At 41.4% G+C, this 56,239-nt stretch overlaps 3 protein-coding genes across 4 annotated transcripts; all 3 read left to right on the top strand.

The window, feature by feature from the left end:
• Positions 1-658: 658 nt before the first annotated feature.
• Positions 659-15,589, top strand: LOC108935570 (NFX1-type zinc finger-containing protein 1-like). Its single transcript, XM_018754312.2, has 23 exons — positions 659-761; positions 837-895; positions 1,339-1,440; positions 2,535-2,681; positions 3,080-3,202; positions 3,593-3,670; positions 4,154-4,300; positions 4,654-4,818; positions 4,954-6,573; positions 6,661-6,789; positions 6,957-7,111; positions 7,221-7,364; positions 7,489-7,579; positions 7,717-7,929; positions 8,074-8,139; positions 8,366-8,473; positions 8,764-8,957; positions 9,155-9,294; positions 9,856-10,010; positions 11,188-11,333; positions 11,609-11,719; positions 12,684-12,773; positions 13,046-15,589. Exons 2-23 carry the CDS (start codon positions 892-894, stop codon positions 15,167-15,169), a joined length of 6,252 nt encoding a protein of 2,083 aa, XP_018609828.2. The 5' UTR covers positions 659-761; positions 837-891; the 3' UTR covers positions 15,170-15,589.
• A 4,991-nt stretch (positions 15,590-20,580) lies between these two features.
• LOC108935538 (WW domain binding protein 1-like) lies at positions 20,581-37,708 on the top strand. Of its 2 annotated transcripts, none has more exons than XM_018754235.2 (5): positions 20,581-20,844; positions 32,103-32,168; positions 33,291-33,450; positions 36,168-36,297; positions 37,342-37,708. In XM_018754235.2, the coding sequence occupies exons 2-5, from the start codon at positions 32,149-32,151 to the stop codon at positions 37,563-37,565; spliced, it is 534 nt and encodes a 177-aa protein (XP_018609751.1). In that variant the 5' UTR covers positions 20,581-20,844; positions 32,103-32,148; the 3' UTR covers positions 37,566-37,708. The 2 variants fall into 2 exon arrangements, with proteins under 2 accessions (XP_018609751.1, XP_018609750.1); XM_018754234.2 differs by having other exon boundaries at positions 20,581-20,997.
• A 9,960-nt stretch (positions 37,709-47,668) lies between these two features.
• atpsckmt (fATP synthase c subunit lysine N-methyltransferase) lies at positions 47,669-52,558 on the top strand. The gene is made up of 5 exons (XM_018754011.2): positions 47,669-47,804; positions 48,268-48,583; positions 49,474-49,611; positions 50,950-51,000; positions 51,655-52,558. The coding sequence occupies exons 2-5, from the start codon at positions 48,293-48,295 to the stop codon at positions 51,889-51,891; spliced, it is 717 nt and encodes a 238-aa protein (XP_018609527.2). The 5' UTR covers positions 47,669-47,804; positions 48,268-48,292; the 3' UTR covers positions 51,892-52,558.
• The last annotated feature ends 3,681 nt before the right edge of the window (positions 52,559-56,239 follow it).

Here is a 56,239-nt window from a genome sequence, read left to right as displayed (position 1 = left end):
CCCTCTTCGCACCACTACCACTGTCCCCACCCACAGCTCCCGCTTCAGGAACAAGTTCTTCCCACAGGCCACCAGAACCCTGAACACACTGACACCGGTGATCCCACCCCCCTATACTCAACATGACACTATTTATCCTTTGAACCATTACTGCCAAACTGCACTGCAATTTGCACTTTAACAGCCATCTCCTGCTGTCAGTTTGCACACTGGCACCTTGCAGTCTTATACCACTTACTTGAGTAATGTAAATACCCCTCCTACATATTATATACTACAGCAAATTGCCCTCTCTTTGCACTGCTGTACTGTATTGCATTGCCTTTGCACTTTGTTCTTGCAGTACACGTCACAGAATAGAGCTTGAACCTTGAACCTTGAAACTTGATAGTGGTAGCTCTCCTAACGGGGTGATTTCACAGGGCTAATGACACCTCCTGTTAGACGAGGGGTGGGCGTACTGTGACTACAGGCTAAAAATAATAATTATAATAATTATAATAATAATTCAACCGCAACTTCCTTCACACGTCACTTGTGAACACGTGTACTTCACACCGGGCACCACGAGGTAGAGACAGACAAGCACGAGAGCTCAAGTCGCCGAAGGAAGCGGAAGCGGAAGCGGAGGGGCGGAGCAGAAGTGGCGGGGCGGGGAGTTTCTGCAAAATCGAAACCGAAGTCTGTTTGCCTGGAAAGGAGCTTGAAAGAAACGAAACGGCGCAGTTTTTGGGGTCGCCTCACTCGCCCTGGCCCGTCTGGTGGGTTTCCTGCACATTTTTCTTGCGCTGGCACATAATAACTTTATAAATTTACCCTACCGTCTGCTTTTCTAGGTAGGACCTGGAGACGAGCTAAACAACCACCTGACACTTCGTCAACATCATCATCATGCGTATGTACTGCTCAGTGCGAGTGTCTCCATGACTCTCGTTTTTTTGTTGACCAACTGTAAGCAAATGGTGTTGGGTTTGTTTGATTGTGGATTTTAATGTATTGTTTTAGTTGTGTATTATTGATAACTTTATCAAATAAGTTGGGGGGGAAAAAATGACTCGTTTTTAGAATTGCATCCCATGCCTTGTACAGTATAATACTTCACACATAGTCTTGAAGTGTTTTTTTAAATTGAATAAGTTGTGCATTTAGCCAAATATTTTCAAAATAAGTAAGTTAGTGTAGTATGTATGTACAAATCAACTGACTGCAGAATATATGGGTAAATGATGGTAATGTTACCTATTCAATTTAGTAAGATTCCTTGGAGAAAGGTGTCAGCTAAATAAAGGTTAATAATAATACTGTTGTGCTAGTTTGTATGTGTTTGATGTTGTTTAGGGGCATCTCAGCAGAGGGGGGGTGGGTCCAGGAATAAGCCCCCCAGGGGACAGTCCTGGTCTCAAGCAGGCAGAGGACATGGACACTTCTGGCACCCACCAGGTGTCTGAGCCGCTTCCACCGACACTGCTTTCAGTCCTTCAGAGTGAAAGGAAAACCTGAAACGCACATAATACTGTTTTACCTTTTGTTCTGGTAGCTTAAATGTACAATAAGTAAAACTAGTTGGACCATCCAGTCCTCCTGAGCTGAGAAAGAATAATCAGAATCAGAATGAGCTTTATTGCCAAGTATGTTCACACATACAAGGAATTTATCTTGGTGACAGAAACTTCCACAGCACAGACAGAATGACAGTGACAAGACTGATGAGAAGATAGAGTACGTGAATAAGGGATAAAAAAATATATAAAAATATAAAGTACCCAATATACAAAAATAGTTACTAGATACAAATGCAAGGGAGTGTGAGTAAGAGATATGATGTGATAAATAGATATAAATATAAATAGTGTTGTGTATTGTACTGGTTTACTCTCTAGGGGGGATTTAGCTGTTCATGAGGTAGATGGTCTGAGGAAAGAAACTTTTCTTGTGCCTGGCTGTCCTGGTGCTCAGTGCTCTGTAGCGCCGGCCAGATGGCAAGGGTTCAAAGAGGAAGTGGCCTGGATGTGAGGGGTCTAGAATGATTTTGCTAGCCCTTTTACTGACTCTGGACTCAAGTAACTGCAGAAAAATGTCAGTGGAATCTTTGGCCCTCATTTCAGGAAATACTACTTAGTGCAAACTTACAATGGTAAATTTCAGAGTATGTTTTACTCATTCATTGCAAGAGCAACTGTTTTATTTTTTCCAAAAGAAAAATTAAAATTTTTAGGTCTTCTCTAGACACTGTAGTTATGGAGAAATGTATACAGTTTTGATATTTTAGTCATCTTGAAGGAAACTGCATGAAGAACTAGATCCTGAAGTTAGGACAGGATGTTCTGGTTTTGACAGTTATGGTGTGTGTGTGTGGTTTTTTTTTTTTTTTTTTTTTTTTTTTTTTTAAAATATCATTCTCAGGTGTTAACTCTTGTAAGGAAATAGTTAAGTGATTTGCATGTTCCCTTACCTAGTGTGTCTGCTTTCAGTCTCAGATTTATTAAAATGTTTTCTCTAAAATTAGATTACAGGACATAATTTTCTTGTTCCAGGAGCTCCTCCTCGATCAGACGATGGCAGATTCCCACAGCAGTCTCAAAGGGATCCATCTACAGCAGCTAGGGGGACCCACTACCACTCACGTGGCCAGAGGGGGTCTCACAGAGGGTGGGGACATGGAACACCTGATCACCCACAAGGTACCTATACACAGTAAATAATCTGTGGTACTCTTTTTCACTAGTATATCAAGCTTTGTTAAATTACAGTTGTATATAGCAATAATGATAATAGTAATAAAACAGCTGTTACTATTTCTGTTATTGTTGTTTTTGTTACTGTTTGACCCAGCGAACAACATCACAGATTAATTGCTAGCCTGCAATGGACTGTTGTCCTTTCCAGGGCATACCCTTAGCCTTGCTCCAGATTGGCTGCTCAGGGAAAGTGTTTATTGAATTTGAATGGATATTTTCATCATCTAGTTATCTGTGTGAGATGGTAGTGTGATCATCCGCAGTCAGGTGTTAAAAGGTCAAAATGGTGATTATAATTCATTGGGTTTAAGAGCTCACAAGACATACTGTTCTTCTGCCAGGACCACCTCCTCAGTTGGCCGATGGTGGACCTCGACAGCACTTTCAAAGGGATCTGTCTTCGGCCCATGTTAAGAGTGGGTCGTATAGAGGGAGGGGATATTGGAGACCTGATCGCCCACAGGGTAAGCAATAGTATTTATTTTTTTATCAGTATCTATTAGGCAGTAATGAGCTAAGATAGATGAATGAGGTTAATTGGGTATGTTAGTCTTACTGAGTAATGTCAGTGGAACAGGGCAAGAAACTCCTTTTACATACATATTGTATAAACGGAATAAAGATTTCATGACGTGAACTTGCACTAATGAAGTTTAACCAAACTGGATAATTAATAGTCAATAAATGTTGTCAAATTACTATAGGATATCAATCGCAGCAATGTGAAGATAGGCTTTTAAATGGTTACTATGGAAAAGTGGTCATAGTTTTTCCCCTACTTGAGTTAGGAGTGAAATTATGGTGTGTGTCAATTTCAGATGGGTGTGTTTGACAGAAGTGCTCTTCTTTTTCAGGGGCTGTCTTTGAATCAGGAGCTGGTGGGCCTAGACCTTGGTACCAGAGTGGGCCAGAAAGGCACAGCTACCTTCATGGTATGTGAGACTCTTCAAAAACTGAAATTATTTTCAGTTTTTTTTCCTTAAATTTTTTTTTATGTGGTTTGATGGTTAAACTGCAGTGTCACATGTTCACTTGAGAGGTAATGGTCAATGGATACATTGATTCTCTGTCCTCGCATGATTATATCAAAAACTTGATTGTCTGAGTTATCCATTATGGAGACTAGCTGAACATTGAGCTTTTACCAGTGGAGTATGAATATGCTAAGACTTCATATTTGTCAGTCTGTTCATAAAAGTAAATTATTGTTACAGTTAATCTCAAGTGTAAAATCTGCTAGTAGGAATTTGCAGTCTGCAAGTAGGACTTGCATTTGCTAGCTAAAATGTCTGAAAAAAGAGGCAGAGCTGAAGAAAAGAAGAATATGGTGTAAGAATTCAAATGAAGAAGTAAATCTTGAAGTCTTAAGTTAATAGTTTCAAATGGACTTGCTTTATATAATACTAATGCTCCAGGTGCTACTGTGCAATCTAAGGATGGTGGACCCCGACAGCACTTTCAGTGGGGTTCATCTGCAGCAGCTGGGGGTACTGACTTTCACTCTCAGGACAAAAGTAGGTTTCACAGAGGGAGGGGACCAGGGAGACATGATCACCCACAAGGTACAAATGCCTTTTCTTGTTCTTGGAAAATGTAGAATTAATTTCTTACTGCTACAAGTAGTGTGGATAATTCTGTTGTTATGAACACGTCTTTAATTTTCTTTGGGTAATTTTGCTGATAGTTTATTTCCGTGATGTCAGTGTATCTGCCATTGGGAAAACCTCTAATGCTTTACGTACCTTAAATGCTTTATTTTACCTTTTTTAAATGGGTATTTTTTCTCCATCTATTGAAGCATTTTTCGATATGTATATGCAAAGTCCCCCCCCATTTTTCATATTTGCAAAGCCCAAGAGGGGCAGTTTTGGAAGCAGCCTTCAAAGTAACCTGGACAGTTGTATTTCATTATTAGGGAGGGGTTCTACTTCTGCCAGAAGAGGACAGTGGAGGTTCAGACAAAACACTAGACAATCTCCTTTTCAAACCTCTTCATTCAATCTCACTGGAGGCCCCACTGGACCCTTGTCATACAGCAAATCCAACAGTTGTAGGTCAAATTTCAGAACACAACAAAAAGGTTAGTAATGTGTTTTTTTTTTTTTTTTTTTTTTTTTTGGTCTTTTCCGAGTCTTTCAATAGTTTTGTGTTTATGTTGTTTTCTGCAAATATTAATGAGGGTCATTCCTTATAAGATTCACTCTGTGCCTTTCAGGACACCAGAACATTCAAGCCCAGATGTGGCCTTCAGTGAGGACATGCAGTCAACCAAACCTGTCATACACTCATAGCCATTCAAAGGATTCTGAGAATCGTGTCAGAAATATTTCCAGGAAAAAACAGTTAGATATAACTGCACTTGAGAACATTCTGAAAAAGGAGGCATCTGAAATAGTGATGATTTTGGCAGCTCCCAACAGTGGGTTGAAGGAACTCCTGAATAAAGAGGATCATACCAATGCACTGACCGTCATCACGCTTGAAGTCCTAAATAAAGCATGCGGCACTCAAACTTGCAAGGAAAACTTGCGTCACCTTCTTACGACTGTAAAGGATTCGTCGTTTCTAAAGAGATCCCTACCTGAGTTGATAATGACTGTGGATGCAGAATATGACCAAGGAAACGTGGAACAGAAGTGTTCAAAGCTTGACAAAATCATGGTTTTTGATTTAAACTTACTCAGAGTTTTTCCATGCAGTACTTTCACTGATGTGTCCCTAACTGTGGTTCTTCTAGAGAATGAGTATGAAAACTGTCAGTCTGCTGGTCGTAAAATTCCAGAAGAATCACGGAACTGGTTAAAGACTCTTCAGACAACACTTACCCAACTGCAGAAGAAAAAACTTGAAGGCATCCTGATGTCTGACCAGGATAGCTTTACGAAGAGTGATCATACTGAGGACCAGAACTTCAGATCACTGTCTGTTTATCCAACCCATCAAGATGTGTGCTCTGATGAGTGGGTATACATGGAGACAAGTAACACCTCTGGGAAGTTTAAAGACAGCAGCTCCTATCTGGACACATATTTTCACCTCCTTAGGAAAGGCTTTATGAAGCCCCTCAGGGACAGAATCACCCATCTTCTTAAGGCTGATGAAAATGTTGCATGTGAAGGAAGAGTAGAGACTTCCTTACACAGTCATGTGTACTTTAACACCAGCATAATTTTACCAGTTTGCACACGTAGGGGAATGTTGTACAGAGTTCGGTTTGACACCACAAAACTAAGGACTGTGAATTGGGAAAGCTCAAAGAATCTACTTTCTGGAACATTGGTGTGCCTTTCCAAGGATAGATTTGAAACCATGATTTGGGCGACAGTGGCTAAACGAGATGTGCGTGAACTGGTTCAAGGCATTACACATCTTTCTTTTACTGAAGAAAGCAGACTGAAGTTGGCAAACATCTCTCCCTCTGACACATTTACAATGGTTGACTCAGCTGTGGATTCTGAAAACTACTGGTCTATTCTTGAAGGGCTGCAGGAAATGGCAACAGAAAATCTCCCAATGCAGAAATACATTATTAGCTGTGAAGCTGATATTTTGACAGCCAAGTATTTGGAGAATAACGAGAATTTGTACAGTCTTAAGGGACTGATGGATTGTCATGCTCTCAGCAGAGGTATTTCAGGTCCAGAACAGGGTAGTATTCAGAAGATGGGACAAGAAACTCATAAGGGCAGTGTGAGCAGCTGGCACCTGAAGAACATTTTAAATTTAAATGAGTGGCCAACTAAGGAGGAGCTCAGTTTGGACTACTCTCAACTAAAAGCTCTGCAAGATGCCTTAACGAAGGAGCTTGCTGTCATACAAGGCCAACCAGGAGCAGGTCATACTTTGAAGTTTTTTAATTGTATAAATTATTTCATTTGTAATATTCTGAATTTTAAATAAGTCTTCTACATTGCTCTTTCAGGGAAGACTTACGTTGGCCTCAGAATTATCCAAGCTCTCGTGGATAATGCCCACATTTGGGGTGCAGGAGCTGCAAGTCCTATTTTGGTTGTGTGCCCAAATAATCATGTGCTGGATGCACTTTTGGAAGGTATTACTAACTGTCCTAAATGTTGTGCAATATTTATTTAACATAAATCATTGTTTAGTATTATTTGTACATATAAAGGTTTGTTGCTTATTTGACTTCTAAGCCAAATTTAAAAATACAGAAACAACCAGGGACCGAATTTTGCCTGCATTTTGTCTTCTATAAAGGTGTTATTCAGATTTTGCCGGATGCTTCATGGCTGGTCAGAGTGGGAGGACAAAGCTCCAGCAATTTTCTAAATGACCTCTCCTTAGACAACCTGAAGAAAATGCCTCACATTAGACAGAGTCTCCCCCAACACCTGAGATCGATGCATTGGCAGGTGCATTGCAGATCAGCATCGTTCATTTCTGAAGCAGCATTTATCAACATATTCATTTGTGCAAGGTCACTGGCCACTGGGCTTGTGTGATGGGTTCACTTGTTCACAGCTGTGTGACCAGAGGATGACGGTCGAGGAGGAACTTGGACAAATGATTGCCTCATTAGAGCATTCTTCCAAGGGAATTCTTCAGGAGAATGTACTGGCAGAATACATTATCACACTTCACAGTGTGGGCCTGGGGAATGTGGGGGTAAGCCTCATCCTTCCACAGGAGAAGTGTTTCATGATTCATCACCCTTTGTGACCTTTTTTTTTTTTTTTTTTTTTTTGTGTGTGTAATATCTACTGTCTGTGATTGCTCTTTCCTGTTTCAGTCCGGTGGCCTGGCTTCACCTCAAACAGATAAACAGAACTCCAAGTCAGTGATATTGAATTGGCTAGGACTCTCCATTCTCACTGACTCTGGTAAGAAAACAAAAAGTATGATGAATTTATTCATCATCTATTCTACAGTGTTCTAAATTGGGTCTTTCAAAGGCAGAGTGTATCAGGAAAAATGTGTGTGTCTCCATTTTATTCTTCACTGTTTCCTCACATTGCAGATGATTTTGGAGATCAGATACCTGAAGAAACATGGAAAACTGAGGATGAATGCAGTGAGGAGCAGGGAGATGTTGAAGACACACAGGAGGATGACACAGAAGATGTTATGAGTGTAGACTACAGTGATATTTGGAGTGCAGAGGACAATGAAGAGATACTGAGTGTGGCATCCAGTGGAGAACAAGATGAAGAGGTTCATCTAGAACTGATAGGTACCTGTGGTACAGCGGCTAAGACCTTGTGCTGTATCAATATATACATGCTTCTCATGCTTGGAGAATAAATTCATATTCTTTAAAATACTTTATGTATGTTTTATTCTTCTCATTCTGAGTTCACTGTTCCTTGTTATGCAGGCTTTGATGATATTGACCCAGAAAACATGTACCTGTCTGGAAACGAAGATGACGACTATAGCAATGGTAAGTGCTGTTTCATTCTGGGTGGGAGGATCATACTGCCATTTTTTATATTCTAAATTAAAGTTTGGAGGTTCACACCAAGACTGCGACCTCCATCAGTGTAGTGACTAGTTGTCATTCCCTATGTACTTTGAATCAAATAGGTCAAAACAAGCATAGTAAAGTAATGAATCATATTTTTTCATGTCAATTTTATGTTACCTTAAAGCTATATTTGTTATGCTAGGGAGCGGCATTCGAGAATATGATGCGGAAGTCAGCAGCAATGAAGACCGACACTTCTTTGCAAACAGCATGACAGGAGCAACAAAACAGATCTTAGCAGAGGATCATGGTAGATTTCTAATAACACCATAGACCAATTGTTATCATATGCTGCACAGTTCTGTTGGACTAATGACAAGAGAACATATAGGTCCCAGTAGGAGCATTTAATTTCATACCATGGAGTTTCTTTTTAGAAACTACCAAATCTAACGTGCAGTTTCTTTTTAAATCCATGAAGTGCAGTGCACCTACTAGAACCTCTATGTTCTGTGGACTTTGTTCCTCCTTATCTGTGGATCTGGTTCAGTTTTTCAGGTCAGTTGTGTAGTAATGGTGGGGGGTGGTGGGCTTTTACAGATCCAGAGAGAGCAACAGCAATGGGAATTGGCACAGCGGAGCTTGATAGAATGACAGAGGGTGGTCATGGCCGGGAAAATGTCCATACAGTGGCCCGCCAGCAGTCAGCCATTCCTCAGAGAGCAGTTTTTGCATATCTCCTTGAGGAGAAGGAGAAGGAAGAGGGGGAATGTGGACGTAGCGACAATATGGAGGTGAGCATGTATGGGCTGTAGCTTAGGCCTTAATGTACAGGCAATCCCTAGGAATCTGCACTTCCTGACAAAAAACCCTACTTAAAAAAAAAAAGAAGAGCAAATGATATCATAACAACGATGAAAAGCATAATGAAACTGATATGCAAGCTGTGAGCTAAACGAAAAGCAACAGCGGGTTGTTTCCCTTTATCTAGGTAATAAGAGAAATGAAGAGGAGCCTGGAAGCTGTTGTAAAGCAGGAGCTCCACAAGGTGGATCACATGCCAGAAGTAGATGCCAGGCAGATCACTGACCTTTGGGCACTGCCTTTGAAGGAGCGCTGGCACCTTTACAGGTAACCAGGCCTCTGTCAACAGTGAGAGTGCACTTGTGCATATGGAAATATGCTGGGAAGGTGAACTTTGAGCTCGTTCTGCTTCATTTGCTTTGGGGAAGTTGAAACCAACAACATGCTTATCAACAATACTGACAAATCAGTGGCTCTCCACCTTGGCTCTAGAAGGCTGCTGTTTGTACTGGGTTTCAGCTGATGTGAGCATACTTGATTAAGGAAACTACATATTCGTCTTCTTCAACAGTGAGGGTTTTGGTGATTTAAAGAGCACTGGAAAACCTACCAAATTTGTTGCCTGGTAGAGAAAGCTGTGATAAATTGTAGGTAGCTACATCTTACCCTTCCTTTCCTTGTTATAGTAGTAAAAATACCTACTTTTAAAGGGCATTTTAGCGTTGCCATTTTGATTTGAAGAAAAACCCAATAAAGTTTTAAAAAAAAAAAAAAAAAAAAACACAAGTCTTATGCAAGAAAGGTATGGAGTAAGTATATTTTTGTTACAATGCTAAGTGTTTTATTGAAGCAGGTCAAAAAGTATGCGATGTTCTTCTTGATCTTTAGGCTTTGGCTCTCAATATACCAGAAAGATGTAAAAGCCGCAATTATGGATCTGGAGATCCAGTATGAAGCAATAGCTAAACGCATCGAGGAGGTGAGGCTCATGGAAGATGAAAGAATTCTGAAGCAGGCCAAGGTCATCGGAATGACTACTGCAGGTACAGTGCAGCTGGAAAAGATGGAGGAGTGCCCAAGATGAAAAGTCAAGGATTAATTTTTAACACCGCCGTTTCTGCATGCGTATCATTCTGTATATTTACTTATGACATCACAGTCCAAGGTAACAGCAATTTCCAGTGTAATTTCTCTTTGTCTTGTTTACCTTTTTTATGCATTGCAAAAAATGAGATTTACGGTCTTACTAAAAACACCTTGGGAATCCAAACCTATACCCATTTTTCCAAACTCCTGTGTTCCTTTTTAATTTCTCTATATTATTTCATAAATGGTAATTATGCTTCTTACTCTTTCTTTATGAACCAGATTCTTGCCCAATGTTTTTACCATGACAGACTCATGGATTGTGTGGTGGTTTTGTTCTCTGGTCTGTTCTTATTTGGCATTTTCCACCTCGGTCCATGCTGGATATATGCGGCGTACGTAAGAGATTAGACACGGCACAGTAGGATTCAGTGAAACCAACACTACTGTGGGAGTTCAGACACCTCCAAATAAGTTTCAAGCTCAAGTATGGTGTGAATATTAATGCACCGTAACTTTACGATCATGCCCAGATAAGCCTTTACACAGCTGCTACTCCTGTATTGTATGTAAATGTTTGTGTACCTTTTTTTAAAAAAAAAATAAAAAAATTGTAGGAAGGTGATAAGGATTCGTCTGTTCTGAGTTTTATGCAGATACTCATGCGATGAACATCGGTGCATAAAGTGGAAAGAAACAAAGTTTACTTGGGAATCAAATGTTTGCAGCTATGTCTCTCTCTCTCCCCTGATGTAATGCACAAATTGTATTTTCTCTGAGATGTGCATTGCATTGGAGAAAAGCATCTATTAAATGAATAAATGTATGTAAATAGCCAACAGGCACATCTGCACTCCCCAGGATCTTTTCACCTCTCTTTTCTCCCCTCTTTTGTGCTCATCTATACCTAATACCATATTACTCTGACCCTCTTAGTTTCTCCTTTTTCACTACTAAAGCACTTTTTTCCCAGTTCTGAGTATTTATTGAAGTAGCTTGAAGTAATATCTTTCGGTCACAAGCTCCTTAACCGCTACACATCCTGTGTACAGTTCCTTATATGAAATTTGAAGCTGGTGATTCTTGGTTTATGAGGTGAAATTAAACAGTGTACTGAGTGCACTTTGCTTGCAGGTGTTGCCCGATACCGGAAACTACTGCAGGAGATCAGGCCCGGGGTCATCTTGGTGGAGGAGGCCCAGGAGGTTCCAGAGGCTCATGTTGTCACAACACTGACCTCAGCATGTCAGCACCTTATACTGATAGGTGACCGGCAGCAGGTGGGAATATATCTCATGCTCACTGACCTGTTCAAATGACTCATTCACAATAAAGATGCATAGTGCTTATGAAGCTTTGTGTGTGTATTTGTGTGGAGCTATAAATATTAAAATAAAGTGCAGAATTTAAGCTTTTAATATTGCAAATTTTTTAATATTATTCTGTTAACATGATTGTTGAAGACATTTTTATTGTTACTCTACTACAGCTGTATAAAGTGGTTCTGTTTAGTATATATGATGAGTTATCTTGCAGAATTTTGACTTTGTTTCAGTTTTGTCCCTGTCCACCTGGGTATGAGCAAGACAAAACACTACTTTTGGAGCGTTCCTTATTTGAACGACTTATTCAAGAAGGTTTTCCATCTGTTCGCCTTGAAAACCAGGTATGATCAACACATCACTGTACTAAAAACACTGATACTTCACAATGCTCTTTGCTTCAGTTTAGGTTTATTTCTGATCTCTGTGGCTAAGAACGCTGTTAAGGAATTGTTGCTGAAATGTAATTGAAGCAGGCAATCAGAATATGTGTGACATTTGAAATACAAAAGTTTTTCAGCAGGAAGAAGTGCAAATGTATGTGGGTAGCAGCAGGCCTGCTGGCTTAATGTCACTGTGGGCCAGCAGTAAAACTTCAGATTGTTATATTAAAGAAATGTATCTAGCTTACTGTGAAATGCTTTACCAAAGGACACATAACATTTATATGAACTCATGTAGCTCAGTTTCCCCAAGTTTTTATGCACGGTCAAGCTAGTAACTGTAGAAAATCTATGGCTTTCTGATTTTAACACTGATGCTTGGTTATTGGTGGTGGTCACACACGTGTGGTCAGCTGTGATAGTCACAATTAAGGGAGAGAGAGGTTTTCTTTAAGTTTTTCTCCAAAGCAATGTACAATTTAGAGTAAAAAAAAAAAGGCGGATTTCACCAACAGAGACAGGGATGCTAACATACAATTTATGTACAGTTATTTAGTTGAATTTAGTTCACTGCTTTTGCCAGTGTGTGTGTGTATATATATATATATATATATATATATATATATATATATATATATATATATAATTACAAGTATCTGTATACAGAATTTATAGGGAGTACTTTTAGATGATACAGTGAAGGTTTGTGGAACAGATAGGAGTTTAGGAGAGAAGTGGGACTGAAACAGTTGAGAGGGGTGCAGCAGTTCTGAGTGTCAGTGGAAGCTCATTCAACCACATTGAAGCCAGAACCGAGGACCTTTTGGGCTTCTGATTTTGCACCTCTTGTGCATGGGACCAACAAGCACCAAGAGCACAGCGTTTGAGTTAAGTTTTATAGATGATGTTCTGCTTTCTTCTACAGCATCGCATGCATCCAGACATCGCCCAGATATTAACACCACACATCTATAACAAGCTTAACAACCAAAACTCAGTTGAAGAAAAGATAAAGGTAACTATTTGTATTTATTAATTTCAAAATATATTTTGTTTTTAAAATTTTCTTTGAAGAAAGTTGAAATTTCTTTGAGTCCTTTGTCAATTACATCCTCGGTAATAACCTTCCAGAAGTATTTAAATACCTTAAATACTGTTTAAATACCTTTAAATACACAGTTTACTCTGTGCATTTATCCCTAGAGAGGTCATTTCTGTGTGAGAATAATATAGACATATGAGAACAATATAAATATATACATTTCTGCATGTGATTCTCTGTCTCAGGGTGTCACTACAAATATCTTCTTTCTGGACCATAAACACCATGAAGAAATCATGCACAGAGGACAAGGCCACCAGAATCTTCATGAGGTCTCTTTCATGAAGTCACTTTGCCAATACTTGATTTACCAGGGGTACAGGGCTTCACAAATTACAGTTCTCACCCCATGCGAAGGCCAGATAGTCTGCCTAAGAAAATGCATGCCGAAAAGCACATTTCTCGGTGTTAAAGTATGTCTGGTGGATGAATTCCAGGGGAGAGAAAATGACATCATCATATTGTCATTAGTCCGTAGCGATATGGAGGGTCAGGCAGACCTTTGGAAAAACTCCAAGTACATTGGCATTGCACTGTCTAGAGCGAAGAAAGCCTTTTACTGCGTCGGAAACATGACCGCGCATTCCGCACTCCCCATGTGGAGTAAAATTCTGAGTGCCGCCAGCAGCTGCAGGCAAGTAGGGGAAGCGCTGATACTGCATTGTGAAAACCATCCTGCCATCATCACTGCTGTGTCGAAAGAGGACGACTTTCTGAAAGTCCCGCTTGGTGGGTGTTTGCAGCCTTGTAGCTCCAGCCTCAGCTGCGGTCACACCTGCTCCAGGCCATGCCATCCCAACTGGGATCACAAGTGTGGATACAGTTGCAATGCAGAAGACGACACATGGCTGACGAATCCCCCAATGAGCCATGAGCAGGACGCCCCATACCATGATTTGACACGCCCTTGTGGGAAACCGTTGCCCTGTGAGCACACATGTGCCTATGACCGAGGGCACTCCAATGCGTGCTGCTGCTCCCAGAAGGTAATTGTAGAGCTGCAGTGTGGTCACCAGCAGTCAGTACTGTGCCACGTGTGGCAGAAAAGAGAACAGCAGCCAATCAAGTGCATGTCTCGGTGCGAGGCACGGCTGATCTGCTCACACCAGTGCAGGGGGAAGTGTGGGGCTCCATGTGTCCCCTGCACAAAGCCCTGCAGAACCAAGTGCTACCACCAGAGGTGCCAAAGGTCGTGTCTGGTGGCCTGCCAGCCATGCTCGAGGAAGTGCGGCTGGCTCTGCAGCCACTACCACTGCACCAAGCTGTGCCTGGAGCCCTGCGATCGCCCGCCGTGCTCGATGCCCTGCCGGAAGCTGCTCAGATGTCAGCACCCATGTATTGGTATGTGCGGAGAGCCGTGTCCAGGAAAGTGCCGCGTGTGCGATGCCGATGAGGTGCGTGAGCTGTTCTTCGGCAGCGAAGCTGACCCGGGGGCCCGCTTCGTGCAGCTCGCAGACTGCCGTCACATATTTGAGGTGAGAGGGTTTGACTCATGGATAGCAGCCCCAGAGGAGAGTGGGCTCGTTGGGATGAAGGCTTGTCCCAAGTGTGACGTCCCTATTCGCCAGAACCTCAGATGCAACAGAGTGATCAAAGGGAAGCTGCATGAGCTGGAAGTGCTCAAACAAAAGGCCACAGTGGTGCTCTCAGCCCAAACTCAAGATATGGTGAAGGAGATGGAGAGTAAAGGCATAATGTCCTCTTTTGTCCCCCCTCTGCTCTCCACACTGAATGAGTTGGATGTGGACATCCCTAGGGGAGTCCACATCAACAAGCAAATTACCCTTCTCCTCCAGTTAAGTGAAATAAGGAACAAAATACAAATGACCATGCCCGGCTTCCTTCCAATAATCAACTATCAACTAGATGTGTTAACTAAAGAGATCATCCAGGCAAATGGTGACCGAGTGCTGGAATATGAATGCCAGGTGAGGAGGATTACGCTCCTGGCTGAAGCTCAGAAATTGTCTGGAAAATATATGTATCCACAGTGCTCACCAGCCATCTCTGCAGCGACTGCATGGGAGCATGAGAAATTGGATGCCATCATCACTGACTTGAGTGTGATGCCACTTCTGGAAAAAGATGTCAAAAAGCTGGAAACAAGTCTAAACGACATTGCGCGCAACATGAAGGTACCTCTGAGCATGAAGTTCCTGGAGGAGACCAGTAAAGTGGCCATGAATTTTAGCTTTCTGAAGCTGAATCACTGGTCAAAGTGCAGTAACAATCATATTTACTATAATCGGGGTGCTGATGGTGTCACAAAGAGTGAAGTGTGCAATGAGTGTTTTAAAATGAGAGTGTGAAATACTGGAAACTTGCAAATGAAAGCTGGCATTTCAGATTAAACTTTTGAAATGCTATGGTTCCGATAAACAGTTGATTCAATGTAAGAGTATTTTATTTACTGTAGTTAGACAGGGCACATTAATGAATATTCGGGCAGTTCATAGTGTATTGTTCAGAATGTGCTGCATTTGGACAAAGTTCACAATTTTGCCTCACTTCTCTAGCTGTAGTACCCTTGAGCAAGGTACTTTCCTTAAATGACTACAGTAAAACTACCCACCTGTAAAAATGGGGTAAATAATAAGTTGCTTTGGAGAAAGCTAAATGTAGTATGCAAATTGGGGAACATGGTAAATGAAAGAATCGGTTAAATTGCAGCTCATTGTTTATTGTATGGGGGTGCAGTGGGTTGCACCGGCTCCTGCTCTCCGGTGGGTCTGGGGTTCAAGTTCTGCTTGGGGTGCCTTGCGACGGACTGGCGTCCCGTCCTGGGTGTGTCCCCTCCCCCTCCAGCCTTACGCCCTGAGTTGCCAGGTTAGGCTCCGGCTCCCCGTGACCCCATATGGGACAAGCAGTTCAGAAAGTGTGTTTATTGTATTCTTTACCATTGGTGTAATTGTAAAAATACAACAGAAATATAACCCTGCCATGTAATGAACACCGAAGAGGACAAGGAAAACACATCCCTGTTTAAAAGTCACTGAATTTTTGTTGGATACTAAAGTGCCTCATCATAGAGAGAGAGCTTACCCTGGTCTGTGTGCTGAAAATCATCCTTTCAGTGGAAATGGCCGCTAAAGACACTTCAGAACTGCAAGCAAATTCAGCTGTGCGATGCTACATGAATAGATTTGTGAGAAAATGGACAAAAAAAAAACAAACCTGTTTTAGGTGTTGAAGAATGTTGATTTGAGGATAAAGAATATTGAGTGTAATAAAAAAGAGAAAATACAAAAAAAAAAAATGTGCAGAATGGCACAAAATGGAAGATAATCACACAAACAGACTGCAAGAAATAAAAAATGTGCATGAGATGGAGGAAGCTGATTTGAGTAACTGAGACAGTGCAGATTTCTCAGGTCTGGAACTCCAATCTCCCGAAGAGACAGATCCACAAACTGACTTAGGTGCCACTGCAGGTTTAGGGAGTGACGTTAAGGATGGATTTGGGAACTGGCTCAGCCCTGTCAGTTGTTTCACAAAAAGATTACATAGAGAAATTCCCAGCGGTGAAACAGAAACACACCTCAGTGTTACTGAAGACATATACAGGAGAGAAAATTGCACCAATGTGGAAACTCACAGTGAACGCTCTTCATGAAAATCAAGGATGGACTCTTGAGGATGAAGTGAACCTTTGTTTGGACATGAGTGCCTGTGAGTGTCCAGCTCAGCTGACAAATCAATTACGGAATCGCTCAGCAGAAGTATGTCAAGATGGAATTCGTACTCTTAAAAGCATAAAGGCACAAATTGCAGATGAAGACAAGGTATAACTGAAGTTCCACAGGTTTCGTTCCGTTCCCTGTGCCATTTGCCCCAAGGTGGAGGCAGAACTCTGACATCTAGAGGACCAAGGCATCCTCTCAAATTTTCAGTGGTCTGACTGGGCAACACCCATAGTGCCTGTGGTGAAGGAAAAAGGTTCCGCATGCAACTGTAGGAACTTCAAGGTCATAGTAAGTCCCATGCTGCATGCAGACCAGTATCTGCCACTGAGCACAGGTATATTTGCAAATGGAAATAAGTCATCAAAATTGTATGATAAATAACAAATGTCTTCACCATTATAATGTGATCATTTTAAGCATAGTTTCTTCTCCTGCTATGTGGCAGAGAGCCATGGATTAAGTACTTTAGGGTGTCCCTGGCACCCAGTGTTATCTGGATGAAGTTATCGTCACAGGTCGTGATGAGGATACTCGCCTGGGAAACCCAGAAGCAATCCTCACCTGGAGTTTGGACTGAGGGGCAACCGTAGCAAGAGTATTTAAAAAGTCCACAGAGTACTGCAGACATATCATTGATGGGATGGGCCTACAAAAGTGCCAAGGTACAATTGATGCAGTCTTGAAAGCATGTAGGCCTCAAAATGTTATCCAATTATGCCCATTTCTTGGCCTTGTCAGTTATTACCATAAATTCTTATCAAATCTCTGACCTGTGTTACGCTCACTGACGTGTTTGCTACAGCAAGGAGAAACATGCGAATGGTCAGAAGCCTGGGAAAAGCTTTTAAAATGGCAAAGCAGTTGATCACATGAGACAAAATGTTGACTCACTACAATCCAAATTGTCCACTCCTTCTGGCTCGCAATGTCACCATATGGCATTTGTGTCGTAATGTCTTACAAAATGGCTGATAGGTTTGAACAACCAGTAGTGTTTGCCTTAAGATTGTTAACCCCTGAGAAAAGGAACTATGCACAAATTGACAGAGAAGCTCTTAGTAACAGATGAACTCTTGTTTGCCTTGTGAGTTAAAAGAAAGAAGGACATCAACAGATCCTGCTGAAGTGTTCCATCTGTCACCCCTCAAACTCTTATCTATCACAAGGTTACAGATTCAAAAGGGGGCAACAGAGATTCAACTATGGCCACAGTCATTGAACAGATAGTATGGGAATGGCTTACCAAAGGTGATCCAGATCTTCCTGACTCCTCTACTTGATGTGAAGAGTTGTCAGTTTATCAGTGCTTTATTATGGGGACACAAGGGATATCGTACATAAGTCTGCCCAGTAGTTCTTGTAGCACTTCATGAAGGACACCTAAGTATTGTAAACATGGAATGCTTTGCCAGGAGCTATGTTTGGTGGCCTGGAATTGACCATCAAATTGAAGACTTGGCCAAGATATGCCCTGGATGCTAACAAACTTAGCAACTCTGGATTCATGGGAATGGCTAAGTACTGCCTAGCAACAAGTTCACATTGACTATGTAGGACCTGGCCGAAAGTTTTTGCAGTGAAAAAGACCACATCTGCTAAGACAGGGGATGTCCATTGCACTCTGTTTGCACGTATAGGTATTCCTGAACAGGTGCTGTGTGACAATGGCACATAGGTTACATTGGAGGAGTTTGCATCTTTTCTCAGATGGAATAGTATCAAACACATCACCTCTGCACAAATAAACTAGTCAAGTATTTCTTCTGGGTTTTTTTTTTTTTTTTCTTCTTTTCCTTTTTTCCCCAAACTCTTTGAGAGCCATGGAAAAAAAGAGTGTGTGTATCAGCAAGAAAAAATGCAAACTTCCTTCTTGCGTATTGAAATACTGCTCTTTCCCCCACTGGCCAGACTCTGGAAATGCTCTTCATGGGGAAGAAAAAAACCTAAGAACTCACTTGGACATCATGAAGCCTGACTTGTGTCAACTTATAGAAGGGAAGTGGGGTGGCAGCTGGTAATGTAGTGGTTAGAGCTGCTGCCTTTAGACACAAAGGTCAAAGGTTCAAAACTTACCTTCAGCTGTAGTACCCTTGAGCAAGGTACTTACCCTTGAGTGTTCCAGTAAAGTTACCCAGATGTATAAATGGGTAAATAACTAAATACTTTAAAATGGCAAGTGGCTTTGAAAAACATCATCTAAATGCTTAAATATAAGCAGTGCATCCAAAGCCACAAACTAGTTTGATTCAAGCTTTGAGGTGGGACAGAAAGTGCTTGTCAGAGATTACAGACATGTACATCAGAATGGTTAAGGTGATGAGATCATGTCACAGACTGGACCCCTGACAAACATGATTAATTCTGAATGCGATTTGACCTGGTGCAGACATGTGGACCAGCTAGTGGATACTGAAACTCACACTGCAACCACACAAGGCACTGCTGAGGGGTTGAATCCTGCCAAGGACTCAAATGATTTTGCTCTCTGGACACCGGGTGTGTGGGGTGGGTGACTCTCAAACTCAAGAGGCTGTTCAATCACAGAGCTCCATTGCTGAGTTTGGCCACTGAAAAAAGGCGTTATTCTGAGACGACTCACAAAGACTCAATTTATAGTCAAGGTGTCAAGATTCAGGAAGCACAATTATTCTCTATAGTTTGTTCAAGGCTGTTGATGCTGTTAACTTGTAAAAATAAGTCATTTTCCTACTGTGTTGATAGCTTACTCGTAACTCCATATTCAAAGGTAGGAAGGGAGGAAATGTTATGTATTTGATAAAAAGGTAAATAAAAATATAAGAGGAGAGGAAAGAAAAATGCAAATCCGATCAGGTCCGATACGAGGACCTTCTTCCAAACCCACGCCTTTCTCCTTCTCTCAGTTTATGCGCTTTTCTCTGTGCAGCTCTGTTGTTGTTGTTATTTACTATAGTAAGAGGGCGCTCATGGATACATTCATGTGTCTGTGTGTTGTTGGGACTCGGTAAATGGAGGAATCTGTTGAATTGGAATTCTGCATATCTTTGTGTATGGTATTGTATATACCTTTGGTGTAAGTGCAAAAATACAGCACCGTAAATCATCCTGTAGGAATAAATTTTAATTTAGATCACTTTACACAAAAGTGCTATATGGTATAGGTTTAGTACGTGATACAGTGAATAAGCTGTAAGACTGGCCACCATTTAGTGCCGCTGTAGTTGCAAGCCATCAGCGGGAGCATCATAGCAGTGGTGTGCGGTGGCCAGTCTCAGAAGTTATTGACTGCACCACTTTGTTGTATGTGGTGTCATATATAAGGATAAGATATACAATCTACTTAATCCATGCTATATTGTACGATTATGTATTATGTACTTGCATACTCTACTATATACCCATAGTAATAATCAGCAGTGGTAATCTACAGTAAAATTTAAGTATTTACAGTATATATGTATATAATATGTGGCTAAAAATGACATTTAATTGCTTTCTAGACATCCTTGTCTATTTGCTCCTAAGTTGCTATAAAACGCTATGATGAATGAATGTGGAGTATCTTACGATGAAGTGTTTATATTACTGTAATTGTATTTCTTATTCTGTAACAAATGAGCATGCGCATTAAAAAATACAATACATGAGTAATTCTTGTTAGATTTTTTTTAAGGCACTTTGGATTATTAGTTTTGTGTGTAAGGTTCTGGTGCAAAATATTGGAAGTGAGTGTTTAAAACATGCTAATACTGTATTTCCTCCTTTCTGAGTGACCATTTGACAATCAAATTAAATAAAGTCATATTTTTCATTTGATGTACCTCTGAAGGCATCTTTCGTCTTAACTAAAAATCATTTATGGTATTTTGCAGATATCCATCTGATCTTTAAGAGAAATAGCTCAGTAAATTTTGAATGTTTTCCCTAACAGTTAAAGGATCGTAGTAAAGTGTAGTGTCCTGTTATGTTACGTCCCCACCGGGAGGGGGCGCTGTCGACCGCAACTCCTGTTTTCGCCGTGCGCGGCGCTCTTGGCATTTCTCGTCAGCTCATGTTTATGTAGCAGTTCCCGCTTGCGGAAGGCGGTGTGTGTCGGAGGCGAGGAAACGGGACTTTTCTTTACCCCTCCTTCTCCGATTTGTGACCCATCGTACACGGCATTGTTCGGGCAGCTACCGAGGACGCGCACGGAGCGGCGCGCACGCCGGCATGCGCTGCAGATAGCCAGCGGCGGCCCGTCCTGTCTCTTGTCTGAACTTGGTGCGAGTTAACATGGCAACCGAGCGGCTCGTGGGCGCCGCCGCGCGCGACTGACTCGGTCGGTGAGTGAGTCCGCGCTCGGGTGTTGGCCGCTCTGTCTCTGTTCCGCTTTGCGGAGAACACGCGCGTCGTCGTTGGGCGCAGTTTGAGAAGAAGCCGTTCGACGTCGGTTATTAGTATTTGGATTGGAAGGAGTCGTTCGGCTGGGGTCCCAGGTAAGTTATTCAATTGCGTAATTCAATTGTGAAAGTTGTAAACTGGAGAGTCACAGAGTCAGTGTGGAAACACTGACTGACACTCTGACGTGACGAGTGAGCGCTCTCCTTTTTTTTTGCTCCTCTCTCACACATTTGCTTTCACTGTTTCCACTGTTTCATCTCACTCCTCCGGTAACAAATGATGTAAATCGACCGAGTGATTTTACCCGCTTATTTTTATCATGCTTCCGCGTATCCCAACCCAAGTACCTAGTTTACTACTTTGGCTGGGTGCAGCAACGGAAGGTAGGAGGATTCGAACCCTGATTGGTTGCAAGGTCATGACTCTAACCGCTATGCCCTCTGCTGGCCCTACAGAAGTGCAGAGTAAGTGTCCAGCAGGGAATGGAGCTGTTCTACACCGAGGTCTTCGAGAAAAGTGTCAGTCAGTGTTGGTAGTTTGGGCTTCAAACAACCGGCCGTGGTGTACACACTTTTCACGCACACAGCTCATACCCCGCATGAAACGCACAAGATGAAGAACCACTGAGCATTATTGATGGTGTTATTACTGTTGTTATCTCTTGGCTTATGAAAGCCCCTTAGTTACAGCATTTCACCGATTCGATTGGTACAGTTGGGTGTATTTACCGGAGTAACTCCGGGTAAGTGCTTTGATCAGGAGTATTACTGTAAGCATAAGGAGCTGGTCATGATCCAGCAGCAGTGAGGTTGTGATTCCATGTCCATCACTGCTGTGCTGCCTCTTGGCTGTAACTCCATCTCTCACACATGAGCAGTTATCTCCGGGTGCTGCGGTGGTTAATGTCCCAGGGTTCAAATCCTGCTGCCTTTTCCATTATCAGGGTATTTACCCTAAATTACAAGTGGATACATTGTGATTATTTGTTTGTTGCAAGTTATTTGGGCTAAGAGTAATAATTCATTACCCGCATTCAAAATCAATGTATGGGTTTTCATTCGGCGGATATGACTGCTGCTGCATAAAATGCTGAGATTAATTAAATGAACTTCGATGCGATGGTCGATTGCACACCAGTAGTGGTTAACAAGTTCCTCTCTGAAAAAGTCATCTAACTGAGCCAGCCTGTACTTCTTCAGTTCGCGCATGATTTAAAATCTAGGCTAAAATCTTTGTAGCTTTTGTGTTTAATTGTTTTACATCCCTGAAGTGTTAGTTTTCAGAATGGGTGCTGTTATCTGGGTCTAATTGTTTCAGATCTTAATCTGATATTTATTATTTCACAGAAGTTAAACACAAGCGTTCCATACAAAATTTATTTGGCAATGAACTGACATCCCATCCCCGACCAAATATGTTAAGTGTTGGCAATTAAAAAGGCACTTTTAAAGCCTTCAGAGTACGGAGATGTTACATTTTAATAGATTAAACATGCAAACTCCTTTTGAGTTTCATCAAGAGACTGACAAATATAAACATGTAGGTGTAATATTTTTAGCATTTCTGCATTCAGAAAATGAGAAAGTTGATGGAATATATTTTCTGTGTGAGTTCAAAAGCAAACAAGTTTTAAATACAGTGCCAAAAGTTGAAAGGAAAAGCTCATAACTTGGAAAGGAAATCTTATAACTTGAGGCAATAAAATGCATAGAATGCTCTTAAAATGCAATATCATTATAAATCACTCTGTGATTTATGATGTGATTTACTATTCTTTTATTGAAAAGGTGCGTTTCAAGTAGTAGTAGATTAGTAGTTATTAAAATTGTTTTATTAGGTATTGTTGCACTGTTTATTTTCTTGGCTGGCACATTTTTTCCAAAGTACATTGTGAGTGCTTGTATATACTGTGAGTTTTGAATACTAAGCTATTGACAATTACTTGTCCATGTACAGCTGACTAATGTTTTATGGGCGCATTTAAAAGCAGCTTCTCAAAATACAGTACTTTACAATAAGGAAGAAATACATTGGTTATAAGTTTTAAGCAGTTTCTGATAAAATCAGAATTACAATGAAACAGAAAACAAAAAATTACAGCATTTTTGTTCAATAGATTCTATTGTTCTTATATCAGTTATTAATAATGACCTGTACAGTGTAGAGTCACGGTGGTCTGGAACCTATTCCAGAAGCACAGGTTGCGAGGCAGGGTACCCCATGAATGGGACCCCATTCATTTGTTCGCACATAATACAGGCAATTTAGAATCCCCTGTTCTCCTGTAACACGTTTTTGGACTGCTAGGAGGAAATCCATGCAAGCATGGGGGAAAATTCAAACTCTAGACTGTGCTGTGTGTCCAATTCATGTTTAAAGCAATAGTTTAGGAGCTTTTGAGGCACAAGCTGTGCCACCATGCAACCCAAGAACAGCACAGTAAGAAGAGGAAATGGTAGATAAATGATTATTGAGAATGGGGGAAGTGGGCAGGAAAAGGAAACATGTCTTATGTGTATGTGATTTTGAACAGACGGGCCTTATGCCTTGATTTAAAGGTGCACAGTGGAGTTCTGATAATCTGGATTTGGGTAACTTGCTTTTCAATTAAGCTTTTTTAATTCACACACACATTGGCTGAAGCATAGTGGTTAGGGGCAGCTGGTAGCATAGTGGTTAGAACATCTGCCTTTGGACCCAAGGGTTGCAGGTTTAAGCCTCACCTCTGGTTGTAGTACCCTTGAGCAAGGTACTTAACCTGAGTTGCTCCAGTAAAATTACCCAGCTGTATAAATGGGTAAATAATTGTAACCTTAACATTGTAAGTCTCTTTGGAGAAAAGTGTCAGCTAAATGAATGAATAAATGTAAATGAACCCCTTGGGGTTCATTTATTTAACACAGGGCAAAAGGCTGGAGGGGGAGGGGACACACCTAAGATGGGACGCCAGGCCATCACAAGGCACCCCAAGCGGGGCTTGAACCCCAGACCTACCGGAGAGCAGGACCCAGTCCAACCCACTGCGCCATCGTTCCCCCCTTTTTTTAATTCATAAGGCAATAATTTTGCATATTTTGGTAGGAAAAAATTAGTAAAACTTGTGGTTGAGGAACATGTTTTTCTATATATATTAATGATAATGAAGACATCCTTTCATGAGAATGTTTATGATCATGTCTTCAGGACAAATTACACTCGTTATGTGAAGGAAGCCTGTTTGATTTATACTGTCAAAGCAAGCTGCATATCTTTTTCAATGTCTTGTTAACTGATGTTTAAGTACATACAAAATTTCATCGTATTGTATACAATGACAGTAAACTTTATATTTAGTATTGCAATTTTTACATTAAAAGGACTTTTGTCTGTTTTGTTTTTTAAGATCTTGTCCCTAAGCTGTAGGTAGTTTGAAAAGGTGAATGGTTTCAGCTCACTAGCCACATGTTTAGAATCATTTCGAGAAGGCCTTTCAATAGTGCTATATAAAACATTTTATGTTTATTCATGTAGTGAATACCTTTCTTCAACGTGGCTTACTATATGGTGTTTGTGTACTAAAGAACTATTATCTGTTTATACAGCTTGATTATTTTTTACTGTATCAATTCAGTATAAGTAAGAAGCCACTATTTGAAACCAGACTTTACAATTGTTATAGGAAATCTACAACTACACTTGTGGCCCCATAATACTACTAAAATTGCTTACAAGAGATCATAGGAAGATGTAGCAAACACTCGTTTAATCCACACAAGTTATTTGAATCTAAATCAGGAAATCAAAATGTCATGCTCAGCAATGAGTCATTTCCTTACAAATGGTTGGATCTGTCTTGATACAGTGTGATTAATATAATTTTGCAGGTGAAAGTGTAAATTAAATTACATGAATGTCACTTGTGCTTAAAGTGGTGTCTTGGCACCCTGAGCACCATAGGCTATTCACTACTCACGTCAGCATCCATTTTCCAGAGCTCGTAAATACCAAATGAACGTTACCCTCTGTATGTATTGTGCGTCTGATTGTTTGCAGCGAGCCGCAGATCACTTGCGGTTGGTGTTTATGAATATATGGAAATGTTTCAGTGCACAGTGGAAATACCCTGGCCTCCAAACAGCTTCTTTAGCCTTTAACTTTTTTGCTGCCTTAACACAGTTAAGGCAAAAAGTAGATTATAGTAGGTAAGAAGTATAAAGTAGGTGTTTATAAATTTTTTTATCGTCTTCTGGGTCTTACAATATTTAAAAAAAAAAAAAAAAAAAAAACTTTCATTGCTGAATTTTCAGTGAATTACTAATGCATGTAACAAATTTGGCGAAATTAATCTACTGTAGTTCACTTGAGGGGAAAAAAATTTAACTTGTTGCTGAAGTGTTAGTAGTGAACTATGTAGTATTTGTCTTCAGTTTTTAAGAGGGAGGGGCAGTTGCACACAGTGTAACCAAGTACTTTTACTTCATTCTTGAAGGGGGAGGAGGAAACCATCTAACTGCTGCTCCTTGCTGAGACTTCTAAGCCAAGCTACCGAAAGGAAATGCATGTGTGGTTATTTTCCCCAGTCTCTTTTTATAGCACAGAGCTTTTCTAATAAAGTTGGAGGTACCACCAAACAGCAGCTGGGGTAGCCCTGGTTTAACAAATTAATTTAAATTAAATGCTTTCTCCTTCTGCCTCTTATTTCTTTCATCTGAATGGATTATATAGTGGAATCTTTTACATAGCAGTTGATGTTTTGATGATATTTTCATGACTCATTTTTATCAGACTTGCGTGAGTTTGAGAGAGGATGGATATGATTTTTCTCAGGCTAAAATGTAGAAAAGCTTCCTGTGTTCCTCTACTGTAGGCAAGCAGGACCAGGTCCTTCTCACAGGGGCAGTGTGTGATGTGTACATTGGATGGTCTAACCTTCAAAACTCAGGCGTGATCCCACATCTTGAGTTCTCGGGATGTTGTGGAATTCACTACTATGCCATCCCAGCAGCGTGGTAAAAGGCCCTTTTACACTTGGTGTGACTAAGAGCCTATTGTCTGTCCGTCCATCCATCCTCCCATCATCAGTAGTCGCTTGTCCAGTGAAGGGTCATGGTGGGCCACAGCCTACTCTGGCCCACCTTAAAAAATAGGCTGCTTTTCTTCTTTTTCTTTCTGTAAGCTTTGTTCCTGCCTTAAAATTTAGTCTGACCTGCAATGATCATAAATAAGAAAGCTAAATATGAGTTTGCTTTTCTCTGTGCTCATGAAGCTGAGAAACTCACTGCAGTAACACTGAATGCAAAAAGGGAAAGGGGTGCAGCTGGCTCACTATCAGCAGAGCTTCCATAGGGTTAGTCAAGGGCCACTACCAATTTTGGCTGTTAAATTAGTTGTATTCATGGTGCTTTTCATACTTATGTCCATTGGAAGCATGCAAACATGAAGGAATGTTTGTTTCACTTTTTGAACCTCTTCTGTTTTCCACTTCATATTAGTCTGCATGTGTGAAGAAAAACAAAAACCTGCATGTCTGTGAACTTTAAGAGGAAGTAGGTTTGCCTCAGGGTGTAGCATTTTTCTGACTTTTTCTCACTTTGTTCCACTGGGACTTTAATTCTGCAAATGATTCTAGTATTTGTGGTGGAGAGAAGCTGTTGCTTGTTGAATTGGGCTTACATTTTTAAAAATAGAGCTAATGTATTAATTGCATTTTTGATTAAGCTATACGTATGCTTAAAGGGATAATTTGTGTAAGCAATTTTTTTCCTGAATTTCCAGCAAATGTTTCCAGGGGTCCTCACAGGGTAGGTGTTTGTTTAATGTTTATTTAGAGTACCCACTGTGCTGCTTAGTGGTCTTAAAGTATGTTTTTCTTTTGTCCAAGAGCAAAATATAAAAATTTCTGAAACCCCTTTATAAGGCTTCCAAACATCCATACTGTAGCAGCAGTTTGTTCATCAAAACAAATAATGCTAAAAGGAAGTATAGTTTTTCAGTTTTTTAATTTTAGTAGTGAAAGGTATGGTCGGTGTGGTCAACTCCCAGGCACTGTTTAAAGATTGTTAGTCATGGTTCACATAGGCTTTGCTCACACTAAAGAAAATGGGTTGAGTAAGAGCGCCCCTGGTTTTTATAGCGGCATTAATATTTTTTGTGTTTGAATAATGGTTGTTTTCCACATAAAATTTAAAACCTTACTGGCCTGAGTGTGCAGGGCCTCGTTTACTATGTGTTAATTTATTTGAAATTCAGCAGATGTAGCTCACATTGTTCGACTCCAACAAAGATTTCTCAACATGTTCTTGTAAGTGGTATGACGGGAATTGTTTGGCTGCTCTAACTCGCCAGCTGCTTGTATAGGTGGGGGAAAAAACAAGCGATCTGTTGTGTTCAGTGTGTCTTAGAAGTATCAAATTAATGGGATGATAAGTTACGGTTAGGGTACTGGCTTTGTTGGCTTCTGTGTGACCAGTGGTTCACCTTTGAAAGGACAAATCTCATTCTATTAATGTGACAAATGAATACTTTTGAGTAATAATGAATTTTTATTTTTTTCTATATATATATATATATATATATATTCTTAATGTGTTGTGAAAATGCATTCAAGAATATTTATTTTTAATGTTTTGTAATTCAACTTGATGGGGGATTTTTTGTTTTTCTTCATATGTGAAAACTCTTGAATGGAATTAAAGTCCTTGTGTCATCACTTGGAAGCTTCAGTTTCAATGCAAAGAGAAAACAGCATAATATCCTTGGCTGCAAGCTCACAGGCTGTTTGTTCGACCCCTGATTCCTTGTATTGTTTATGTAGGTGGGAAGTTGCGGGAATGGGGAGGGTCTGTAGTAGTGGCTCCATGGGTAAGACTTCCTGTGAACTCTGGTTCTTTTGTTTGCATTGTCTGAAAAATGCAGAATTTTGGGTATGTCCTGGTGCCTACTGGACTGAGTTTCCTGAGACCTCTGGGTAATGCATCCTGCCCACACTGCTGCCGGTTCAGTTTCAGCCAGTCAAAATGTACGATGGCACAGGAAGTAGCGCTGCTGTATCACAGCGACTGGGTGGTGTGAGAGGACGTGGGTTTGATCCCCGCTCAGTCTGTGCAGAGTTTGCATGTTTTCCCCGTGTCTGCGTGGGTTTCCACCAGGTGCTCCAGTTTCCTCCCACAGTCCAAAGACATGCTGTTCAGGTTCACCCGTAGTGAGAGTGACAGTGTGCTCCACTGGTGTGTGCATGAGTGACCCATTGTAAGTAGTCCATCCATCCATCCATCCATCCATCTTCCTCCGCTTTTATCCGGGGCCGGGTCGCGGGGGCAGCAGTCCGAGCAGAGTACTCCAGACCTCCCTCTCCCCGCACACCTCCTCCAGTTCCTCTGGGGGAACCCCAAGGCGTTCCCAGGCCAGCCGGGAGACATAGTCTCTCCAACGTGTCCTGGGTCTGCCCCGAGGCCTCCTCCCAGTGGGACAAGCCCGGAGCACCTCCCCAGGGAGGCGTCCAGGAGGCATCCGGAACAGATGCTCCTCAGTGAACCGCCACCTTATCGTGGTGGAGGGGTTTGAGTGCCTGAATGAGTCCAGGAGCTATGTTGTCTGGGGCTACATGCCCCTGGTAGGGTCTCCCATGGCAGACAGGTCCTGGATGACAGACGAGACAAAGCGCGGTTCAAAAACCCCTTATGACGAAAATATCAAGGCGTCCGTTTACCCCGCCCGGTATGGGGTCACCGGGGCCCCACCCTGGAGCCAGGCCTGGGGGGGGGGGGCTCGCATGCGAGCGCCTGGTGGCCAGGTCTATGCCCACGGGGCCTGGCTGGGCTCAGCCCGAAGCCACAACGTGGAGCCGCTCTTCGGTGGGCTCACCACCTGCCGGAGAAACCGTAAGGGGCCGGTGCATTGTGATTTGGGCGGTGGTCGGGGCCGAGTGCCCGGCCGACCCAAACCTCGGGCGCCAACTCTGGTTTTTGGGACTTGGAATTGTAAGTAGTGTATCTAGCAATGTAAGTCACCTTGGTGAATAAGGTGTGTGGGCTGATAACACTACATAGAGTTCATTGGAAGTCGCTTTGGAGAAAAGCATCTGTGAAATGGATAAATGTAAATGTACCTCTCACCTGCCAGGTGTGTTGTGCTACCCTGGAATGCCTAGGAAGGGGCTTTAGAGTAATTAGACTCTGCAGGGATATATTTTTCTCCCATTTTCTCTGCCTGAGATTTTTTGGTTTTTCCTCTCCTCAGTTGCCAGATGTCTTTTTGTCTCAATGTAACTCATAATCAGCTGGCTGCTTTGTTGTTCTTCTTTACTTTTTTTTATCACATTGTGTTAATTTAATTGTGCTGTGTTCCATTGTTCAGAAGAACACTATATGAAGAACCTGTTGAATTGTTCAGTGATCGTTTATTTCTGTCCTAGGTTCATTTTGGTTAGTTACCACACAATATGTTACCCTAGTCTGTCATCAGCTGATTTATCTTGTGATCTTGGGAGAACTTTTTTTGCCTTCTACCTATGTCTTGTCTCTCTGTGTTTTGTCTTACAGAGAGGTCTGTCATATAAAAATAATACTGCTATCCAGCTCTTGTCCCAGAGGACTGAATCTGGGAGGATTTCAGCCAGACCATGATCCACCTGACTTGTTCTCTTGGTTGAAATAGTTTTTCCCTTTCTTAGTGGTGTGAGAAATGCTGGGTAGCCTACTGATCTTGGCTCTTCTACTAGTTTTGTTGAATAGTCCAGCACCAAAGCCTGTATTTTGTTAGAACTCTAAGCACACACCTCCTTCCACCCACTAGCATGCTTCATCTTCTTCAGGCCTTTTTTTTTTTTTTTTTTTTTCTCGGGAAGTGATCTCTCCAGACAGACATGCAGCACTCCACTGAGACTACATTCATGGGAGTTGAGAGAAGAAGTGAACACAAGTTCATAAGTTTCCTCAAAAGGGAGGTGTGCTTTTTTTTTTCCTCCCCCCATTTTCTAGAATATCTTCATTGACTTGGGTTTGGACCTGGGATGGGAATGAGAGCCACAGGGGAGGTAGCAGGTATATGAAAGCAGGTGTGAAATGTCTTCATTTGTGTTCTGCCTGAAGAGGCATGCTGGTGTAAATACACTACCCCCACCAGTTTAACGGTTGCAGAGGTCTTCTCAAGACATGAAGTCAACTCATGACAAAATGATCTCTGGTTTTCCTTTTCAATTTGTGTACAGTAAATATACTTCACTGGAGGTTGGGGCCACCTTTGCTTTTTTGGTAAATAAACCCCTGTGAACTTCTGAACTGGGTTCATTCTGGGCTCTGATTCCAGCATAAGTTAGTGTTGGGTTGATTTGGAGCGATCTGATGTGGCTTCAGGAGTTGTTCTGTATCTCAAACACAGGTTTTTTTAATTTATTTGGTTGGTAATGAAGACAGCTACCATGGAAATGCAATGTGATGACTGCCTACATGTCCAGGCATTACCTGAAGAAAGTGATTCAAGTGATGAAGGTGCTTATGTAAGTGCATACAACTTAAAAGAAGGAACTTGGTCTTATTTCATATTTTTCCGTTTTAAAATATGGCTTTTTGTAGTCATGTTGTTTTAGTTCCTGGCCACTGCACTTAAATTTAAATCTGTAAAGATTTTTTTTGTGACCACAGGAGCCTAATTATTAGCAGGAATGTTGGCCTTGCTCCAGAACGGACAGATCACACCCTTCCCAATCAGGTTGCAGAGTTGCCCCAGGCTTCGTTTTGGAATTTCCAGTTCACACGCTGTTGATATCTTCCTTATGTCTTTGCTACGCTGGTGCATTGCAGTTAAGATTGTGGTTAAGGTCGGTTCACTGCAAAATGTGACATTTGTGCATGGCTCCACATGCTATGACCTGAACTCCTACGTCTGTTTTTCTGGTGGACAAGGGTGAGGGTGGAGTGATGATCTGTGTTACTGCATCAGTTCTCCTATAATGTTCCTCCCTGTCAAGTTCTACTGTGGTTTTTCTCATTACAGCATTTATCCAGCTTGCTTTTCTGGTGTTTAGAATGTGGTAGTGGGAATGCCCCCGTATCTACTCGGATAGTAAATACAGTCCCTTAGCCTCCACTGAGCTTCAGCGTGCTACTACGTTTATTATCATCACCTTCGTCAACTTATTGGAGCTGTAAGGCACCCGTGCTACCTGCTGTTCTACCACTTAATACAGTGACAGCTGTAAAGGTGAAGAAGCTCATTTGAAGTCTGGCAGAGATGTAGAAGCACAGCCATTCCCTGTTTCCCTTTTTTTGGGACTTTTGGGACGGGACAGGGCGGGTGTACCCTCTGTGACTTCCTGGAATGAAACCGCTTTATGATAAAACTTTGAGATGGTATCACAGGGCTCTTTGATAACCACTCACGAAAGAGTTCAGATTAGTCACATCCTGCAACAAACTGTGTATCACGCAGCTTTCGTGTGCGGGAAGTCGATTTGAGAAATGTTTCATAAACGCGTCCTTTTCACAAGGGATTTGTTCTGCAGAACTGACAATGCGGCCATGGACTTAATTTGTATAATTTACAACTGTACAATTAGTCTTCAGCATGTCTGAACATTTGTAGGCATAGAAAATGGGCAAAAGTTCAAAACCCACTCCTGAAACGGTTTGTCATACATGTCCCTGTTGAGATTATTAGTAATTTTATGCTGTTTTTGTGTGTCCTTTTGCTAACTGCAAGGGTGTAAATGTGGTGGCACTTTATTAGAAGGTGGGCTGCAAGTTTCTGATCTGTGAGGGAAGTGGAGTGCGCGGGAGAGCAAGTCCACACACACTCTCACATTCCTCTACGTAGTCTGTCTTCTCTATATCGGCCACATTTGACATGGCCAACCTCCAAGGATAACCCTTGTTCAGAAAAACACCACTGCTCATCTCTTTCACGTCTGCTACTTATAAGAGACTTCTTTTAGTGTTTGCCACAAATCAGATCTTGACTTGGTTTTTCCGTTTGAGTCATGGGGAATTCTGTGACTAAAAATGATATACAATTCACTAGTAGAGAGAGATAAGATTTTTATTGGTATATTGTGAATGAGTAATTTTACCTGAGGAATTGGTGACTCCAGGAATAACAGATGTTTACATGTTCACACTGTATTTTAGCTACAGGTTAGATTGTGCAGCTTCACTATGGTTAAACATGAATAAAGGCTTTTTGTGTTCTCCGTTTTTCATGCTTTGTGCAATTTTTTTCCCCCCAGGGATTTTTTTTTTGGATTATGAGAACCACCTTTCACTGAACTTAATATGGAGCTTTACTGGTACATGTAAGTACAGACCTTGGATATCTCTCATACTCAGTGTTGTGTGGAAAATTTGAAATGCTGTGTGTGTGTGTGTGTGTGTGTGTGTGTGTGTGTGTGTTCTTAAACCCAAACAAAATAAAATGCACCATTTCAGAGCCAACGGTCATCTTGAATCGTCAAGGGTGTTTGTCTTGTGTTCCGTTTAAGATTTTACAGCTGTGTAAAGTTTTGCCAAAAAGCCTGAACCAAGGACTTCTTGGAAGGAAAAGCCTTTATTTAAAACGATGTAGTAGCAATGATGTGTTGTTGATTGATAGTGTTATTTGCCCATATAGGTGTTAAAGTGTTTAGTTTCCTGCCGTTGGTTTAATAAATTGTTTATTTTAGCAATCTAAAATTCAGTGACTTCAGTTATACAACCACCACATGTATGGTCGAGGTTTTGTTTTGCAAGCCTTACCATACAGAAGTAATGTCAGAATCCACTTTTATACTCATTAAGTTTGTTGTTGGCACTTTACAAAAATAAGAAGCATGAGGAAATAAGCATTTTCTTAAGCCATAATCTTCTCTTTAACATCTCCTGTCCAATGAGCTAAACTAAATTTAGCTAAATATTCTAGCATATTGAAGACATGTACAAATAATTTTCATATTCAATTTCTAAAAGCCTCCCCCTCCCCAAAAAAAATGCTTAAGTATCCCTTTGGTGCCAAAATTATCCGTAAAACTCTCGTGAAGGATCACTTTTATCCCCACTCATTGTATGTTACACAACTTGTTTATTTCCACTCACAATAATAGCTCCAACACCCAAATTTTTGTTAATTGCAAAACAAGCTTAAATTATTAGCAGTTACTATGCATAGTACAAATAGTTTTTGCATACACCAGGGGATACACTGGAAAAAGTTAATCTGAAACAAACCATTTAACTAATGGTACTGTATGTGTTTGTGTGTGCGTGTGCGCACTGTTGTGCAAAATGTTGCTTTTCTGATTTATCATTAATGTGAATCTTGTTCTTTCCACACTTGCACTTTGAGCAGAGGTCACTTTGAGAGTGTTTGCTCCTCTGTGTTACCTAGTTTGAAACATCAAGGCACCCTAACGTGTCATTTTCTGTGTTCTCTTTTTGCACAGAATCGTCATAATATTCATCATCATAAAGATCTTTTTCTACATCTGCTGGTACCGGTCACGGCAGCGGCAGCTGGCAGCCTACCTGAGCAACCCCCGCAATGCACAGATCGTCATCGTCGGGGGCAGGGCTTACCTGCACCAGATGTGTGAGAGCCAGAACGTAGGTTTCCCCTTGGTTTTCCCCAGTGTACTCATTCACTAACAAGTATGAAGGAAGGTGCTTGAGAAGAGGACGAGGCACAGACATGGGGCGGATCTTTCACCCCCTTCCAGCGGCTTAGCTTGTGTCAGGTTGTCAGTGTTTGTGTTGACTCAGTAGCCCTGTGGACCCAGCGGGATCATGGGCGGGCCTTGCTTCAGCCTGTCATTTCATTGGGGTTTGTTAAGGGATTAGTTTCAGACATGTGAAAGTTTTCTGTTGACACGTCTGACCTAGTCATTCTGAGAACATGTTTGTTGCTGGAGAGTCGAATACTTTAGAGTTGCAGAACATCTTAATCCTGACTGGTTAGCAGCTCATAGATGTTCTTTCAATTCAGTTTTGTGAGCAGTAGACATCTCCTGACATTTGATTTTGTTGTTCACTGAAGGCTATCATCTTGGCAAATACACAGGGGCCCATCTTTGATCACACTTGTTTAATATTTGGTCATCTGGGAAGATTAGGTCATAGCTTTGAAATTTGGCGGGTTGTTTGTATTAACGTTTCTTTAACAATTTAAATTAATCATTCTATGTTGTGTTTGAATAAGAATATGCCTTCAAATGGAATCAACTTTCCAAGTTGGTACAAATTAATGTCCATACCTATATGTTTGCCAAGTAGCTGTGACATGTAGCTCTGCCTGTCTCTTCTTTGTAACTTCTGGCATTTGTGATCAATGAGTGCTTGGTAATAGAGGGAAATATAAAAGAAAACTGGGTCAGCAGGTGGCGTAGTGGCATCTTCCAAATTAGAAGGACCTGCGCTCGAACCCTTTTGTGCGAGGCACTTACCCTGAGGTGATGCAGTAAAAACTACCCGTCTGCATAACTGGTTAAATAATTGTAATTAGCTTAGTGCACAAACCCATCTTTTTAAGTTATGGAGAAAAATATCAGTTAAATGAAGAGTCATAATAATAGTAACGTACTTTCCAATGCACCTGTTTGTTTTTATAATGTTCTTGATATAATTCTATGGGAGTAGAAGTTTGGGTTTGCATGTGTTAAGGAAATCCTTTTAAAATGGCTTGTTCATTTCAGTTGAAATTCATTGGAAGTGAAGTCAAAGCCGCAAACTCAAAAGCAAAAGTAATGCTGCAACTCTGCATATTTTTTTAACATCTGGAAAGTACTTTTTGTTGATTCAAAATAAATGTCTCCGATGCTTGTCTCCTTGACTCTTCAGTGATTTAATTTCAGTACTTTAATGTTGAGAATGCAGGGGGATTTGCTGACCTTTTAATAAGACTTTTGTGGGTTCTCTGCAAATGTCTTCTTTGCAGGTGGAAAAACTTATTCTCCTGGAAACTATGATCTAATGCTGATGGGAAATGTTATCAAGACCAGTGATGCTATTGTTTTTAAACCCCTAGATATTGGATTTAAATGTTCTTTGTAACTGCTCGAAATGATCTTTCACACTTGCCCTTGTATGAAATTTGTGAAATGCTGGAGACTTATTTTCATTTTAGTCAGGACACAGACAAGAAACACTCCACTTTATACAGGGCCAAATTTCACCGGAAAAAAATATTGTGAGCTTATAGCTTCTATTTGCAAAACATTTTAACGTGTATAGTCAAAGCAATGTTTTTAGAAATTGTTCAGATGTCAAATCCTAATTTCTTTGTGAGCAGGCGAAATACTGAAATCCAGCATTCAAGGATATAAAGAATTGCTGAAAATAATTATTTGGAATGCCTGCTTTTGTACTTTTGTTTTTAAAAAAAATTCTGGCATAGGTTACAAAATAACATTGTGACTTCCTTTTTGTTCTTGAAGACATTGTTTTCTTATGACCTTTACTTTTCCAATATCTTATTGAGATGGGTCTTGCCTGTGTTTGTTCCAAAGGATGGATAGGATATGCTTCCTGGTGGTTGTAAACACAAAGGGCCATTCGGTGTGGTCAGTCTTAGTGTTTTTGTTAAATTTTTGCATTTCTCAATGCTCTTTTTTTTTTTTTTTTTTTTACACCTTGGACACAGGGAGTAGAAGCTTTTGGACTGCTTTCCAGAACACTTTACAGAGAGGCCCACAGTACAGTCTGCAGTTTATTTAGTGACTGAGTATAGATGTAACAGCTTATAGAACAGTCTTCCTCAAGCCACCTCGTAGTGAAATATCTGTAAGCGCTGGGCAAGTCTTAAAAGGGGTTGGGGAGAGGACAGTATGACCTCAGTAAACAGGAAATGCCAGAGGAATAAAATAAACAAAAGATATCGAAGCTCCACATAGCAGTTCCATTTAAAAAGTTTTCTCCTCTCTGCACTGCATTTTTGGCCATGCTAGTATTTAAGATGATAAAGACACTTTAAGAAGGTCAGCCTAAGATTTTACGAACATGTTTCAGCTTGAAATATCTCATCCTAAATTTAAGATTGTTCATATTTTTAAATGTGTTTACATGACATTTTTATACAATGTAGCGAGGCATTCTTTCACTCGTATGTAAGTTTTAAGTTGCTTTTTTAGCAACATTTTTTACAGCGAAGAGGGTGATGCAGATATGAGTCACTGAGGGCAGAGAGGACACAGCAGATTTGGCTTGTCCCAGCATCAGGCTGCCTTACAGTGGAGTGTAAGGGTGGGCGGGTGGTCTGCCATGGCATGCCGGCTCCAGTCCTTCCGCCGCTCGCAACTCGACTCCCACTGCCGCTTCTCTTTCTGCAGACGTCAATCTGGCCTAGCTGGTACGGCATCCAGGACGACAGCTCCGTTGGCGAGCCCTCGGCATCCCTGCCGCCAGCGCCCTCATACACTCATCTGGACGTGCCTCCTCCATATGAAGCAGTCTCAGGAAGTAAGGGACCTTGCCATTCTCTGGTCTGAGTCATGCGTGGCAATCTGTTTATGGTTAATGTCTCCACCCAACAGAAACCCCTTTTGGCTTTGGTTTTCGTGGAACACTTGGTTCTGCTTTAGGTTTGATCTTTCTGCAAACAGGCTGATTTGAATCCTTGCACAGATTCTAAGCCTTGCCACAAATGTTGCTGTCAGTCCATACTTTGTTGTGTGGAAATTCATGAGACATATGGCCCTTTACAGAGAAATAATTTGAGAGCTTTAAGACTGGTGTATTTTATCTGACTTTGTCCTGGAGACTACATTAATCACAGAGGGTAGTAAAAAGATCTCAAATCCCTAAATATGCAGTCTTAGAAACACCCAGTTCCACCCACTCAATGTTAGGCCTCTTACATGCTCAAAGCTTTTCATGTGATCAGTCAGGCAAGGTCACAGGGAGGAAACAGAACCTGAAAACATGTCATCATGTCAGTTCATCTTTGTGATATTTAGGGCTACATGTCGACAGCAAATGGGCAAAGGGCCGGAGATGCTGGCCCCATCAGTTACTGTGTCTTATAACTTGGTGGAAAAAAATTTAAATGGGGTCATTATTTTCTGCTTGACAACAGAGCATTGTCTCATTCTATTAAAGGAATAGTTATCTGACATCATTTCTCCTGAGGTTCTTTAAAGGTCATGGCAAAAACAAAGAGGCAACTTCTCCATTATTGTGGTCTATGTTGGTATAAGGATGTGCCTAATTGGATCCATTATTGTGATACCTCAGGTCATAGCATGACCAAATGTAGATTGTTTGTTTATAAATGCTAGTAAACTTGAGAAACATTATAAATAAAGCATGCAAGGGCTACCCTTTCAGTTGCAGATAAAAACAGATCATCAGTTACATTCATCTTAAGATGGCTTATTCTGCAGTTGTAGACACTGCTGTATGGAAAAAGCTTTGCCTTGTAAATGTCTTTTTGATAATCTCTTCTGAGTTGATAGAATGACAGGTGGTCACATGATACATGTTATGTTTTTTTGTGTTTCACAGCTGATGACTTAAAGCCACCCCCCTACAGTGAGTACGCACAGGCGGACGTTGTAGGTGACCCTCAGGCCATTCTCATCCCAGAAAGTTGTGACCCCAGCAGTGTCTGTGATGCTCCGCCCCCATACTCACCCACCCCTAACACAGGGGGCCCACTGCAGGAGGGAGGTGCTACCCAGGGATCGCCGCCAGAGGAAGGCGCTCCAGCTTCCTCCCCATGTCATTGAACCCTCCCTGACCTAGAGGGATTTATTGGCCAACTGCCTGGGGAGTCCTTGCAGCGAAAACCCCATGGCAGATGTGTGCCAAAAAGTTCAGAATGACTTCTACATGTTGCCATTGATATGTCAGGAAAAAGTATTTAAAAAAAAAAAAATAGTTTCTTTTCTTAGTTTTCTTATTTTTTGCTTTTCTCTTGGGATGCAGAACTTGGCCAGGGGACAGATACCTTGCTTAGAGGAATTTGACAAACTGGCTAGACTCTTAAACAATGTTTAGGGGGAAAAGTGTTCCACACTGAGCTACTTCTCAGTTTCTTTTTTATTGAGGACTGTGTAAATGTTGACTTGATGAATTTGCAGTTTTCCTCCTGATTAACTGTTTTTTGAGATTTTGTCTTAGCCAACCCCAAACTGTGTTTAAAGATGTGAATATAAAAAAACGCGGTCATTCTCTGTGCCTCTGTACTGAATCAGGACCACAGGGGAAATGTTACCTTAAATGTATCTTTTAATGTCAAGGTGACTCGTCATGTCTTAGAAACACTGACTTGTCTAATGCCATTACTCACTTGGTAAAGATCCCTGGGGTCATATCGCTTTCCGAGGACACACATAGCACCCTTTTGCTGTACTTTGTAGGCCATAACCAAGCTAAAGCTGCTGCTTCTGGACTTTTCAATCCATCCTGTGTACCGTACAAAAAAAACATACTTAACCTCTGTGATACTTTTGAAGTGAACAATGGTGTGTTTGATTGTGCATCCCTTGTGCGAGAGGATAACTGAACGTTTAAATGTAGTATTACTTACAAAAATCTTTGTGCTCAGTTTTTTCAGAGGAATTGTGCAGTATCTATTCTGCAAATTCAGATTCAGCCCAGAAATCCTAAGATGAATGTCTTACATTGAGGTAAAGTATTCCTGGAACCAAAATTGCCTTTTCATGCTCCAAATTGGCATCATTTCATAAAGTTATGAAAACATTTCTGAAAACATTACATGTTTATTATGTGGAAATTTTTTTTATTTGCAGAAACAGTGTAAGTATAGTAATCCTTTTCACAAAATTATACTGGGCATCCTCCCTGGGCTTTGCTTTTTCAAAACAATGTTTTTATTCCTGTAAACTTAATACATGGCTTTGAACCCATACCACATTGTACAATGTGAATCGGTGGTTTAAAATTTACATCTACTCATTTTAGCTGACTTTCCTCCAAGGCAACTTACACTGTTAAACTACTTACAGCTATTTACGTGTTTATACAGCAGAGTAAATTTTTACTGGAGCAATTTATAGTACATATGAAAAACGCGCTCATTATATGTGTCTCTGTACTAAGCAGTAGGTGGGATTGTAACCTGCAGCCTAGTTGTCCAAAAGCAGCAGGCTAATCACTATGGTACCTGCTGCCCCAGCACAGTTGGGGAGACACTGAAACCCATGACTTCATAGGATTATGGCTCAATAGCAGTGATGAGAACACTTCTCATTGCTTAAATTTTAACAATGCAGAAAAAGATCATCATATTTGAGGTGTTTTTTAACTATTTGTAATTGTGCATTTATTAAATTGGTTAATTTACTTATCCATTGTATAATAACTGTATTGAACATTATGTATAAAAGTTGTCTACCTTTACCAATGAACTGGATTTTTCTGCTGTCATTTTACAGTTGCTTTTAAAATGGTTTTCCAAAAAAAGCTGGTATATTTTATATTTTTAAGAACTGAAGTTGTGAATTGAGCCACAAAAGAATAGTAATATTGTTGCCACTCTTCCTTAGAGAAGTATATGGCTTTAACCTTGAAAGAGTATTAACCTGAACATTTCATAAGCCCTGTGGAAGTGATAATTTGACTACCATTGATACATCTGCATGTTTGTATACTTAATTCCCAGCCTGCGTGGGTGTGTCTAAATCAGTGGGAACACTGAATTTAACAACTGAAGTGTGTATATATGTTTAATTGGAATGTTCATTCATCTGTTATCAATGATGATTTGTCCAGCATAAGGTTACAATGGTTCAGGGCTTATCCTAAAATCCAGGCACATCCTGGACAGAATGACAGTCTGGTGCAAAGCAATCGCACACACTCACACACAGCAGTTTAGAGTCACCAGTTCACCTGACACACATGTGGGAGAACATGCAAAGTCCACAATAACAACATAACATGAAAACGCAATGCTTATAACTTAAAAGCAAAACTGTGTTGATTAATTTAGTTAAAATAAGAGCAAAATGTTATTCTTGTAATGCATCCTCTATTTAGTCTTTTATGCTGTTGAATTGGACCACACAACTCTTGCTAAACCTGTATACCAATACAGCCTACTAAAATCTTACATTTATTCATTTAGCAGACACTTTTCTCCAAAGTGATGTACATCTCATAGAAAATACAATGTGTGCATTACATTAGCAGGAAGAGAGATGTAGGTGCAGATGTGTGATTCTTAAATAGTTAGTTTCCACCATATGAACCAAAGTTCATCACTTGTGTAGCTGCATAAAACTATCTGAATATTCATGATTTCTGATCACCTTCCTAGTTTTTTTTTTTTTTTTTTTTTTGGAGATGCATTTGACCATTTATGTTACAGTACAGTACTAGCTGTTTAAAGGTTTATCCGGACATGGTCTTAAAGTTATTGTGCATGAACATTTACACATTACATGAACTTAAGAGATCATAGGCTAAGTGAGTCTGGAAGGGGTGAGTTTTAAGACACTTTTTAAATGTAGATAGAGATTCAGCAGTTCTGAGTGAGAGGAGAGGTTGTTCCACCACAACAGAGTCAGAACCAAGAACCCAAGAATCTTAAATTCTAATATGATAATACTAAATATTACACGTCATGGAAATCTTGCAGGGATTTCCTGTTTCCTCCATTGTTCTTTCAGCAACACAAAATAGAAATTAACAGACCGTTAAACCTTATTCCACTTGTGCCACCAGATTTTTTTTCCTGTGTAATTCTGTTGAACTAGGGTAAAACCTATATGATTAATTAAAAGAACTGCCTGCCTTTTTTGCCTTTTCAAAAATATGACTTTAGTTTACAGTGCTGGGAATAATAAATTTACTGGTATGTGATTAAATCCCTTCCCCAGTATATTTTGATGTTTGTATGATTTTGAGATATTTAAACCTTTCCACATTTTGCTCAAATCCTGAAGTACAATTTGTTCCAGGGAATGCAGGAGCCATGCAGTCTAATTCAGATTTCCAGTATGTCCCAACACTTAATCAGAAACAGATTTTGGATCAATTTAATGTGTGCTAGTAAATCTAGTGGTTTTGTTCTTTTTTAAATAGTTCATAATGTAGTCCTTTGTGTTGCAAATATAGGATTTTAGAAATGCCTTAAATTAGCTGCAAACTCTGTTTTCTTTGCCTGTGCTGAGACTAAGGTAAATGATTAAGAGGAAATGTACCATAGTATGTTGTTGCTTGGGCCACAATGTCTCCTTTATCAAAAATTCAGTTTGTTTGTTGTTTTTGATGCGCTACAGTTTTTATTTGCACAGATTTTTCTCCAAAAGCAATAAAATCTAGAGCTTCTGTATTTACATTGATTTACCCTTTTATACAGCTGGGTAGCTTTGTAGCAATTCAGGGATAAGGATCAAAAGTACCACAGCAGGAGTATGATAAAAACATGGGTCCTTCAGGCATGAGGTAAGGGTTCTAACCACAATGCTACCTGTTGCTGGCATGTTCATGAATATTCACTCATAGTCGCTGCTTTTATTTTTTTGAACTATCAATTCGGGGGAAGTAGGTTAGCTATTTACAAGACTTGATCAACCACCACACCCCAATCACACCGCTTCGCTCATCTATTTCTGCCCACTTGGTGGTCTCGTACACGAAAGATAAAGCATGGAGGTTCTCACTTCTGGCTCTGTTGTGGTGGAATGACCTCCCCCTCTCACTCAGAACTACTGAAACTCTGTTCGCATCTAAGAAGGGTCTGAAAACTCACCTCTTCCAGACTCACTTCACTTCACCCATGATCTCTCAAGCTCATGTATGGTGTAAATGTTCATGTACTGTAACTTTATGATCATGCCCAGATCAGCCTTTACACAGCCGCTACTCCTGTATTGTATGTAAATGTTTGTGTACCTTTAAAATATATTTTTTTTTTGAATGTAGGAAGGTGATCAGGAATAGTCTATTCTGAGTTTTATGCACCTACTCATGCGATGAACATCGATAAAGTGGAAACAAAGTTTACTTAATCACACGTCTGCAACTATGGCTTTCTTTCTCCTAATGTCATGTACAAATTGTATTTCTCTGAGGTGTATGTCGGTTTAGAGAAAAGTGTCTGCTACGTGAACAAATGTAAATGTAAGTACATTGATCAAAGGTACTACAGCAGGAGCAGGATTCGAACCCAAGTCCTTTCAATGCAATTCAATTACTCCCGATAAACTGAGTTATGGTAATGTCAGGGTGTTGGGCTGGGCTTTTTTTTCCACTTCTGGGGAAAGTTACAAGAGGTGGACAAAATAACAGAAGCACCACATGGAAAAAGGAGTTTGAAGAAAGTTACAATTACAAATGAAGCTGCAAAAGTCAGTTATATGAGGCTGATTACCACAGTATGTATCAGCAATAAAAGAGCTGTCAGTTACTACTTTGATATGACTTTTCAAAGTAACATGAGTCCATTAATGGTTCCAAAGAGGCCAAGTAGTTGGTGCCCAAATAGCCAGTGCATCAGTCACAAAAACTGCTAAATTCTACACACACGCTGTCTGAAACCATTTGTCCCATGCGGGGTTGCAGTGAGCTGGAGCCTAACCCCGCAATACAGGGCAGAGAGCTGGATGGGGAGGGGATACACCCAGGATGAGACGCCAGTCTGTCACAAGGAACCCCAGGCAGGACTCGAACCCCAGACCCCCCGGAGAGCAGGATCTGGTCAAACCTACTGCGCCACCACACCCCCCCACGCTAAATTATATAGTATACCAAATAGAACAATCTCAAAAATAATGAGCATGTACCAAACATGGCCAAGCTGCACTGGTAAAGAGGAGCAGTGGTCGCATGTTTAAGATCACCTACAGGGATAGATGGAAACTTCTCATAATAGTTGCTAAATGCCACAAAAGTACAGCCTCAGAAATGACCAAAGAACTTAACCGCTGTGATCCAGTCGCAGCACAAATTGTACATCATGCATGTCACATAGCTAGAATTTATGGCAGGGCTGCTATTTGAAAGCAGTTTGTATCCAAAGGTGCAGAACCCGGTGTAAGAAACACAAAATTGGAACCCCAAGTAATGGAAAATGTAAGATGGTCTGACGAATCATCTTTCACCATGTTTTCCAAGTCCAGGCAGGTTTTTGCTTGGAGAAAGACACAGGATGCCTTCCACCCACAATGTCTGTTCCCACCTGTTAAGCATGGCCCTTAGTGTGATCCTTAATGGTGTGGGCAGCCATCTCGCAGGAGTCATTAGATCTGACAATTGCTCTGTATGGTCGTATAACGGTCAAGGAATATGAAGCCATTTTACAGGGTGCACCCTATGGTGCAAACACTGTTGCCTCATGATGTTCCCATATTATAGGAAAATGCCCCCAGACACACACACACACACACACACACACACACACACACACACACACACACACACACACACACACACACACACACACACACACACACATTTTCAGAGCCGCTTGTCCCATACGGGGTCACGGGGGAACCGGAGCCTACCCGGCAACACAGGGCGTAAGGCCGGAGGGGGAGGGGACACACCCAGGACGGGACGCCAGTCCGTCGCAAGGCACCCCAAGCGGGACTCGAACCCCAGACCCACCGGACAGCAGGACTGTGGTCCAACCCACTGCGCCACCGCACCCCCTACCGCCCCCAGACACACCAAGACTAAATCAAATGGCTTCCATGAGCCCCACTCATCAGGTCTAGAGGTCATTGAAGTTCTGGAGTGCAGAGTGCGATGTAATGTCCACCTCCTTCATCAATGAACTGGGGGCTTTTCTTCTGGGATGGTGCAATATCCCACCACACATAGTTCAGAACTTGTATGACAGTATTCCAAGAAGGACTGAAGGTGCAACCCTACTCCTTATTCAGGCTTTGATATTAATGTATTGTTAGGTGGCCATTCACTGTACTCCTTGATAAGTCAGCTCTTTAATTGAGTGACCAAACAGTAAGTCTACAAACACCTGATTATCAAAGCACAACTTGCTTGTCTGATACCGTCATGTTGCTAATACACAAGTCACTGTCTATTGAAGTGAGATTTAAATAGCAAATTTACATTTATTATTGTAGGAGATGGTTTTTGGTCAGATTTACTCAGCTCTCAGCACATTGAAACAGAATATGTCTGAAATAGAATGATTTTGAAACACTTCTTGAATGTTGGGAAGGATTCAGCTCTTCTCAAAAACAGAAGTTGGCTCCAAAATTAAGAATCTAGAGGTTTGATTTCAGACCCCTGGTGAGTGGGACCACCAAGTCACCAGAAGTGGAGGAGCCAAGCAGTCTTGTTGGGGTGCAGGGAGTGATCAAGCCCTGTAGGTATCAGGAAGCTGAACCTTTGACTATCTTATAGGCCATAACCAGAGTCTTAAATTTAATACATGCCTTCATGACACCAACTGAAAGAGGTGAGGAGGGGAGATGGGAACTCTTTTGTAGGTCAAACAGAACACATGTAGCAGCATTCTAGGTCAGCTGGAGAGGCTTAACGGAAGAGGCTGGAAGACCACACAAGGAGCTGAAGTAGTCCAGGTGGGATATCCTCATAGCCTGGACCAGAAGCTGTGTAATGTGGTTTAAGGTATGGGCAGATTCTTCACCTGTTGACAAAGAAGGTGTCCGTGAAACTGGGTTATGGCTTATATGAGTCAGAATGATAATGATTTGAAAATGGTGCTGAACAGTCATAATAATAATTAAGGTTCCACAGACATCCTGACAATGTAAGCACTGTCAGAGTTGTAGAGATGCTATAATTTGGATGTTTCATGTATTTTAGAGAAGTGATTTGCATCATGTTCTTACTCCCTGAAGACTGGTCCCAACTCAGATCTTCAGCTGCTGGTACAAGACATACCCCTGAATTACTCTATTATACCTACTAAACCCAATCCAAGGACCATAAAAACTCTTGAAAACATTTGCTATGTGATCATTTTTTTTCATTTGTATACGGACAGTAAAATTTTCTATTATGACCCTGCTCGGGACAAGCGGTTTCAGTCAATGAATTCCTTCTCAGAGTGAACAGGGTTCCTCAACGTTTGTTTGTTTCCTCATGTTTCTTCAGCTACCATCAGTCAGGCTGACTGCAGGCGCTTTGAGCGCCACCTTGTGAAACACCCTCATTGGCGTCATATTATTTTTTTCCCTTTTTTCTAAAATAAACTTTATTGACAAAAACAGCAATAAGAAAAGTTAGGATCATGAAGAAAACAAGAAACCAGATCCAGATATCACCACAAATGATGTCAGAGGGAATTTAACAGAGAGGGAAAACAAACAAACAGAAAAAAAAAAAAAATCATTAAAGTTTTTAAACTTATTCATCAGAAATAGGGTAAGATGTCAATAGAAGCAGAGTTCTCGCAGCTTTGGGAGTTCTGGAAAGTAGAATAGTGTTCTTTAATCTTCATTTTATAAACGGCGGAAACAAAGGGTTTGAATGACTAAATTTACACTAACATATGAATGTAATATTTGGCTAATAAGAAAATAAGGGGAATTATTTGGCAACTACTGTCGCCTGACTCTCTCGTAACTGAAAATTCCAAGGAATACATGCTTAGGGTTTCTGTTTCCATTAAAAGGTCCAACAAGAACTTCTGCCTGTGTCTACAGAACCAAAGCAGGTGAAGAGCCGTTTCTGAGGGACCTTTACAAAATGAGCACTTGGTGTCGATGTCTTAAAGTTTTTGGACAAAGCATTTACTTGAGTAAATTTTACTCGGCAGACGGAGGAACGCTCAGCAGCCTTGTTCCCGCCAACGTCATCACATACGTAGTGTGGAATCGACGTGGTTATGACTGTAAATGCGGAAGTGACGTTTGGAATTCAGTACATTTGTATAAAAAAGGTCTAAGATTTACGTTTATCCTACTCAACTTGTAGAAATATATCATAAAGATCACTTTTTCCCCCGAGAATAACTGAAGCGGGTTTTAGTTCGTTGACACTCGCGCCACCTGTCACCTGGTATGACGTCACTCAACCGGGCTGCCTGGGGGGTTCCCCTGTCACGCGCCGTTTTGCACCATTTTATCCCTGTAAAACCGAAAGTGGGGATACATTTGGAGGCTGCGATCCACAGCAACCACACGTTTTATAGGAAAACTTGAGTTCCGGAAACACCCGACGCTGCGCGGGTGTCTTTCAGTTCTTTCTTTGACGAGAAAATACATACAAAAACCAGAAAATGGCCAAAAGTAAGTGCTGGAGTCGTAAAAAATATTTCCGTGGTACTCTGTATACGTTTCCTTCTGCGAACGACTATGGCTGTAATGCCTGCTGGTTTGTGTGAAACAGTGTGTTAATGTTGTTACAGAGGAGAACGCCGCCGTGACAGCTGCGCGGGACCTGCGCGCCATCGGCGACATCGTGGACCTCAAACACAAGCTGGCGAGCCTCGCGCTGCGGGACAAGGCGGCTCAGCGGGGCGGACAGGTGCCCGCGAGGAGCGCTCTTCCGCCTGCGGCCTTTAGATCCCAGAGCCCGAGTGAGCCCGAGTGACCCCGCGTGACCCTGGAGCCTCAAGCAGGGGGAACCGTTCGGAAACACGCACTCAACACACTGACTGAGACTGAGAACCACGCGAGAGGGATCTGCTACAGAAGAACAGGACCGGTTCGGCACGAACGAATCACACAGGGTTTGAAAAGACCCGGGCACAAGCCTGGAATGAAGGGAAACTCCTCTTCGTCCGTCCGCCCCCCCCATGGACCTTTTGGACTCGAACGAGTTCAGCTCGGACCCTTTCACTGGGTTTGGGTTGACACCGTCAATTTGGAACCGAACTCAGGGCGCTGTGTGTTCTGATCTTGTCCGTTTTTCTTTGGTCCACCCAGGAAGAGAAGTATCTCGTTCTGTTAGTCTTCCTGGTTTCTCATCATTGTCCTCTCCTGATTTGCATTTGTCAAAACAACAGGATGAAATGACGCGTTTGTTTTTGCCACTGCTTTATGCTTCTCTTTTTTAATGTTTTTTTATTATTATTATTATTATTATTATTATTATTATTATTATTGTGCTCTTGGATGTTTTTTAAAATTAAGTTTTTGATACTTCGAACTTCTGCATTATTTAAGGGAACTATATATACAAAATTATGTTTTCTCTGTTTTATTCTTTACGTAGGTATTTATTATTAATATTATTATTATTATTATTCGTAATATTATAAGTGTTGTCCTATTTTTTACCTTGTTTTTCATACATTTTTAATGCATTATTTAGAGAAAGCAAACATACAGAATCATTGTTAACAGGGTTATTTTGTACAATGTGTTTGTTACAGCTGTCCTTTTTGGTTATGCTTCATACCCAGCTGTTGTTTGTCTGAGTGTTTCGAGTGGAGTGATCACAGGTGCAAAAAGCAAATGTCTAGTTTATCATTTAAACTCAATTTGTTTCTTTAAATCACCTTACTTATATGGTAAAGTGTAGGCGCTGTGAATTTTGGGGGGGTTCGTGTGCTGTCATGTGTCTGCTTTCTCTTCAGGACAAAACTGCAGATGTGAAAGGAACCTGTTTTTGTATAACAGTTTCATCCTCGATAAAGTGTTTCTATAAACCTGTGACGTCAAATGTGATTTTACTGGTTTGATTCACAGACGCAATACAATATTGATAATAAATATTTATGGAACATTTGAGTACATCTATTTGTCTCTAAGTTTCGTCTGTGCTTCACAAAACTACCACAGTGGAAACATTTGGAGTGACAAAAGTATTATTTAGGCGTCTAAAAATAACATAACTGTGTAACACTGTACATGTCACAAGAGCGGGCGGAACCATTGTTAGTTGTGTTGGTTTTCCGGTGGGAGAATTTGACCGGCGGACTTCAGCTTCTTCTTCATCTTGAAGAATTTGCTGCTTTACTTCCTTGTTGTTTTCGAAACGTGTTTTTAACCGTATTAATTATGACGGTAGTAAAGTCGCTATAACTCGACATTTCCCCAGAGAGCTGAAGGAGCTCGGTAAGAATCTTAACAGGTGTCGGCAATCCAAATAAACCATGTCTCATTTCAGAAATATTTGCAATAATATTATTTATTTATTATCAATTTTCGCACTTTAGCTGAAGTCTTTCCAAACTAAGTAACTTAAAAGTTTTAAACCATGTATACAGTTTCGCATTTTTACCGGAGTAATTCGAGGATAGTACCTTGCTGAAGGGTAGTAGGTTGGAGTGCGACTGGAAGCAGTAACTTAGCGTACAAGTCCGTTGCTGTAGTACCCAGGTGCAGCCACTAGGGGGCAGTAGGTTTGTCGTGTCATACGCGGGTCCCTCCTGCCTGAGTCAGTAACAGTTCGAGACAGAGCTACAGGCATTTTGGTTGCTTAATAAATCAGTTAGGAAAAATATAAAATCAGCATTTTCCTGTTGTACTAGCAACCACATCATGATATCCTTAACCACTCTGTCCTTTCTATCGGTAGATGAAAAACAAGTCCCTGGAAAGCAATGACAGAAGTGAATGGAGGAGCCGCAGTGGTCAGAGAAGAAAGTTTCCCACCGAGGCCCCCCATGGAGGGTGGTGGGGGTAAACGCCGCTGGGGGCTAGTGGTAACGGGCGTGGTGGGCGGGTCTCTGGTGGCGCTGTACGCCGTGGCCGTGCCCTTTGTGACACCTGCCTTGCGGAGGGTGTGTCTGCCGTTCGTGCCCGCCACTCCGGCGCAGGTCCGCAACGTGCTACGGGCTGTGCGGCCGAGCAGCGGGACGCTGGTGGACATCGGCAGCGGGGATGGCAGGATAGTGAGTACAGGAGAGCAGAGCCGGGCACGGAGCACAACTTCTCTCTGAGTCAGGGAACGCACCTAGGACATTTTGTTGTTTTCTCCAAAGCTACTTGCAGCGTTAGGTTGGTGAACACGACTACATCGCTGACAGTGATTTACCTATTTATACAGCTGGGTAACTTTCATGGGGGGCACAGTGGCGCAGCGGGTTTGGCTGGGTCCTGCTCTCCGGTGGGTCTGGGGTTCGAGTCCCGCTTCGGATGCCTTGTGACGGACTGGCGTCCCGTCCTGGGTGTGTCCCCTCCAGCCTTGGAGCCTGTGTTGCCGGGTTAGGCTCCGGTGCGGCGCGACCCTGCTCGGGACAAGCGGTTTCAGTCAATGTGGGGTGGGGGGTAACTTTTACTGTGCAGTTCAGAGTAAGTTCCTTGCTCAAGGGTACCACAGTGGGAAGTGGGATTCAAGCCCACGTCCTTCAAGTGGAAGGCAATGTCTCACTGAACTGTTACCTGCTGGCCCTACTTTTGATTTAATGTTTCTTTTTAGGTTATATTTGATTTGGTTGACTTAACTTTACCCAGTGTGATGCTTTGCATTGTATATGTAAATAGACACAATTGTGACAGTTTTCAGATCTAAATTGCATAAATAACAGAAATTCCTTACAATATCTGACCTTCTGGGTGTACACCATTTGTGATCCACAAAAACCCTTTCATTTCTATTTTTTTTTTTATCAATTAAAATGAAGTGTGTGAGTGGTATGGAAATTAGTTAATTAGTATGGTGGTTGGGACATTACCCCTCTGTCACTTGACTTCTTACCAGGTTTGCCATGTAAATGTCAAGCAGTTGGTCTGAACAGGTCGCAGACGATGTGTGTTTTGACATTTGTCTTATTCCTCGTAGGTAATAGCAGCCGCCAAGCAAGGCTTCCGTGCGGTCGGCATTGAGCTGAACCCTTGGCTGGTGTGGTATTCCAGATACAGAGCTTGGAGGGAGGGGGTTCATCACAGCACCACCTTCTACAGATCGGATTTATGGAAGGTAGATAATTTTACTTTCTTCATCTAAACCACATCAAGCTTTGATGTTCATTTATGGTTTACTTGCTGAGATTCAGAATATTTCAATACATTAAGGGAAACAGAACTTTCAATTTCAGATGTACATTTACATTTATTTACTTAACGGATAGATGCCTTTTTCCAAAGCGACTTCCATTGGATACTATGTAGCGTTATCAACCCACACACCTTTTTTCACCAAGGTGACTTACACTACTAGATACACTACTTACACTGGGTCACTCATCCATACATCAGTGGAACACACACACACTCTCTCTGTCTCTCACACTCTATGGGTGAACCTGATCAGCATGCCTTTGGACTGTGGGAGGAAACCAGAGCACCCGGAGGAAACCCACACAGACACAGGGAGAACATGCAAACTCCACACGGACTGAGTGGGGATTGAACCCACATCCTCTCACACCATCCAGGTGCCGTGAGACAGCAGCGCTACTCACTGTGCTAGTAAAAGTAGATGTAAAAAAGATGTAAAAGTTTCTTTGAATTGAACTTACTTTAAACCACAGTTTACTTTTACTTATTTGAAACCACAGTTACATGACAGCTATTTTGTGTGCTTCTATACAGTAATTCCTGCTACAGGATGAGAATAATTTTCTTTTGATTTGTTTGTCTGTTGTCAATAGGGGGAGCTCTTGCACTACACCTGATACTTTAATTTTTCCCTGTGTTTTCAGAATCAGAATCAGAACGAGCTTTATTGCCAAGTATGTTCACACATACAAGGAATTTGTCTTGGTGACAGAAACTTCAACACCACAGACAGAATGACAGTAACAAGACAGATGAGAAGATAGAATATGTGAATGAAGGATAAAAAATGTACAAAAATATAAAGTACCCAATATACAATAATAGTTATTAGACATTGTATGTATGTACAGGTATGTTCTATACAAATGCAAGGGAGTGTGAGTAAGAGATATGATGTGATAAATAGATATAAATATAAATATAAATAGCGTTGTGTATTGCACTGGTTTACTCTCTAGGGGGGATTTAGCTGTTAGTATTTACATTCAAAAACTTTTAAAAGTAATTTTTAAAGCACGTTAATGCTTCATAAATGTTTTTTTTCTATTTAAAAATAGACTAATGAAAGTCTACCCTTCTTTTAAAATTGTTTGTTAAACTACACAATAAGGTTAGTGCTTCACTTCCAAATGTAAAGGAGATATTTCCTTGCAAGGCCACAGGGTATTTATTTTAAATATCTTAATAGTTTACATTATGTGATTAACTGATAAGTCCAACTCGGTGTGTGTTTTTAATCTTTCTCCTCTCTGTTTAGGTAAATTTTTCTCAGTACACCAATGTTGTGATATTTGGAGTCCCTCAGATGGTATGTGTGCATTAATATGGTTAAAATGTTTCACGTTTTGTGGTTAGAATGTGAACTGAACACATTTTGTTTTGCAAATTGACATTTCAGAGCCAGTTTGCAGGACGTCCTGGTGTTTTATGTTTCTCGTAATTTAACTGTGGTTTCAGATATGCATTTAGTATCTTGTAATGTTATGCCTAGTTGATACTTTTGAGTAAATTATCAACAGTAATAAGCTGGTATATTGAAAGTATAAAATAATACACCAAGAATATTCCTTTGTCTGTTGTTGCAAAAATATGGCTCTGACATATTGAGGGTGAGGAACTAGGAGGAAGATGGGGCAGCTGGTAGTGCAGTGATTAGAGCTGCTGCCTTTGGAGCCAAAGGTTGCACTTTTGAATCCCACCTCCAGCTGTAGTACCCTTAAGTAAGGTACTTACCGTAAATTGTTCCAGCAAAATTGCCTAGCTGTAGAAATAGGTAAATAATAGTAAAGTAGCTTAACGTTGTAAGTCGCACAGGAGAAAAGTAAATGTCAGCTAAATGAATAAATGTAACAGGACTGTAAGCGGCACTGTGATGTGCTGTCAGGGGACAGGGAGGCCACCGACTCCCCTGAGGGTGGTGCTGTTGGTACTACTGATAGCTACCTGTACTTGGCTTCCCCAGATGGCGCAGCTGGAGGAGAAGCTTCAGGGAGAGCTATCAAGTGGCGCCAAGGTGGTGGCCTGCCGCTTCCCCTTCCCAACACGACGGCCCGATGCTGTGACTGGCGAGGGGATCGACACGGTGTGGGTGTATCACGCCAGGTCCTTCGGTGCGCCACGGACGGACACAGAGCCAGCTGCGTTGGCAGACTTGTCGAGTCCCGAAGCAGCAGAGAGAGTCCCGCAGAAAACTGCTTAACGCTCTTTGTCCACTTCTGCTCCAGCACATCCTTTGAACGACCTCCGAGATTTTATTATCCTGACTTGTGTCACAGTAATACTCAAATACATGAAAGGTAGATGTGATCCTGCTGGATGTCAACATATTTCATAGGACACAGACCTTTTGTCCTAAAACTATGGTTCACTGTAGAGCCTGTGTTTGGCTTTGCCACTCTCTCATGTCCATTGTCCACAGTGACAAAAACGCCCTTAACTGTTGACCGTCATTTCTGATGCGTCTGTTCACGCAAAGGTTCGTTTTTCAAGACAGACTGGAGTCCCAAGCTGCCGAGCAGACAATCAGCCGCAGTCGTTTTGGGTCACCTTCCACAACTCTCTCTCCATGTATGTTTAATTTAGGAAGTGCCCCTCTGCTGCTCAGCAGGAGTAAAAGTAATATATAAAATTGCCAGTGTCATTTGTGACTGTCAATTCTGGTCTGCGGGTTGCTGACACTGAAGGAAAACTGAGGCGTTCAAGTAAAACGTATATGTATTGAGGGGGAAAAGGGGTTTTGCTCTGCGAGCTCACCGGTCTTTGTGGGGAGGTGGCGGTTTGCGATAAATAAATGGCCCTTTAATAGCCCACATAGCAGGAGGCGATGATTAATTTGGTGATCAGAAAGGCAGTTCAAAGAGAGAAGGTGAGGCAAATACTGTAAATGAGATTTAGAAATTTCTAATGATGGCTTTTAGTAGTTTGTTTACATTTTTTAATTTAACTGTCCATTTTCTCCAAAGCAGCTTGGAATGTTAAGCTACCTACAATTACGTACCCATTTATACACCTGGGTTTTTTTTTTTCTGTAGCAATTTAAGGTGAGTACTTTAGGATACTATAGCAAGAGGTTGCATTCAAACCTGTAACTTTTGAGTCCAAAGACGACGATGTTAACCATTGTGCCACCTGCTGGATGTGTAAAGAAATTACATTCAGTTCTTGAGATGGCATGTGCTGCTGTTGTCATGTTTGCGATGTATGTTGCAGCAGCAGGTGGTGTAGAGGTTATAACCAGTGAGTTGCATTCAAAGAACATGGGTTTGACTTCTGCTGTACCCTTGAGCAAGGTAATCACCCTGAATTGAGACAGTAAAAATTACCCAGTGGTTTAAATGTGTAATTACCTCTAAATAGGTTAACATTGGAGAAAAGCATCAGCTAAGTGAATTAATAATAGTATTAATATTGTCGCCTACCCTCCGCTGTTTTATTTCTGACTCTTGATGAAGGGCACGAAGAACATTTTTCACACTGCCGTCAAGACCACCACATGGCTCAAAACCACGAGACTTCTTGGAACACCAGGTGTGGAAATGGTCCTTCTCGCTCCACGTATCGCACAACGTGCAGCAGGAGAAAAATATTTGTCATGCACCCCGGTGATGTAAAGCTTTCCTGCCCTGGTCCTTATTCATCACAGAGACAGTCCCCCGTTGAGCCCTGCAGATAACTCGCACTGCGTCACAGGTGTGGAAACGCGGCGGAGCAGGTTGTCTTTTTCAGCGAGATCAAATCTGTATCAATAGACTTCGGAAAGGGTTGGGCTCAAAGACCTGAAAGTGTTAATAAGGTGCCGGGCTAATTCCATTGAGTGTGTCATATCTCATTCGCACATCCTTTGAAGTCCCAGAAACCAGCGGCCTTTAAGCAACGCCTTATCTCACTTGTGAGTGTGCAGTTGTCAAGTGTTCATTAGGGTAAGGATTAAAGGATTAAAAAAAGGCCTATCTGCAACCGTCTCTGAAGCAAGCGTGGCACACAAGAGGCAAACGCTTGGGATGTGAATATTGCGGTCCGCTTGAGGAGCACGGACATGTTCTCTGGAGTAGGTCCGAGTTAATTGCTTTTCGGCCGTAATGATTCCAATCTTTTTGTGTTCCATCTATATTAAGAGCAGTTCGCTTCACGCACCTCGAATTCTAACTTTCTCGCCGAATCTCTCTGCTTTTGGCTTAACGCAACAAAACGACTGCGACTCTTCAGACTCTAACCTGACACTCCAAATAGTTCTTAGTTAAAAATGGGAAAATGGTTTCAGGCTTTTTGCTACACATTGGTGCAGCGGCGCTGCTGACTCGGTGTCGGTTGCAGTCCAACTCGGTCTGTGTAGAGTTTGCATGCTCTCTCTGTGTCCGGTGTAAGTGTCCTCCAGGTGCTCTGGTTTCCTCTCACAGTCCAGTTCAGGTTTGTTGGTAGCTCTTAATTGCCCATCCGGTCCGGGATAGGCTCCAGACTGCCATGGTTCTATCAAAGACAAGCAGTTAACAAAAGTGAAAGTTGTGTTTTCAGACCCTTTTTTTCCCCCCTTCAAACAATGTACATTTTTCCAGCCAATGCATTTTTTTTTTACTCCATTGCTGATGAATAATATTCCAAGAATTTACAGTAGCTGTACATAGTTAGGTATGTGTAAGAGCTTAAATCAGCCCTACATTAATGTTGTAAGCTATTGTGAATGAGTGATTCTGTGAGACAGCTGGTAGTGTAGTGGTTAGCGCTGCTGCCTTTGATACCAACGGTTGCAAGTTCAGATCCCATCTATGCCTGTAGTACCTTTGATTGAAGTGCTTATTCTGCATTACTCTAGTAAAATTACCTGGCTGTGTAAATAATTGTAAAGTGGTTCAATGTTGTAAGTTGCTTTGGAGAAAAAACATCCACTAACGGAATAAGTGTAAACATTGTTGTGCTGTAATTACTTAGTTTTATTTTTATCAAATAGTTGTCTAGTGCAGGGTCATGATGATCCAGATCCTGTCCCAGAAGCATAGGGCGTGGCGCAGGGTACACCCTGGACAGAATTTCAGTCCATCGCAGGGTATCCACATACTCGTTCACTCACACATGCGCACCGACTAAGGGCAATTTAGAGTCATCAGTTCAGCTGAAACACATGTTTGGACTGTGGGATGAAACACGGAAGCAGAGAGAACATGCAAACTCCCCACAGACTGCGCCCAACGCTGTGAAGCTCTAGTGCCACCTGCTGCACGGCCGTGCCGCCCCAGTCGTTACAGGTTGTAATTACTCTTAAGCATCTGTCCAAAAACTGGAACGTACAGACTGTGTTAGGAGTGGGCCACAGATGGTTACAGTAATCTTGGTTTTTATTATGTAAAATATCAAAATCTAAGCAAGTTAAGGAAATCATGAGCACATAAGCGTTCGAGGAGTTGAACACTGCTGTCCTAGACTGTCTGTCGATGGACCATCTCATACAAATAGCGGTATGACCATCTACACTGGGTACTCAGCAGTGTGTTCTGTGTGCGGGTGGGTGAAGATCAGATGCGAAGAAAAAGAGTGTGCCTCTGAGCAGGGTAACGCTACAGACTCCTGAAGGATCCTCTCTTAGCAGCCTTTGTGCGGCACTCCGCTGGTCGAGCCGATGGTGTTTGCTTCGGGCTCCAAACGCTGGAGCGTTGCGGTGCTCGTGAACCGCCCCGCCATCCCACTGCTCAGAGAGTATAGAAATGAGTCATGGTCAAATCCAGCTTTCAAGAGACACAAAGCTGACTGAATTTTAATAACCCTCATAACAAAACTATAATGACTGGAAGGATGTGACCCCACGTCTTTTCCAACTGAAGGACGTAGGTGAATATGTCAGATGAAAATAAAGTGAGTGCACTAAAGCTAATTTTCGGAGCAAGTGAAAAGCTATTTGATCTTTTTCAAATTCATTTTTTTATGGATTGGAATAGTTTTATGGAAGTAATTTAATAACAATTAATAAAGCGCCATTCTGCAACAATAGCTGATCAAAGCAAGTCCATAAGTTCATTTCGAAAGATTTCCTTTAGGATTCAGTCATATCTACTTTAATATGAGTCAGTTATTATAAAGTACACTGTGTGTATTGAATATTTTTGAATATCGAATTGATTTTAACCTTGCCGAATGTGATCATACAATTCATATTATTCTTACGACCTTTACAACAATGGGCTTTTTCATCGTTAGTACACGCTGAAATATTTTTCATATACTGTATAAGCATATGCGTGTTGGCAGTTCTGACACAAAGCGAAATGACTGAGGATGGCACCACTACAGAAGCTCAGCTCACTTGAGCAAATCATCAGCATTAATGAGGGGGATATTAATTAGGATTAATTGTGTATGCGTGTCCTGCGCCCCAGAGCACATGACTGATTCCAACTGGGACGAAGGATAGACATACGACACCCGCATAAACTTTCCGGGGCTCGTTCTCCCTACCCAGCTTTAATCCACTGTGTTTAGCCAATGAATGTATGTGTGGAATTTTCCAAGGGCATGACTTTGAAAGGCAAAGATCATGTTTCCTGCTTAATAATTAAAGC

The sequence above is a fragment of the Scleropages formosus genome, chromosome 9 (assembly GCF_900964775.1).
Source record: "Scleropages formosus chromosome 9, fSclFor1.1, whole genome shotgun sequence".
Lineage (NCBI taxonomy): Eukaryota > Metazoa > Chordata > Actinopteri > Osteoglossiformes > Osteoglossidae > Scleropages > Scleropages formosus.
This window is presented reverse-complemented; position numbering and strand designations above follow the sequence as displayed.

Bases quoted from the DNA above. Each gene is read 5' to 3' on its own strand.
- atpsckmt (XM_018754011.2), top strand. From the start codon at position 48,293: ATGACAGAAGTGAATGGAGGAGCCGCAGTGGTCAGAGAAGAAAGTTTC. The intron at 48,584-49,473 runs GTGAGTACAGGA...TATTCCTCGTAG, and splicing joins GCAGCGGGGATGGCAGGATA to GTAATAGCAGCCGCCAAGCA. The intron at 49,612-50,949 runs GTAGATAATTTT...CTCTCTGTTTAG, and splicing joins ACAGATCGGATTTATGGAAG to GTAAATTTTTCTCAGTACAC.
- LOC108935538 (XM_018754235.2), top strand. From the start codon at position 32,149: ATGGAGCTTTACTGGTACAT. The intron at 33,451-36,167 runs GTAGGTTTCCCC...CTCTTTCTGCAG, and splicing joins AGATGTGTGAGAGCCAGAAC to ACGTCAATCTGGCCTAGCTG. The intron at 36,298-37,341 runs GTAAGGGACCTT...TGTGTTTCACAG, and splicing joins ATATGAAGCAGTCTCAGGAA to CTGATGACTTAAAGCCACCC.
- LOC108935570 (XM_018754312.2), top strand. The intron at 4,301-4,653 runs GTACAAATGCCT...TTTCATTATTAG, and splicing joins GAGACATGATCACCCACAAG to GGAGGGGTTCTACTTCTGCC. The intron at 12,774-13,045 runs GTAACTATTTGT...TCTCTGTCTCAG, and splicing joins CAGTTGAAGAAAAGATAAAG to GGTGTCACTACAAATATCTT.